Source organism: Balaenoptera ricei, chromosome 8 (assembly GCF_028023285.1).
Source record: "Balaenoptera ricei isolate mBalRic1 chromosome 8, mBalRic1.hap2, whole genome shotgun sequence".
NCBI classification, from domain to species: Eukaryota; Metazoa; Chordata; class Mammalia; order Artiodactyla; family Balaenopteridae; genus Balaenoptera; species Balaenoptera ricei.
The window spans coordinates 17,499,264-17,571,352 of NC_082646.1; the positions used below are offsets into that span (position 1 = coordinate 17,499,264).

The window sequence follows — 72,089 nt, forward strand, 5'->3', positions numbered from 1 at the left end:
TTGTAAAGCTAGGAAATGTTTGCTCACTCACTACATTAGATGTGTCAATCCAGTTTCACGGCAATCTCTCTGGGCAGGCCAAAGTAAATCATCTCCTTATGAAGATAACTCAGAATTGGGGATACAGCTGGTACATGCCCAGGGGAATTAATAACTGCGTACGAAATCCATTGTGAGATTCTTTCCTTCTGAAGCCCTCAGGAAATCTTACCATATGATGTAACCTTGAATTGTTCTCCCTCTTCCTGCCCAAATGGATCATTTATTACTGTGTTTTTGATAACACTTTTCCAACTCTATCCTTTCCACACTTTGGGATTTCAAAAATTAGTAATCCTTCCCTCCCTCTCCCCTTCCTTCCATGCTTTCCTTCCTTTTTTTCTCTCCCTCCCTTCCCTTCTTCTTTTCTCACTTCCTTCTTTCCTTCCTTTCCTCATCACAATTCTTAAATAAATTGCAAATTTTCTGTAAAGGTTAGGGAATGATGTGTTGTCTCATAAACAGAACTCCTTAAACTATATAGGAAAATTAAGCTTAAATAGAAGTTTTGCTGATAAATGCAAGAACAGGGATCTTCCAGGTACAATATATAAACAAGGGTTGAAACTGCAGACATTCTTTCCACTTCCTTCCTATCTCCTCCTCTTTTTATTTTTGTTTTGTTTTGTTTTGTTTTTTTTAATACTTTATTTATTTTATTTATTTATTTATTTATGACTGTGTTGGGTCTCTTAGTTTTTGTGTGAGGGCTTTCTCCAGTTGCGGCGAGCGGGGGCCACTCTTCATCGCGGTGCGCGGGCCTTTCACTATCGCGGCCCCTCCCGTTGCGGGGCACAGGCTCCAGACGCGCAGGCTCAGTATTTGTGGCTCACGGGCCCAGTTGCTCCGCGGCATGTGGGATCCTCCCAGACCAGGGCCCGAACCCGTGTTCCCTGCATTAGCAGGCAGATTCTCAACCACTGCGCCACCAGGGAAGCCCTCCTCCTCTTTTTAATACTATCTCCTTCTAGCCAAACTTTTCCTCTTCTCTCTTCCTCTATGCTGCTCACACTTCTGGGATACCATCATTTTGTACCCTCTATTTCCTTTTTCTTTTGACATGACTTTCTCTTTTCTACTTAATCCTCTATCCTAATTCTATTCATGGGCAGGAAATACAGTCGTTAAAGGAAAACACTCTAAAGTCAGACCTCTCAAATCTGGTCCAAGCTACTGATCATTGATGTGATTTGGGGCAGATTATTTAACCTCCTTCTGTGTCAGTTTTCTCATCAGTAAAATGGGATGATCTTACTACCTCCCTCAGGGGTGATTATGGGAAGAGAAATAATATCAATACTAAAAATCTTTCATAAGTGGTAAGTACGCAGTCAACTCCCCAGGGCCCCCATGGCCTAACCTCACCCTGGGCATCCTGGGTAGCCACTTGACCTTGCAGCCTTCCTCCTTTGTCAGGAACAGTGCAAAGGCAAGGGGGGTCAGACACGGGGCACAGGCTCACTCATAGCTGTCACAGCCAGGCTGTCTCCAGTGAGTCACCTTCATTAGGGGAGAGCCACTCGGGTACCAATGAGAAGTATAGGGCTTCCAGAAGGACCTGGGGCGGGGGATGGCATCAGAGAGGGCCGGGGCCACAGCCTACTTGTCTTGAGAGGTTCTCAGCCAAGGAACGAAGCCAGGAAACTGCTTGAGAGGAGACACGTGACATGCACGCTGTGGCCCAAGACCCCCAGCAACCACAGCCACCAGAAGCAGGCTGAGCCCTGGGTCAGGTGGTCACATGAGGCTGGATGCAGTCACTCTGCAGGCCCTCCACCAGGCCTGGGGAGGCAGAAACTGTGTGTAACTCTTCTGAACACTTTCCCTGACCAAGTGGATCCAATGGTTCTGATGGGCGCTGCCACGTCTGACTCATACCAGGGACCGATAGTGACGACAGAATGGGCAAAAGTCCACCCAAAGCAATGTGGAGAAGAACAAAGGCACAACCAGACAGCTCCCACGTGCCCCCGGGTCCATGGCACCCAACCTTCTCCTGCACTACGCTGCTGCTTCCCATACCCCTGAGGAGTGACATTGTTTTCTGACTTTCAGAAAATGCTCAAAATCTTTCCATCTGCTATTGATTCTCTTCCTTGTTTCCTAAAATTGTTATTAATTTATTCATTAAAAATATTATTTCTGCCATTTCTTTGGTTGGGTTGGGAGAGAGGTGAAAGGAAGGAAGAAGTAGTGGCGTATTATTATTTATCATAGCTGCGGGCAGTGAAGACATACTGACTACAGGTGATCTAACATGAAATAGAGGTTTGACTGTATTATCTAACGTAATAAAAAAAAACAAGCCACAGAAGCACTAAAAGTAGTAATATAAGGAAGAAATCTTACAGTGGAAGAAAGAAGCTGGAAGTGACCTAGATTCCTCATCTTTCCCAATGACGACTCAATGAATTCCATCTAATGTCAGTATAATCAATAAGAAGTATGAACTTAAATTTATGGTATAACATCTGCCAACCTAACACAGAAATAATTAACTCTTTGGAGGGAGCGGTATTCCATGTGATACCATTCTATTGTACTTAGCCTTGCTTTTAACGTATATGTGTGTTATATATTTATGTATATCTTTATTTCAAATTTTTTAAAAATAGGATTTGTGACATGTAATTTTTGTCACAGATAAATGAAGCCTGAACATCTCAGTTACACTAATGACTATACGTACCTATAATCACAGCAGTTTCATTGGAAATTCTGCCAGATTTACTACCCTTATTGTGGATTTCAACTCACCATGAGAAAAGCAATGATGGATGTGGCTTCATCCATTTCCTTGTAACAAAGGGATTATGGACCCTCATCTTCTTTCTCACTTTTTATTGAACATTTTCAAACATTTATATACATAGGTAGAATGGACTAATATAATTAATACTCAGATACCTATCATCTGGTTTTAACAATGATTAGAATTTTACTATCATTACTATTTTCATCATCATTGTATCTTTTTCCATTTATTTAGTTTTGTCCCATTTATTTTCCACTTGTTTTGTTTTGGCAAAAGTATTTTAAAGTAAATGTCAGACAAATGAAACTTAATTTCCAAATGTGTATGTACACCTCTCCTTTTTAAAACATGGCGTTTCTTACTTGAGGTCAATGCCATTATCATTCCCAACAAGATTTACAGTATTATCTTAGTTCTATCAAGTATCCTGTTCATATTCAAAATTCTCCAATTGTCCCCAAAACATCTTTTACAAGTTCAAACCAGGGTTCAATAAATAATCATACATTTTAATAATTGGATCTTACATCTCTTAAGTCTTTCTTTCTTTAAACAGTTTTATTGATGTATAATTGATATATAAAATCTGTACATATTTAATATGCACAATTTTAGCTTGGGCATATTGTGGCCGAATTCTGGCCTCTGTAAACCAGCACCAAATTGAAAATCTCGGAGACAAAGTTTTGGGTGAAGCAGAAAGGAATAGCTTTATTGCTTTGCCAGGCAAAGGGGGGCCACAGCAAGACAATGCACTCAAAACTGTGTGTCCCAGCCCGGGGAAGGGGGGTGTTTTGAGGAGTCTTATAGTAATCGTTCAGGGAGCAGGGTTGTTGATTAGGACCAGGGTACGTGCAGGGCCTGCATTCCTTCCATCCAGAGATCATCTGGAGACCATCAGGACTGGTCTTGTGATGGGCTTCTGTGGTTCTCAAGGTTATCGAACTGTGACCTTCTCTCTGGAATGAAGAATGCTTACAAAGAAGGGAGTGTAAAGGGGAGTGTTCTTAAAAGAGAAAAATACCAGGTGTGGATATGCAACTAAGCAGAAAAACAAGTCATCTGTAAAAAACAAGTCAGAGTGAATTAGATCAGAGTATGATGGGGGTTGTTTCAACTAGACTTTATAAATTTATCTGGAACAAAATGTGTAACACTCATGAAGCCATCACCACAATCAATGCAATAAACATATCCATCACATCTAAAAGTTTCCTTGAGCAAATTGGTTATTTTTGTTTAGTTTGTGTGTGTGTGTGTGTGTGTGTGTGTTAACATGAGATCTACTCTCTTAATTTTTTAACTGCACGTTGTAGGATTAACTATAGGCATGATATTGTACAGAAGTTCTCTGGAATTTATCCATCTGGTGCAACTGAAACTTTATACCCACTGGACAACTTCACGTTGCTCCACCCCCCACCCCTGGCAACCACCATTCTACTTCTTAAATCTCTTTTAGTCTAGAACAGTTATCTCACAACTTCCTTTGTTTTTTTGACATTGACTTGTTGAAAAATGAGGCAGTTGTTCTGCAGAATAACCCATCTTCTGAATTTTCTTATTGCTTCCCCAAGGTGTTAGTTAATTTGTTCCATTACCCTTCTAGGTTTCCTATAAACTAGAAATAGATCTGAAGTCTCAATTAGATTCTGGTTCAACATTTTGGACAAAAACACTTTATGTTGCATGAAGTGTTCAGAAGGCATGTAGTTGCCTACTGTCCCACTTGTAGTGATGCTGAGTGGGCTTGGGTAGTGGCAGGCTGACTTCCCCATTGTGTAGATGCACTTTCCTCTTGCAGCCAGTAAGTAATTTGTAGGGCAATGTTTGGGTGCTTTGTGAATATCTGTAATTACTTTAGCATCTATTAATAATTATTATCTAAATAGACAAATTCATTAAGAGCTTAAAAGCTGGTGATTTTCTAATTCTTCCCACATTTATTCCCCGGAAAAATTCTGTTAAGTAGAACTTTCCTTCATCAGTTCAAGCTCTTTGATTTCCCTGAATATAATTCACACAGGAAAAGCAAGATGAATGCGAATTCTTTAACTTTAATTATCAACATTTAGAGTAAGGTATTTCTGTACTTCCTACCTCCAATGATGATAAATGAGATTTCTTCTCTCTCTTACTCCCTCTCCCTCTCTCTCATAAACTCGGAGACTTTGATATATTCAATGTGCTTCAAACAATTGCAGTCATTCTTTTCGGAGTTCACATTGCCCCATATTTGACCAGTGAGAACCCCTTGAATTCCTTTTCGGACCCCTACATGGAAGGGGACCTCAGTTTTTATTCTACAATTTCTGTTTATAAAAAGAGTTAAGTATTACATGTGAAACTTTATTCATGGCTGCTAGAAGCCTGAAAAAAAAATCAGGAGAGAGGTGAACTCAGAATTACCTTCCAATGTAAAAAGAATAGTGTGTGATATTGAGTGTAGGGGACTAGGAAAAAAACTGTTAAGAAATGTCAGTTAGACATTGCAGGGATGGAAAAGTTTTGGATATAAGTAAATCAAAAAGCAAACACAAATAACCTCAGGACCGTTTTTAGAATGTAGATGAAATTTTTAAAAGTTGTTTTTAGGCTACATTTTGACATTTACATATCCCTGTCCACCAAAAGGGAGGAGAGAGAGAGTCAGAGAGACAGAGACGAAAAGAGAGAAACGGAGAAAGAGAGGGGAGAGGGAGGGAGGAAAGGGGTGAGGGAGAGGGAGAGAGAAAGAAAGAAACAGAGGCAGACTAGCTTGGTTCTTTCAAAAGCTTTTATGTATTAGTAAAATTGCTACCAAATTCATCCATCACCTGTAACCCATCTGCAAGTCCCAACTCTGAGAATTACCTTGCCCTTACTTTATTCCATGTCTGACTCTTGATTCATTTCTTAGTTTTGAAATGGCCTTTGATTTCTGTTATATTTTTTCCACTAGTGACATCAATAAGGATTATTTCTTCTATTTTTATGGATGAAAATTTGAAGAATTATGCCACATTTCCCAGAATATTGTCTACTGTTTTGCTAAGGGAGCAAGGCAATTGTCCTAAGCCAAAGTGGTTCAAGACATTGGGTATTTTATAGTGCCAGTTGTTACACAAGGTACAGCCCAACTCAAAAGCAAGAAAGCCACAAATTTAAGCCAAAATCTAAATCCAGTCACTTAATTATAAAGCCAAAGATTAATTGCAGGATTTAACAGCAAGTTGCCTACAATAAAGTTGGCACTAGTAAAATATTTGGACTACGGGTCAGGAATGAGACTATGTCCAGGGGTGGGGTGAAGGCTGGCCATCCTGGGAGAAGATTCATTTCTCACATTAGTTACTGGGAGAAATAAAGGCTAAAAGTCGAATGCTACCCCATACTACCACTTCCACAAAGCATCAAAATGACCATATCATAATATTTACAGAAAAACATTCTGTTTCTTAACCATTATCTCTCCTATATCTTACCCAAGGTATAAAGTCTAAGAATTAAGAACAGTGACATAGATGAGATAGGAGCAGACATGTCTGTGAGGCAGAGAACATTTCAGAGGCAAGAGTGGGTATCAGGATTTAACATCTTTTGCTGCTATTATTCAGACTTGTTTTGATTTCATCACAGCCTTTGCTTCTTCAATCGGATGAGCATGAGAGACCAAAAGAATAGAAATATTTGGCTATGATGAATCTCTTCTATTAAAATTAGGCATCTTGACGTATTAGAGTGGTACTATTATATTGTGGCTTCCTTTCCTTGAAATGATGAACCGACAAATAGATTAAAAGAAGAGCATGAGGCATAGTGGGTGTCAATGAGTGTTAGTTGTTAACATTGACTTTGATGAGAAAGATAATAATAGCTTACATTGTTGAGTACTTATATTGTTCCAGACTTATTTTAGTAAATACTTTAAATCAATTCTTGAAAGTAGATACTATTATCTGTTTTATAGATGATGAAACTGAAGTCCAGAGAGGTTAAGTAAGTTGTCCAAAGATACAGAGCTAGTAAGGGACAAAGCTGGGATTCAAATTCAGGCTGTTCACAGCCTAGTCTCTTAATCAGTATTTGATCAGGATTGCATTCATTTATTGGCAGATATAATCAGCATTCATTCACTCATCCAGCAATTATATATTGAATGGCTCCTATTTCCATGCAATTGTGCCAGCCATGGTAGATACAGAGCAAAATAAGACTGGAACTTAGCCCTTAAAGTGGAATCCAGTGACTATTTTCTCTTTTGAAGGACATCCTCAGGACAACCCACCCAAAGTTTTGTGCTTGTCCTGATCATAAGGCCCCAGCCAACTCTCTCAGACCTCAGGGCCCAAACACCTCCACAACAGACCCAGAAGGAGGATCCACTGGACTCCCACCCAGTCCTGGCCTAAGCAGAGTGAGCTGTAGAGAAGATGGAGGAGGGAAGAGAAAGCCTCCACCCTACTATGGGGCCAGTGGAGGAAAAGTGGGGAAGGTGTGTCCCAAACACTGTGTGGTATGTTTGCTTGTACCTATTCTCACTCTTCCCAAATCCTTCTCTCTGAGATAATAATGTAGCATTATTTCAAATTTGCACATGAAAAAACAAGCTCGTTGACGTTAAGTGAATTTTTGAAGGTCATCCAACTAGTTAAGTAGTGATGACTGGATTTGAATTTAAGAATATTTAACCAGGGAATGATTCTCTTTCCAGTATGCCAGATGCCTCACACCTCTCAGGATTGGGCAGTGGTTGCTGGAGTCAGCTCCTACCATCTAGTGAGATCTGATGTGTGCCTTTCTTCCCAATTCTGTATTCAGTAACATCATGCTGGTAGCTTGAAACCAGCCGTGGAGGGGAATATTTACACCACAGAAACCGGCAGATGCTACAAATCAGGGCTTTCTTGTTCCGATTGCTGGTTGTTGAACATTTACTTGCACACCAGTGGGATTTGGTAGATGGAGGACAGGTATGTGAACTAGGTCAGAAATGACTCTCCGTTGGTCTTCATGGTGGATCCAGGAAGAGTCCAATTAAGAGGAGGGCCAGCCAGGAAGTTACCAGGTACACCAGTCTAAAAGGACTCTAAGCCAAAGGTCAGCAAATTTTTCTATAAAGGGCCAGATGGTAACTATCTTAGGTTTTGTGGGTCACATATTCTTTGTTCTATTTTTACAAACCTAAAAAGGCAAAAACCCTACTTAGCCCCTGTCCCCCAGGCTGTATAAATACAGGCTGCAGGCTGGGTTTGGCTGGCAACCATCAATTTGCTGATTCCTAAACTAGCAGCAGATATGCAAAAAGGCAGAACCTATTTATTTATTTCCATTCTCCTTATAGAAAGTGCTCTTTGCAGGTGGAAGGAATACTTTCACCAACTGCTTAAAGTATGGAACGCCACCTACCTCCTCCCTAAGTGTATAACCTAGTGACAATGGTCTGATACCAAACGGCCTTCTGAGTAGGGCAGATCCTTTCAATCACAGAGCTCTCATTTGGCTTAGTGAGATTTGCAGCTTGGGGGTCAGAGCTGAATTGCTCAAGACTATAGAAGCAGCACTGACCATTCCCTGCTTGGCCACCAGGAAGCCGTCAGCTTGCATCTCAATACATGCTGGCCAAATCCTTGAAAAGTGCCACTCACTTATTTCTCTGCCCAGGTTGTACTTTGCAGGAAGGACATATTGTGTAATATATCCGAGACCCAGATAATGAAGACAGAGATGAATAGAAGAGACAAGAAACATATACCCACCTATATTTCAGAACATTTTTATTTCATCCCTCATCACCCCTCCCCTATTCCTAGGGTAACTTATATGTAGGAAATGGAGTGACCTTCGTTGAGCACCAGAATTCCTTTTTTCATGAAGTGCAGTAGAAGAGGAGGCATAGACAACTAGTTTTATTGGATCCAGAGCAGGTGAGGGTAGAGACAAACTGCCTGGTGATCAGGCCCCACTAAGGCTGCTTTTCCTTGTCCTACCTGCTGATGAAACTTCCACAAGGATTATGAGTTACCTCTTTTGGGGGCTGCTTCCCACAGTATCCTGTGGTGAGGACTCAGCCATGTGATAGGTTTAGATGAGAACCGAGGAGGGATATAGACAGGGCAAATGGAGAAGTGTAAGTTGCTTGACCTCAGGGAATAGAGTGGAGAGGGTGTGATTCTTAATCCCATTGCCAGATGCCAAGATGGGTACGTTAGAGTTATTATTTAAAAATAGAGACTTCTAAGCATCACTCAGGAAAAGCCTTATTTGGTTAGTCAGAATGAAGTCTGTCAATCAATGTCTTTTATAAGCTTCACAGATAGTTGTGGTACCCAAGCTCTTGGAGGAGCTGACTTTGAAAATACCCTTGTAGGAGAAAGCACTAATTCTCAGAGTGCGGCCTGTGGTAGTTTAGCAAGGGGTCAGGAGGTGTTTGAGTAGTTCTCAAAGAAAAACACTTAAATATTTTGTTTACTTATATTTCATAGATTTGAAGTGAAATGCATTTTATCCTACCCCTCCTTGGGCTAGTTTGAGGTTGATTTCTATCACCCGTTAAAAAAAAGTCTTGTCTAATAAAGAGGAGTAAAGCCATGAAAGACTTGATATAATTATCAGGCAAAATTACGAGTTTCCCCAAATTTCTCAATATTCTTAATAAAAATCGCTTACTCAAAGGTGGTGCATGAGTCGTAAGGTCTGTTTGGTCACTTAATTTTGACTAGTATTCAGTTAACATGGAGCAGTTTGGGATTCGTAAACATATTTTTATATCATTTCAGAGTATTTTTTGTTTATGTTAAATTTATATTTTATTGGTTTCTATTATATAATTTTAGATTCTCACTACACAAATAAATAACTCAAAGGCTTAAGAGTGGATTATTGAAATTAAATGTAGTGGAAAAATTAGTGACAAATACTTCAACTCAAAATAATTTTAGACATAAAGTGAAGAGCTTCTTTCCAAATATCTGTGCATGTGGTGATTTTATGCAATTAAGTAAAAAAGAAAGTAGAAAAAAATACAACCACAAATCTCTGATAATTAAATTTTACAGAATCAGTAATCTATTTGCCCCTTGGGTATTATTTTTTACTTTTATTATTTTTTATGAGACTTCATCAAATACATCTGCAGTGGATAGGAATAAAGACGCAGACGTAGAGAATGGACTTGAGGATACGGGGAGGGGGAAGGGTAAGCTGGCACAAAGTGAGAGAGTGGCATGGACATATATACACTACCAAACGTAAAATAGATAGCTAGTGGGAAGCAGCCGCATAGCACAGGGAGATCAGCTCAGTGCTTTGTGACCATCTAGAGGGGTGGGATAGGGAGGGTGGGAGGGAGGGAGATGCAAGAGGGAAGAGATATGGGGACATATGTATATGTATAACTGATTCACTTTGTTATAAAGCAGAAACTGACACACCATTGTAAAGCAATTATACTCTAATAAAGATGTTTAAAAAAAAAAAGAGTCCATTGTTTAATTTCCATGTATTTGTGAGTTTTCCTGTTTTCCTTTTGTTATTGATTTCTAGTTTCATTCCTTGTACATACATGGGCTTCTGAAAGAGGCTTGATAATACCAGTAAAGAACATCTTTACATTTCAAATGGCTTGCTCAAGTCTTATAAATACACAAGCAACATGGTCAATATCTGCAATAATCTGAGGCTATCACTTCAAGGCCAAAGCGTTATGAACTATATAGATACCAGGATTTCTTTAAAAGACTGAACCAGAAGAAAATGGCTTAAAAGTCAAGAGTTTGACACTTAGCAACATTTGATAATTTTTTTACTCACCGTAAAAAACTACAATATATCATTGGCCTTATTATTAAAAACACATTCAAGTACTACAACAGAACATTAAAAAATAGTCTCTAGAAACAAATGAAAGTAAATATTGTGCTGTCAGTACAGCGCCACTAGCCACATGTGGCTACTGAACATGAAATGTGATTAGCGCAACCAAGGAAATGATTTTTAATTTAATTTAATTTTAATTTAAACAGCCACATGTGACTAATGGCAATAATATTGTACAGTTCAGCTTTAGAACAAGTGAAGTAATAGACCCTCATTTTTCGATGCTGATTGATCACATTTAAATTAGAGCATGCAATTTGTTGAGGAGAGAGATGGGGTAGAAGGCATGCTGTGGAATGACACAGACACACTTCAGTGCAATCAGAGAAGAGTAATGGTAACAAAACTGGAAACTCTATCAACTCAGAACTAGGTTAAACAAACTTAAGGTAACCTTGGTGGGACAATGGTAAGTCATATAAGCATTTAAGAGTGCAATGATTGGAAGAACGATTAGATTTATTTTGAAAGTTTCCTATGCGAAGAATTAGAACCAAAAGAAAAGATTTCTAATGTGTGTTCCCTTATTTAGAGGAGCCTGGTCCTAAGTTGTATGGATTGACCTTTATTCTGATGTTACAGTACTATAATTTCACTTCCTCTCCCTAAGAAACACAGTCCAAACAAAGAAATCACCCTGGAGTAACAATATTTCCACTCTTGTGACCTCAAGTATATTAATGGAAATGGAGGATACTTTTATTCTGAGAGGACAGTTTAGAGACAAAGCTTATAAAGTCATTTGAGGTCCTCTGGAGGGGATCTCATCTCATACTTGTAAGGTCAGCAAGAACCAGGGTTGTAGGGTCTGTACATTGACATAATACTAGCTGGTTTGTCTCAATGAGTTTGTGGGTTTAGACTGTGATCCTTGATTCTTACTGAAATCTAGAGAACAACTGTTTACCAAATTTCAAATAATTATCGTAAGCACAAAGACTGCTATTATTTCACTAAGTTTTCTCCTACATTTCACATTTTCTCTAAACTTGAATCATTTAGACTGCTCCTTTCCAGGCCTTACATTTCTTAAAATCAAACTATGAATGATGATGTTTTGCTGTTCTGTCATCATACTCAGGACTGGAAACAATCCTTCAAATCTGGTTTCCTCTTCATAGCAGCATTATTCACAATATCCAAAAGATGGAAACAACCCAAGTGTCCATCAACAGATGAATGGATAAACAAAATGTGATATATATATAATGCAATGGAATATTATTCAGCTTTAAAAAAGGAAGAGAATTCTGACATATGCTACAACATGGACGAACCTTAAAGACATTATACTAAGTGGAATAAGCCAGTACAAAGGACAAATACTATACAATTCCACTTATATGAGCTACCTAGAATGGTTTAATTCATAAAGACAGAAAGTAGAATGGTGGTTGCCTGGGGGGAGGGGAATTATTGTTCAATGGATGCAAAGTTTCTGTTTGGGATGATGAAAAATTCTGGGGATAGATCGAGATGGTGGTTGCACAATATTGTGAATGTCATTAATGCCACTGAATTGTACACTTAAAATGGTTTAAATGGTAATTTTTATGTTACGTATATTTTAACAGTAATTATTTTTATTTTGTTTCCTCCTACCTTGGATTTCATTAAACTATCCTTGCAGTATAAGTGAGGTCATCTATAGAGAATGGCTGGTACTGGCTTTTTTTTGTATTTTTCCTCTAGCAAATGTAGTTTAAGAACATGTTAATCTGATTTCCAATCACATAATCAGGTGGATGAGCATTATCAGTGTTATATGCAGTAGTCATGTCCCAGGCATCAATAATACCCACGTTGAGATCCAGAAAAATATCCCTCATGGTAAGATTCTGAATATAACCATGAAAGTCACTAAACATCTCTGCATTTTGAGACACCCCCCTGGTGTTTTCAGTTTTCAGGATCACCTTGGTCTCTGGACTTCGCAAGAATAGACGTTCAATGGCCTTTTGAACATTGATGGCCCTACGGATAAAGATTTTGATGGGGAAGGGTCTGAAGTGCTGACCGAGAGTGATGACAATGGCTGTGTCATTGTCTCCTGCTACCTGGTCAATTTCCCATGGGATATAATTTTCATCCTTCACTGAGAACAGATTTTTGGTAATAAATGGATGACCATGCTTTTTTCCACTGAATCAAAATATGTCTTTCAGCATCCAGAAGCACATGTGTTTTAAAGATCGCAGCTCCATGATGATCAAAACATTTTAAGGCTGACGGGGAAAAAAATCAATAAATCTTTTTACAAAAGGAAAATAATGATATAATTTTTAAATGCACGTATTTGTAAAATTCTAGCCAAGATCACTTCTAACTCTAAGAGCATTGTTGCCTGTGGGAGGAAGGGAACTTTAACAGATGCATTAAAATCTTAACAAAATTTTGAACTTATTATCAGCATAGAGAAAGAGGAAGAAAATGTTCATACTTGTGAATGAAAAAAATAAAATTTAACTTTTTATTAAAAGCCCAAATCCAAATATTTGGCAAATTTTTAAAAATAATAAACGTCAGAAAAGGGAAGCAAAGAATTCTACTATAAAAATAACCTCTGAAGGCAACTATAGTTTCAAAATAAAAGTAAAATACATACTTTTTACCACTTTTTGTAAGTAGTGAATCCACTGACGCAGTGTTGAATCTCCCATGAGGTAAATTAGTTTTCTCTTCAAGCAGTCATTTATATTTTTTGTTTCATTTAACTCGATCTGTTTGCAAAATGCTGCAATCCACCTTCTTTTCACAGTATAACCACTGGGAAAAGGAGTCTTCCTGCCAAGCTGACATTTTGTTTCTATGTTCTCACTCTCTGGCAATAAAAATTCCCACAGTCAGCAACTTTTATTATCACAAATTATTTCAGAAACACTTTCCTCATGTTCTTCCTCTTTTTCCCCCTTTCCCTCCACCCTTCTCTATCTCTGCCATCCTCTCTTCCCAAATATTTATTTAATAAGATCATGTTAAGGGATGAGGTAAAAGTTCTCACTTCTGAATAATCCCCATAATGAATGGTATTTCCTAGATTGGGGTTAAATTTTTTTCTTTGTGCATTTGCAATGTTTCCCAGGGCTTCATCTTGTCCCTAAGGCCACTCAGTTGTGAGACAGCTAGCCAGAATCAGGGGGAAATGTGTGGTGGCAAAAGAGCAGGACTCGGTAGCCCAGCTGAATATCATACCCATGACACTGGCCAGGGGGACTGGACATCTTCTCCCCTTCAAACTCCTTATCCATGGAGAAAGCTTGAACACCTTTACAAGATGACTATTACACATCGTTTATTTTGTATGTATCAGAACCATGTTTTCTAGTTAATAGGAAAACTCCTTCAATGTTTCTTTCTTGTGCCCAGAACTGAACTTAATATTCTGTGTGGTCTGATTAGTGCAGAAAAAGAGAGGAACATTATTTGTTTATTCTGAATATTCCACTTTGAAGTGGCCTAAGCTGAATTCACTGACTCATATCAAGCTTCCCATCCATGTGTGACTCAGGCCATTTTTTATTTTGCCACTTTAAAAACACATCTTTTTGTCATCTACCTACATTGTTCAGATTTGGGGTATCTGTTTAGGGACTTAAGTTTGTCCATACTGAATTATATCAGGTTTATAAATGGCTCCTAAAATAAGTGTGGCACTGTCATATAAGAAACTGCCTGACTTTACTAGAAATTACTGTCCAGGCAAGAGAGAAACCACAGGGGTGTTAAGAGGACTCAAGTGGCTTCAAGGGTCAAAGAATTTTGTTTGGTGTAAACGTTGGGTATGGACAATGGTTGCCATGGCAGAGAAGGGATCTGTCTTTCCCATAGACTGTGAGCTTTAGGTCTGGGTTCCTGATTCATTTATATCTCCACAGGATTTAGCAAAGTTCTTTGCCTACAGTAGGTCCTCAATAAACATGTGCTAAATATATGAGAAAAGGGCAATGGATAAATGCATACCCCACTGACTGTTAAAACAGGAGTAATTTGTTTTTCTGAAGTTGACTTTACTTTCAGGATAGCAGAAACATCACTTTGATAAGTGAGATGGCTTTGTATTGACCACTGAAGTTTATGTGATAAAATTTAAAAGATCCACAGGAATTGCTAGTTCATAGAACTTTAACTGAGATGGTTTGGCTGAAAGAGAGATTTCCTAGCTCTGTAGTTCATTTGAGACATTTTCACCAGTATCCAATTATTGGCTTTTCAGGAACAAATCCCAAGTTGAAATACAAATACAAATAACCTGTACATTTTGAGAGAAGGCAGCTGAAATGAAGGGTTACCTAGCCTTTTATATCTGACTCAAGACGAAAATTGGTTTAAATTGATATGAAAATAATTTCCAAGAATAAAACCCCTTCTGCAAAACCCAAGATGATTAATACTATTTATCTCAGGAAATGAAAGATTGAAATGGTTAATGTTCAAGAAATATCTCTTAAAGTAAGAACGTCCTTTAAATGGATAAATTGTGAACACAATAGACTTGTTACATGGCAAGACCTCGATGGAGGTAAAGTCCTTCATTATTTCAAGCCCCATGTTGGACCTTCAAGAAATGGGAAAGTAAAATAGCCTGATAGCTGTCCAGACATTAAAGTAAGAATGAATCATGGGGGACTTAGAGGGATCAAACCACTCTCAACTCTCTGCAAATACTTTTTCCTTCATTTTGATATATTTTAGATATTTTGCAGGGAATAGACGGACCAGGATTCTATAAAACTGTTCTCCTACTGATGACAAGAATACAGAGATCCAGAAAGTCACTCACCTTCTTTGTGCAATTAATCAAATATATATCTCTTTGATTTTACCTTCCAAATGATTTTCTACTACAAGCCACCCTTTCCACACTTACCACTCATAGTAATTCAGTCCTTCATGGACATTTTCCTAGGCAGGTACTTCTCTAACTCGAGCGTGCATCAAAATCATCTAGAGTGCTTGTTACAACTCAGATTGCTGGGTTTCATCTTCAGAATTTCTGATTCGATAGTTCTGGGCACTTGAAGAGATATCTGTACTTCCATGGTCATAGCAGCATTATTCACAATAGCCATGATATGGGAACAACCTAAGTGTCTCTCAATGGATAAATGGGTAGAGAAAAATATGGTTTATATGTACAATAGCCTTAAGAAAGAGAGTCCTGCCATTTGCAACAATATGGATGACCTTGGAGGACATTTTGCTAAATGAAATAAGCCAGATACAGAAAGACAAATACTGCATGATCTCACTTTTATGTGGAATCTAAAAAAATCTGAACTCAGAGAGAAGAAACAGAGAGTAGAATGGTGGTTGCCAAGAGTTGAGGGTTGGGGAACTGGGGAGATGTTGGTTAAAGGGTACAAACTTTCAGTTAGAAGATGACTAAGTTCTGGGGATCTAACGTACAGCATGGTGAGTATAGTTAATAATAATGTATTGTATACTTGAAATCTGCTAAGGAAGTAGATATTAAGAGTTCTCACCACACACACAAAAATGCAAATTATGTGAGGTGATGATGGATATGTTAATCAGCTTGATTTTAGTCATTGTTCTACAAAGTATGCGTGTATCAAAACAGCATATTGGGCTTCCCTGGTGGCGCAGTGGTTGAGAATCTGCCTGCCAATGCAGGGGACACGGGTTCGAGCCCTGGTCTGGGAAGATCCCACATGCCACGGAGCAGCTGGGCCCGTGAGCCACAATTACTGAGCCTGCACGTCTGGAGCCTGTGCTCCGCAACAAGAGAGGCCGCGATAGTGAGAGGCCCGTGCACCACGATGAAGAGTGGCCCCCACTTGCCGCAACTAGAGAAAGCCCTCGCACGAACCGAAGACCCAACACAGCCATAAATAAATAAATAAATAAAAAAGAAAAAGAAAAGTGACAAGTGTTGGCAAAGATTTGGAAATATTAGAACGCTTTAAAACAAACAAACAAACAAAAAAAACCAGCATGTTGTACACCTTCAATATATACAACTTTGATTTGCCAATCATACCTCAATAAAGCTAGAAAAAATTAGTTCTGGGGCGGGGTCCACAAATTGGGTTTCCAACAAACTCTCAAGTGATACTGAGGCTGCTAATACAAGGACATTACCTTGAGAACTATGTCCTCGATTGTTATAATATTGTCTTTCTGCCCCTTCGGGTTATCCCACTTAAATACATCCTCTGTGCTGCCTGTTTTATTCCCCTACACCAAATCTTTCCATGACTTTCCATCATCAACCTGCAGGATAAGGACCAAGGTCCTCAACTGGCATAACACTGCCTACGAGTATCTACTTCTCCAGCCTCTCCTCCCTGCACTCTCCTCCTTAAATACAAATCCCCCCAGGAGTCTATTTTCTGTTCTCTGTCATCTCCTTGAGAGCTCACTGTGCCAGAGCCTTGAAATATTATAGTGAATAAGTAGGTCAAATCTTACTCACTATAATATTTCAAGGCCCTGGCACAGTGAGTTTCACCTCAAGGTATAGGTCTTACCAATTAAGATGGTCACTTTACTGATCAATCAAATTCATTTCATCAGAATGAAATCCATCTGGGGGAAGGAAGGACTTCCAGGCCCAGAGCCACAGAGATCTCCAGGAGGGACAAAGGACACATTTTCCGAAATTGAGAGGGATTGCTGGAATCCCAGGAAAGGATTTTTTTAGGTCAAGTGAAAAATATTTTCTTTGTCAAGGGTATCTGAGGGCTGGAGAGCAGAGTCGCTCCAGAGTATCTTACTGAGGCGCCTATCAGACCTCTCTTTGGCACAAATTAAAATTTGTCTCAGTGGGAAACTTGAACTTTAAAACTTGAAACATTGATTCTTCTACATCCATTCCAGGTAAGGTTGAAGTTGACAAAAGAGACCAATAGCCGGCTACCTCGTAAATTTGGTTACCAAAGCCAAACTTTAATGGGACCTTAAAATTAGGATTAAAAATATGTACTCATGGTATAGAGGCATTCATTTCAATGTGTCATCTTAATATTGAGTGTACCTGTGTATCACATTTCAGAAGGGGGTCCATAGTATTAGAAACTAACAGAAATGGAAAGAATTGTCAACAACTTGTTGCCTGTGTGATGTGTTCTCATGTGATACCCTTTGTTTATTTTCCCATCATGATTTTCAATAAAACTCTTAAATTAAGAAGAAAAAAGACTTTTTAACTTTGAAGAAGTGAATATCTGAGGAGGTAGCATCTGATTCTGCAGCTAGGGTTGGGAGAGAGAACCCTGGTAGGAAAATGTATTTACTTTGTGACAAATGAAAGAGAAACAGGCTTAGTCCCTGGACTTGTGGGAAAGAAAGATGCCACAGAACCTGGCGTGGGCCTAAGAAGGGGCCCTAGAGCTTTGTGATAGAATGATCCGTGAGAGTTCTTGGATCCAGAATCACCAATGAAGCCAACTGTTCCTTGTGTGGGCACTAAATCACCTTTGAGAAGATTGAGATATCTACTTCCATGCATTGGGGTGGGGGGGGGGGGAGCTGGGGGGCGGCGTAGGCAGGGGAGAATAGATGGTTTGAATAGAGCAGGGGATCCAGGAAGTAAATGTGTCTTTTGGGAAGTAAAATGGGGTCAGGCAGATTATTGTCATGAGCATAGTTCACTTGAGAAGCATGATTAGACCCAAAATACAGATCTGCAGATCTGCCAGACCAGGGACTTAGCATTTCCTGAGAGCAGCCAGGAGAGTGTTCAAGTGTCCAACCCAAGCTGCAAGGAGGACCATCTCAAGAGGGAGCAGATGTGACCAACAAGGACTATGGAATCAGCACAGGTAGTCTCTGCCCATAGAGTTAAGACATGGTTCTGAGACCTTCAAGACAGGAAGGTCTCTGTGTCTTTGCAGTTATTTAGGCCTTTATGTCTCCATGATTATGTCTCCTATAGTTTTCAGTAAAATATTTATTTGAAAAAATCCAGCCTCTTTTGGCTGAGCCATAGGATAAATGGATTTTTTCACACCTTGACCAGGAAAACAAAAAGAAGTAAAGGTGACCTAGGAGTGGAAAGGAAATCCTGTAGCCAGGTAAGGTCTGTTGTATCCTGCCCCCTCCCCTCGTGTCATCATAATGTTTGAATTGGATTTGAACTTGAATTTCCAGGATATTATGATATCCAACTTGCTTTTCTGAAAACCAAGGCCTTTCTACAGCAGCATTTACCAAACTATGGAACCACAATCCCTGAAAATGATCCATTAAATAGGTGGTCCAGGACTTCCATGGCAGTCCAGTGGTTAGGACTCTGTGCTCCCAATGCAGGAAGAACAGGTTTGATCCCTGGTTGGGGAACTAAGATCCCGCATGCTGCGCGGTGTGGCCAATAAATAAATAAATAAATAAGTGGTCCACAGTCAAGTAATTTTGGGAAATGTTTTGTGTTCCATCCCACTTGAAGGAATAGAGACTAAAGTTAATAGATACTCTAAGGTTCTGCCTACTCGCCTGACCTCCTTTCTCCCTCTCTCATTGCATTCCAGCCTCCCTGGTCCCCCCTCATGGTTCCTGGAACATTCCAGCATGCCATTGCTTTAGGTTCTATTCCTCTTCCTGAAATAGTGTTCTCCCCATAATTCACATGGCTCACTTCCTCACTTCATTCAGGTTACTGAGTGACCCATCCTCAGATTCGTGCTCAAGACAGGTCGTACCTGACCACGCTTTTAAAATAGCATTCACCATCACATTCAGATCTCTTATTCTGATGGCTTTATGTTACAAATCTGTTTGTCTATTGGTTTGTTGTCTTTCTACCCCACTACAATGTTAAATTCTCAACACCTAGAGCTGTGTCTGGAATATAGAATGTGCTATTTATAAATCGAATGAATGAATGGTGAAAAAAATAGTTACAGTTATTGCCTCACAGAGCTTACAATTTAACAGAGGGTATAAAATGTATATCTGAAATTTAATAGTGTAATGAGTATTATGATTGGGGAAGAATAGAATGCAATGGAAGAGTATGGGACTAGCATTTTACCCAAACATAGAGGAAATGACGTTTAGATGAAGGCTTGTGAAATGCCAGAGCTGAGAGACACCACAGTCCATTTGTGAAGTTAAAGGAGTTCAATTTGACTGACAGAGAGCAAGGCAGCAGAAAGGTGAGGTAAGGGGCTTCAGAGCTAGGTAAGTCCTTGTAAACATATTAAAGAGTTTGGATTTCATCCTTACAGCAATGGGATCATATTAAGTGTTTTGAGCAAGGAAAAGTAAAACATTGGTCTGAGTGCAGAGTGAATAGGAAGGAAACAAGGCTGTGAGCAAGGAAACATCTCTGGAGATTGTTGTAATAATCTAATTGAGGTAGGATAGTTTATACAAGGATAGAGGCAACAGCAATAGAGTGAAGTGGCTTGGTTCAGGAGATACTTGGGAGGTACAATTCACAGGATTTGGTGATTCATTTGATGTAAAGGGTGAGGTAGACTAAGTAATGATAGCATTCCTTCCCCTTGGGGTTTTTGTTTGTTTGGGGGTTTTTGTTGTTGTTGTTGTTCTTTATTTTTGTTTTTGCATAGCATCCATTAACACTCTATAGGATTGGTATTCCATGGAATACATTATAGAAAATATAGGTCTCCAGAAAATTCCTGAATCTGGAAGTTTTACAAACTCTGGAGAACTATAGACCTACATGAATTGCTTCATTGGTTGTACTCCTTTTAGCAAATAGTTCAGGATGAATAAAACCACAGTTGTAGAGGTGACCTGTATGGGACCCTGTGAATATATTACCATCTGCACTGAATCTCTGATTATAACCTAGTCAACGTAAGGGAGCTTGATTAAGAAAAGTTATTAGGCAGTGTTGGTCTGAACCTAAGTCTCCCTCTTTGTATCGATGATTGTGTTTGAAGGCCCGTTTACCTGCGGCAAAGGATCCATTCTTTCTCTCTAAGATAGGAGATGTTTGCATTCCTGGTGGTCACGTGGGTCAGCGCCTCACAGGGAACGTGTGCAGGTTTCACGCAGTAGAAGGCTTCCTGGTCACGATAGTGCGGGCACTCGCACAGTTCAGCACTCGAGTGGAGGGTCAGGCCACATTTAGAGAGGCCCCGGGAGGTGCCATTGACAAACTGGCCTGTGAAGATCACCCTGTCATAGCCTTGCTTCCTTGTCCTCCAGAGAGCCGACACGCCTTCTCTGGGGTGGATGAGCTGGAGAGACAGAGACACCCGGCCCTCCTAGAACAGGGTGAGGCTGACAAGATACGTGCCATTGTTGAAGTCTGTCACCTTTCCTGAAGCGCCTGCCTTCAGGGCTGGGGAGGACATCCTGGGCCTCAGGAAATGCCCGTCATATTCCTTCCTGCATCCCAAGTGGTCCCTCACCTCCAGCAGGACATCTAGCTGATCCCCCCTGCAGTATGTGTCTTGAGGGCTGAGGAGGGTGGCTTTGCTGTGTGTGCTGCTGGTGGTGGAGCTCAGCTGGTCTAGTTTCTCCATGACCCCCTTTATTCTCAGCTCAGTCTCTGTTGGTGAAAATTCTGGATCGGGTGGTGCTTCTGGGTAGAAGGACTTTTTGAAGGTGTTCCAATGATTCAGAGAGATAGGGTTTCTCAAGCTGAACAAGAACTAAAGTATTGAGAGAAAAGGGATATATTATCAGCAAATAATATGGCTTGTTTTTCAACATAAATTATTATGGTTTAGTTTACATACATTTCAGTAGATGCACTCACGTATCAAAAATGGGTTCTAACTAGTTTTCAGTTTTGGAATCACAGGATTAATTTCCATGTAATGTGACTTCCTGTGCTGCCAGCTGATGATTTCTTCTAGAAACCATTGGATTAAAAATTAAATATATAGAATAATTATATACTATTTAATGATTGGATTTTTGTGTTTCCCTTCACCATCTCCTTATTTGGCCTATTTTTCTTTATGAAAATCATATAGCCATATTATAGGCAATATGGAAAACAGCATATTTTTAAAAATATGATCCTACCTAAGCTTTGCTATGTTTATAGTATTTTTTAATTATTATGTCCTTTCTTTTTCCTTCTATACATATATTTTATCTAGTTGTAATCATACTAAAAATATAGTTCTAATACTTTTTTGCAGATAATACCATAGATTATAAACGTTTTAATATTGTTACATAATTTTCACGATCATTTTTAATGGTTACATGATACTCCATCAAGAGGATGTAAAATGGGTTGTGTGGCCAATGATATTGGACAATTGGATTCTAGCTATTCATTTCCATTTTACATCACATTTGGATATTTTCCAACTTTTCATATACAGGATTACTTCCTTATGATGGATTCCTAGGGATGGAAGTACCAGATCATATATTATTGAATTAAGTTATCAATCAACCAAAGTATAAATATAAACATTTTCATTCTTCTTGACTGTCAAATATATTCTCAAGAGTTTATATTGCCACCAGCAATATGTAAGACTAGCTGTCATGCCACACCAGTGTCTCTTTTATCACTGCAGCAAAGTGTAAGAGTTATGTATAATGCTCCTTAACAAGAGTACTGAGAGACATATTTAGTCATATCAAAAGTGTGTTTAGCTGACAATGAATGCCATGAATTCACCTGGACAATGAGGTAATTGGAGGAAATATTACCACCAATTTAAAGTCTGTTCAGGTCCCAGGAATCTCTCAAGCCCCATGGGGGTACATTTAGCCATGGTCTAAAATGACATAGGTGAAGCTGGGGTTGGAAACCACCCCTGTTTGTTTCTTAATTGGCTTGTTTGTGTTTTGCTTTGTTTTGCTTTTTAAGTCGACTGCTGTTTAATATTTACACAGAAAGGCTTGAAGCCCAGGTGTCTTATTTCCCCTGTCATAACTATAGTCAAAGATTTTTCTGGAACAAGATATTTAGTTATGCCAAAACAATTATATAACATCACATATATCATATTTTAATAATTGGATCATTGCCTGAATAAAAGAGTCATACAAAATCCATTTTCTGACTGAGGAGTTTGGATAGCTGTCTGCTCACCAAGAGAAAGGAGTTGGATATCTCAATTAAGTCTCCCTTACAAAATTCATCACTTTAAATACTGTTGGTTAAATTATAAAACATTGTCATTAAAACTATTTGCAAGGGCAGGACAGGAATAAAGACGCAGTCATAGAGAATGGACTTGAGGACACGGTGACAGGGAAGGGTAAGCTGGGACGAAGTGAGAGAGTGTCATGGACATATATACACTACCAAATGTAAAATAGATAGCTAGTGGGAAGCAGCCACATAGCACAGGGAGATCAGCTCGGTGCTTTGTGACCACCTAGAGGGGTGGGATAGGGAGGGTGGGAGGGAGATGCAAGAGGGAGGAGATATGGGGATATATGTATATGTATAGCTGATTCACTTTATTATAAAGCAGAAACTAACAAACCATTGTAAAGCAATTACACACCAATAAAGATGTTAAAAAATAAAATAAATTATTTGCAAATGTGATAGGTGAAAATGGAGACTTACTATTGTTTTAAATTACATTTATTTTAATACCAGTGTGTTTCAACTTTATTTTCCCTCAAACACTGGTTTTACTAATATATTTCTTCTCTTCCATATGGTCTATTTCCTTTGTTGAATTTTTTATTTTGATTTCAATGTTTTTTAATTTCTCGGTTGACATCAGTTCTTTATATAACAAACATCTTAACATTTAGTCTCTCAATTTTGCAGAAAATATTTTATCAGTTCATATCTTGACATTTTTAGAAGTATTTAAATTTATAGTTAAACCACTGAAAAATTCCTTTGTGACATAATTCTATTGCTTCTAATCTTAGACTGTCCTCCATACTTTCATTATCTAAGTATTCAATCCTATTTTTTTAAACAAGAAAATGTTTATTTAGTGGATAAAAATACACTATCAGTAGAGCACAAAATTTTGAGAAAATATTTGAGAAATATTTTGAGAAAATATTTGTTCTATAAGAATTAGCACTACTGGAAAATCATGAAAATACGTCACCTCAAATTATAAACAAGTACATTTGTACTAAGTTTATCAGGTACAAAGTGAAGAGAAAAATTGACTATTTTATTAAGGAAAAATCTAGTCAGCCAAACTAGATCACTTAGACTACCCAAATTCATTCTAATTAGATTTAGTTAAATTACCAGGATAATTACATGTTTTGAATTTATTTTTACATTTTATTACATTATTGTCATCCTTTTTTATTATCATGTATGATCATAATTTCACTATCTGGTAAATAATCGCTTCCAAAAAATTTTTTTCTCTTAAATAGAATAACAATTTTGTTACTTCTTGTTAAGATCATAGTACATTTAAATTAACAAGTGAAACACCTAATGGTTTGGTCAATATCTACCCATGTAAATTTTTTTTTTAAATAACTGGGTTGCCCGTGCACTTGATGAACTGGTTGACTTCAGGGCTGATGAAGCAGACGTGGTCAGAGCAGTCATGAAACTGACTGTTGGCAACGTACTCAAAGGCAAACCCAATAATATGGTCACTGAGCCAGATTGGAGGATCCAATAGTGAGACATCTGTTTGCCGCAGCAGACTGTCCAAGTAACTCAAGACTACTGGAGCCATCTTGTACTGACTAGAGCTGCTCAGAAATTCCAGAAGCTGCCTCAGGCCTCACCACTCCAACCAACCTTCAGGCACCTCTGTATTGGTCGGAAAGCCGGAAATGGGTTTTAGGGTAAACAAGCCTAAAAGCTTAACTTTGAATTAGCCTGTGTACATGAATTTATGCTTCATTCTGTGTTTTTCCTCCTACCTTTCAATGTGCGTGTATAAACTAAATGAACTAAATGCTTTAAAATATTTGGAAAGTTAACCAGAAAGCACACTTGCAATGTATTCAAACAGTTGTGATTGTACATATATACCAAAAGTATTAAATAAGTAGATTTACATAAAGAACAATCAAGTTATCTGTGAAATTATTAAGAGAGTTCTACTCCCAAACATGAAATCATGCCATATTACTATTGGTTTTCTACTCCTGACTATACATTTTCAGTTTTACTCCTTTATTTTCTCTCCTCTCCTTTCTTCTCCTTTCCCCTCCCTTCCCCTCCTCTTTTTCCCTCCTTTGCTCCCTCCCTCCTTCATTTCTCTTTTTTCCTTCCCTCCCTTCCTTCTTCCATAAAATACATAGTGAATCCATGCTATGCACCCTGTATTGTGTTAGCTGTGGAGACATGTGGAGACAAAAGCAAGACACACCCAATCTCCCCTTAACAACAATTTTATATTTTAAGTTGGAAGACTTAGATGGAAATTGGGAAACAAAATGAAAAATTACAGTATCATTAACAATAATGATTAGCAAATGTTTTCTATGCGTCGATGCTGTTCTAACCATTTTAATTGTATTTTCTAATTTATCCTCACAACAACCCTATGAAACTAGTAGAACTGCTTCCCCTCTTCTACAGAAAGTGAAACTGAGGCCCTGAGAAAGTTAAATAACTTGGCCAGGGATGCAGAGCTAGTAAGTGGTGGGAAGTGTGATTCAACAGCAGGGAGGCGGGCTCCAGAACCTGTAGTCTTAACCACTAAATTGTACCACACACTAGAGAAGTTCTTTGGTTGACAAGAAGGGAATAAATTAAACAGCTTAGCTGGTTTATTTTGACCATAAATTTTTAATATATAGGTATTTCGTGCCTTTTATGTAAGTATAATTTTGACGTAGCTTAGCAGTGAACCTTTCCTCTTGATGTGGTTACTATGGGTTCTTTTACTAAGTTTTAGTTCACATTTATCTTTTAATGTATGGAATCCAGTTCTGCTTGAAAATATGCTCCAAATTTTGACTGCAGAACTAGAAGGTGTTCTGGCTACCAAGTAGATTGATCAAATAAACCTTCCAAATAAATGGCTTTTCAAATGGGGTTTGGCAAAGGATATGTGTGTAGTAGAGATACATTTCATGTTTAAGCAATGATAGACTGTTCCCTTAGGAGAAGATGGTTAGAATTGCACAGCTAGCATTTCCCACGGCAATTTCGAGATAAATAAGGGAATCTTTCAGTTTAGGAACTGATGTGCTCTCTACAGCTACAGCCTTATCTAAAAGCTCATATTTCAGATTCTACAGAGAAATGCTTCAGTTTCTGTGTGTGTGTATTATATATGTATCAAGTGGTTTCTAATTTTTTTTCCCATGAAAATGTGCCAAATAATCCTAGAGGGGGAAAAAAAGGGTTCTTTGTATATTTTGGATAATAGTTCTTTGTCAGATGTATCTTTTGCAAATACTTTCTCTGTCTGCAGCTTTTCTTCTCATTCTCTTGCCTTTCATAGAGCACAAGTTTTTAATTATAAAGTTGTCCAGATTATGAATTATTTCCTTCATGGATTGTGCCTTTGGTATGATATCTAAAAAGTCATCTCCATACCCAAGGTCATTTAGGTTTTCTCCTTTGTTATCTCCTAGAAGTTTTATAGTTTTATAGTTTTGCATTTTACATTTAGGTCTATGATTCATTTTTAGTTAATTTTTGGAAAGGGTGTAAGCTCTGTGTCTCGATTTTTTTTTTTTTTTTGGCATGGATGGATGACCAGTTGTTCCAGTACCAGTTATTGAAAAGACTGTCTTTGCTCCATTGTCAAGCATCAGTTGACTTTATTTATGTGGTTCTGTTTCTGGAGTCTCTTTTCTGTTCCCTTGACTAGTTCATCATTCTTTCATCAATAATATCATACTGCCTTGATTACTGTAGCTTTATAGTAATTCTTGAAGTCAGGTAGCGTCAGTCCTCTGACTCTGTTCTTTAATATTGATTTGCCTACCCTGGGGGTCTTTCCTCTCCATATAAACTTTAGAATCAGTTTTTCATATTTTGTATGACTGGATTTTGTCATTCTTTTGTCTATCTAGATTCAATCAAGTGGGTAGAAAGAAAGATCTACTCTACTGGTTCTTATGGTAAAGATACTCTTTGCCCTTTTTACTGATCTTAATAATAATTTTAATTTAACTAATTATTTCTGATTAATTATGAAAGGAAGTACACAATTATTATTTGCAGCTGATATGATTATATACCCAGAAAAACCAATCTAGTGAAAGGAACAAATGTGTAAACTTATTATTACAAAAAGTGAATAATTTGAAAGATATATAAGGAGAACTCCATGGGCATCTAAAAGAGATTGCTGCAAACTTGGCCTCAGACTGTTAAAAATGGCTTCGTGAGGGGAAAATGGGAATTATTGTTTAATGGTCACAGAGTTTCTATCTGGAGCAATGAAACTGTTTTGGAAATAGATACTGGTGACTATAAATGTTAGTAATGCCATTGTATTATACACTTTAAAATGGTGAAAATGTTAAAGTTTAATGTCATATTTAACCACAATTTTTACAATTAATAATGTAATGTACCCCAAATCATTGAATTATATACTTTAAATAGGTGAATAGTATGTTATGTACGTTATATCTCAATAAAGCTTTTTTTTTCCTTAAAGAATTGCTTCACGGGGACTTCCCTGGTGGCGCAGTGGTTAACAATCTGCCTGCCAGTTCAGGGGACACGGGTTCGAGCCCTGGTCTGGGAAGATCCCACATACCTCAGAGCAACTAAGCCCATGCACCACAACTACTGAGCCTGCACTCTAGAGCCCGCGAGCCACAACTACAGAGCCCACATGCTACAACTACTGAAGCCCGTGCACCTAGAGCCAGTGCTCTGCAACAAGAGAAGCCACCACAATGAGAAGCCCACGCACCACAATGAAGAGTAGCCCCCGCTCGCCACAACTAGAGAAAGCCCATGCACAGCAATGAAGACCCAACACAGCCTAAATAAATAAATAAATAAATAAATAAATAAATAAATAATTTTTTAAAAAAGAATTGCTTCACGGAGCTGATGACATTTGATTCTCAAAAGATGAGAGGAAGATTACCAGATAGAGAGGAGGAGAGAGGATTTTTAGGCAGAGCTATTCTTGGCACTGAGATTTTTTTCCTTTCAGAAAAAAAAACTTTATCTTTACTACATATCTGTAAACTGTGGCCATAAGTCCAGAACCATTAACCTTCCATCAAGAACAATTCTTTGAGTCAAGAAGGCAATTAATGTCAAAAAGAAAAGAAAAAAGAGCAAAAAGTCTAACCTAAGTATTTAAAGGGCTTGGAGAAGCTCTGAGGAACAAACTAATAAGCAGAATCAGCCATCCTGGTTTCCTTCTTTCTGACAATGGTTTTCATTAATTATAGCTACGCAATTCTGCTTCCTGATTTCTTTATAAAAACAAATATCCTAAAGTTCTTATGTTATAAAGATCCCAATAACAACCAAATTAAAGAAGAGTCTAGGCTAATAGATGATAAAGACATTGTGGAGGATTTTGAAGAACTGTAACTTATTCTTCTTGACATGGGACTTCCAGAGCGGAGTTTTCATCTGATTACTCAGGGCTAAGGTGTGTTTATTCTTGGTTTTATTAGGATTCTTGTTTTCAGGATTCATTCCCCAACACTGGATGCTTAATGATTGAGGAGACAAACTCTGAAGTTAAAGAGGTGGGGATCTTCTCTGAGAGTGAGGTTGCTGAAGACTCAAAATAGATAGCTTAATAAGACATGAGATATTCCTAGAAAATAAAAATGTCTCCTTCAACCCTGATACAGTGATTACATACTACCGTAAAAAGAGCAGTAAGTTTTGATTCCTGGTATCACCATTTACTACTTTTGTGATTATGCATTCGATGAAGGCTCACTTCCTCACTCTTAAAGTAGGGTTCTTTACACATGGGACATTTGTGTTGAGAGATAATAATAGAATAAACTTATTTAATTTCAGATGTGCCTTTTAAGAATAGCAAATCACTGGCTCTTTAATTTTTTTTTACTCCAGAATGAGAACCTTACCTACCCCTAGCTATCATCTCTTTGGAAATTGGGATACAATTTCTCTTTTTAGTTCAAGCATACCTTGGTATTTTGCATAAGGCATTGGGGTAACAAAGGAAGTGTTAGAGGCAAGAGTCATGGAAAGGCATGATGTTGAGAGACAAGGGCAGATTCTACATCTTTGTCTTGTTTCCAATCTCCTCATTTTCAAGTACATCCGGATTCTAACTAGATTCACCAAATTTAGGTAACACAGGAACTGGTGTGAGCAGACCTCAGGTATATATGCTGTTTTTTGTTTTGTTTCATTTAACTAAAATACAGTAAAATTGACTTTGTTTAATGTACAATTCTATGAGTTTTGACACGTGTCTAGATTTGTATAAGCACCATCACAATCAGAAAAGAGACCAGTTTCATCATCCCCAAACACTGGCCCTTTGTAATAACATGCTCCCTCCTCCCCTAACCTTTGGCAACCACTGATCTATTCTCCATAGCTATAGTTTCACCTTTTTTCCATAAATGTCACATAAATGGAATCATGTATGTGATCTTTTTTTTTCGGCTGCAGTTGGGTCTTCATCGCTGTGCGCGGGTTTTCTCTAGTTGCAGTGAGCGGGGGCTACTCTTCGTTGTGGTGCATGGGCTTCTCATTGCAGTGGTTTCTCTTGTTGTGGAGCATGGGCTCTAGGCACGAGGGCTTCAGTAGTTGCGGCGCGCAGGCTCAGTAGTTGCGGCATGTGGGCTTTAGGGAGTGCAGGCTTCAGTAGTTGTGGTGCATGGCCTCAGTAGCTGTGGCTTGCGGGTTCTAGAGCACAGGCTCAGCAGTTGTGGCTCACGGGCTTAGTTGCTCCACAGCATGTGGGATCTTCCCAGACCAGGGATCGAACCCAAGTCCCCTGCATTCCCAGGCGGATTCTTAACCACTGCGCCACCAGGGAAGTTCCTATGTGACCTTTTGAGACCAGCTTCTTTCCATCAGCATATTGCCCTTGAGATTTGTCCATATTGTTGTCAGTAGTTTGTTCATTTGCATTGCTGAGCATATTCCATTGTATGGATGTACGAGTTTGTTTATCCATTGACTTACTAAAGAACATTTGGGCTGTATCCATGTATGTATGAACATTCGTGTACAGGTTTAGTGTGAATATGAGTTCTCATTGCTCTATGATTTTGCCCTGAAGGGAAGCTTTGGCAATGCCTGCCAGACATTTTTGGGTTTGGGGGGTTTTCTTGGGGGAGTTATTTTTTTTTCTTCATTTTATTTTTTTTAAATTTTATTGGAGTATAGTTGATTTACAATGTTGTGTTAGTTTCAGGCATACAGCATAGTGATTCAGTCATACGTATACATATGTTCATTCTTTTTCAGATTCTTTTCCCATATAGGTTATTACAGAATATCCCTGTGCTATACAGTAGGTCCTTGTTGGTTATCTATTTTATATATGGTAGTGTGTGTATGTTAATCCCTAGCTCCTAATTTATCCCTCCCCCCGCCACATTTCCCCTTTGGTCACCATAAGTTTGTTTTTGAAATCTGTGAGTCTATTTCTGTCTTGTAAACAAGTTCATTTATATCATTTTTTTAAAAAATTGGATTCCACATATGAGTGATATCATATAATATTTGTCTTTTTCCGTCTGACTTACTTCACTTAGTATGATAATTTCTAGGTCCATCCTTGTTGCTGCAAGTAGCATTATTTTGTTCTTTTTTATGGCTGAGTAATATTCCACTGTATATATGTACCACATCTTCTTTATCCATTCATCCGTTGATGGACATTTAGGTTGGTTATCTGTCCTGGCTATGGTAAATACTGCTGCAATGAACATTGGGGTGCACATATCTTTTCGAATTATGGTTTTCTCTGGATATATGCCTAGGAGTGGGATTGCTGGACCATATGGTAGCTCTATGTTTAGTTTTTTAATGAACCTCCATACTGTTCTCCATAATGGCTGTTACCAATTTACATTCCCACCAACAGTGTAAGAGGGTTCCCTTTTCTCTACAGCCTCTCCAGCATTTATTGTTTGTAGACCTTTTGATGATGGCCATTCTGACCAGTATGAGGTAATACCTCATTGTAGTTTTGATTTGCATTTCTCTGATAATTAATGATGTTGAGCATCTTTTCATATGATTTTTGGCTATCTCTGAGAGACATTTTTGATTGTCACAACTAAAGTAGAGTGGGGGTTTGTTGGGGGGTGGGGAGGCTGAAGAGTTGCTGCTATTATCTAGTGGATAGAAGTCAAGGTGCATTATCTGACAATGCACAGGACAGCCCCCAAAAACAAAAACTGATTGGACCAAAATATCAATAGTTCTACAGTTGAGAGACCTGCTCTACAGGAAATACCTGAGTGGGAATTACAAAGGTATATGGTAAGTAAATGTATCTTTAACTTTACAAGAAACAGCCAAACTGTTTTCCAGAGTGGGTATATTTTTTGGCATTCTCACCAGCAATGAGAGTTCCAGGAGTTCCACATTCTTACCAGCAGTTGATATTGCAGGGTTTTCTTTAGTTGTATTTTTTACCATTCTACTAGGTACATAGGGACAGCTCATCAGAGTTTTAATCTGGATTTCCTTAATGGCAAACCATATTGATTATATATGTTTTAATTTGCTTATTTGCTAGCCATATATCCTCTTTGGTAAAGGATCTATTCAAGTTTTGGGGCCCAATTGTTAATTGAATTTTTTGCTTTCTTACTGTTGAATTTTGAGAGTTTCTTATACAGTTGACCCTTGAACAATGCGGGGGCTGGGGTACCAACCCTCCACACAATCCAAAATCCAAGTATAACTTACAGTCAGCCCTTGGTATATGCAGTTCCTCCACATCCTTGGTTCCACATCCATGGATTCAACCAACTGCAGATCGTGTAGTACTGTCATGTTTACTATTGAAAATATCCTCATGTAAGTGGACCTGTGCTGTTCAAACCCATGTTATTCAAGGGTTCGCTGTATATTATGGATACAAGTGCTTTGCTGAATGTGTGATTTGCAAATATTTTCTCCCAGTCTGTAGCTTGTCTTTTCATTCTCTTAACAGTGTCTTTCACAAAGGAAAATGTTTTAGTTTTGATAAAGTCCCATTTATCACTTTTTAATTTTATGGGTTACGTTTTTAGTTTTATACTTAAGAAATCTGACTAACCACAGGTGGTTAAGATATTCTGTTTTCCTTAAAACTTTTGTGGGTTTAGACTTTATATTTATCTCTGATCCACTTGAGTTAATTTTTGTATAAGGTGTGAGGTTTAGGTTGATATTCATTTATTACCATACGGATGGCTGATTGTTCTAACCATATTGTAAAATTTTCATTTTTCCATTGAATTGCCTTTCTACATTCATCAAAAATCAAGTAGCCATATTTGTATGGCTACATTCCTGGAATTTCTATTCTGTTTTACTTGTCTTTGTATCCATCCCTTCATTAATTCTGTACTGTGTCAACTATTGTAGCTTTATAGTAAGTCTTGAAATTTTTTAGTGTGGCCTCCAACTTTATTCTTCTTTTTAAAACTTGCTTTGTCTGTGCTAGTTCCCTTGCTTTTCCGTATAAATTTTAGAATCATCTTGTCTAGATCAACAAAAATTCCTGTGAAGATTTTGTTTCAAATTGTGTAAAATCTGTAGTTTGGAGACAGTTAACATATTAAATATTGAGTCTTCCAATCCGTGAACACAATATATCTCTCCATTTATATGTCTATAATTTTTTTTCATCAGCGTTTTATAGTTTTCAGACTACAGATTCAGATTCTGCCCCATTTTGTTAGAATTTTATCTCAGGATTTCACTTTTTAATTTCTTGTAAATGGCATTGTGTGGGGTACTTTATACTGTTTATTTCTAATTTTTCATTGCTAAAAATACAATATATAGAAATACAATTGAATTTTATGTTGACCTTATATCCTATGACCTTGATAAACTTGCATAGTACTTGTAGAAATGTTTTTGTAGGTTCTTTGGGATTTTCTATGTAGACAATCATGTCATCTGCAAATAGGGACAGTTTTATCTCTTCATTTCCAACCTACATGTGCTTTACTTTCTTTTCCTCCTCTTACTGCAATGGCTAGCCCTTCCAGTACGATGTTAAACAGAAGTGGTGAAAAGGGACATCGTTGCCTTCTTTATGATCTCAAGGATAAAGTATTCAATCTTTCACCATTAAGAATGACATTAGCTGTATATTTGCTATGGATGTCCTTTAATGAATTAAGGAAGCTCTTTTTCATTCCAAGCTTCCTAAAGGTTTTGTCATAAATGACTGTGAATTTTGTCAAATATTTTTTTCTGTATAAATTGATATGACCAGGTATTTCTTTTTCTGTAGCCTGTTGACATGGTTGATTATACTGATTGACTTTTTAAAACATTGAACCAGCAATTGTATTCCTGGGATAAAACCAAGTTGGTCATGGTATATTATTCTCTTTATATATTGCTATATTTGATTTGCTAATATTTTGTTGAGAATTTTTGCACTTATGTTCATAAGGAATATTGGTCTGTTATTTTATTTCCTTGTACTGTCTTTGGTTTTGGCATCAGGGTAATGCTGGCCTAATAAAATAATTTGGGAGCTTTCCTTTCTCTTCTATCCTTTGGAAAAAGATATTGTGTAAAACTGGTGTTATTTATTTTTTAAGTATTTGATAGAATTTTCCCATGTAACTATCTGAGCCTAGATACTTCTTTTTCAGAAGAGTTTTAACTATGAATTCTATTTATTTAATTGATTTAGGACTATTCAGAACATCTATTTGTTCTTGGGTGACTTTTGGTAGTTTGTGGTCTTTAAGGTATTCATCCATTTTATCTAAGTTTTCAAATTTATATTCATAAAGTTTTTTGTGGTTTTCCGTATCATCATTTAATGTCTGTGACTTCCATTTGTCAATTCTGATATTGGTTATTTATGCCTTCTCTTTCTTTTTTTTTCTTTATAAGTTTGGCTAAAGTTTTATCAATTCTAATAATCATTTTAAAGAACCAACTTTTGTTCTATTGATTTTCTCTATTGTATTATCTATTGTATTCTGTTTTCAATTTTAATGATTTCTACTATAATATCAATATTTATTATTTCCTTCTTTCTGCTTGCTTTTTATAGTTTCTTAAGGTGGAAAATTAGATTATTGATTTGGTACCTTTCTTCTTTTTTAGAACAACCACTTAATGCTATAAATTTCACTCTAAGTACTGCTTTAGCTGTGTACAACAAATATTAATGTTATATTGCCATTTTTGTTTAGTTCAAAATATTCTCTAGTGTCCCTTGAAACTTACTCTTCGATTCATCGATTATATAGAAGTGTGTCATTTAATTTCCAAATGTTGAGAGATTTACCAATTTTTGTTCTGTTGCTGGTTTCCAGGGTAATTTCATTATGTCAGAAAACACACTTTGTGTAATTTCAATTATTTTAAAATCTGTTAAGGTTTGTCTTATGACTCTGGATATGTTCTGTCTTGATGAATGTTTCATGTGCACTGAAAAAATCATGTATTCTGCTGTTGTTGGGTGAAATGTTATATAAATGTCAAGCAGATCCAGTTATTGTATTCCTTAGTTCTTCTATATTTTTGCTGACTGTATTAGATTCCTAGGGCAGCCATAACAAATTGTCACAAACTTGGTGGCTTAAAACAACATAAATTTATTCTCTCACAGTTATGGAGGCCAGAATTCTGAAATCAAGATGTCAACAGAGATGATTCCTTCTGGAGGCTCTGAGGGAGAGTATATTCCATGCCTCTCTCCTGGCTTCTGGTGGATGCTAGCAATCCTTGCTATTCTTGACCTGTAGATGCATCACTGCAATCTCTGCCATCATCTTCACATCACCTTCCCTTTGTGTGTCTTCTCCCTTCTCCTCTTTTAAAAAGATACTTGTCATTAGCTTTAGGGTCCACCCTAATCCAGGATGATCTCATCTCAAGATCTTTAACTTAATTACACCTGCAAAGATTATTTTTCTAAATAGGTTAGATTCAGAGGTTTCAGGCAGACATATCTTTTGGAAGGGAGGGCCACCCTTCAACCCACTACACTGACTTTCTGTCTACTTGTTCTATCAATTACTGAGAGCAATGTAGGAGTCAACAATTTAACTTTGGATTTGTCCTTTTTTTCTTTCATTTTTATGTGCTTTTCTTGAAATATTTTGAAGCTGTCAGTTGTATACAAATGTATGGTGGTTATAAATTTAGGATGAATTTATTCTTTTATCATTATATAATGATCCTATTTACTTCTGGTAGTTTTTCTTTTTCTGAAATCTACTTTGTTATTAGTAAATCCATACAAGCATTATTTTGGTTGATATTTGCATGTCATATCTATTTCCATCATTTTACTTTTAGCCTACTTATATTTAAAATGGGTGTATTATAAATAATTTATGGTTGGTTCACTGTTTTTTTAATCCATTCTGAGTCATTGTCTTTAAATTGGTATGTTTGGACTGCTTATATTTAATGTATTTATTGATATGTTTTGACTTAGGGCTGCCATTTTACTTGTTTTCTCTCTTTTTAATTCTTCTATAATGATCTTGAAATACACCCAGAGTGCTCTCTTCTCCTTAACAAGCTTTGCCCTCAAGGGAAACTATTTCACCAGAACTTAAATTACTTGGGTTTACCAAAGCCTAACCAACCTGAGGGAAGGAAAATACCCAAATCCAGCTACCCTATAGATCATGTCCAGCTTTCAATAAAATATTACAAGGGATGCACAAAACAAAAAAAATACACAGTCTGAAGCAACAATATGGGCATCAGAGCCAGACTCAGCTATAGTAGAGACTTTGGAATGATCAGACCAGGAATTAAAAATAACTATAATTAATGTGCTAAGGTTCTAATGGGAAAAGTGGGCAACATACAGGAACAAATAGGTAATGTAAGCAGAGATATGGAAACTCTAAGAAAGAATCAAAAAGAAATGCTAGAAATAAAAAACACTGTAAGAGAAGCAAAGAATGACTTTGATGAACTTGTTAGTAGACTAAACACAGCCAAGAAAAGAACCAGTGAGCTTGAAGGTATGTCAGTAGAAACTTCCCAAACTGAAAAGCAAAGGCAAAAAGGAACAGAACACCTAAGAACTATGGGACAAATATAAAAAGTATAGCATACACATACTGGAAACATCAGAAGAAAAAGAAAGAGAAAAGAACAGAAGAAATATTTGAAATAATAATGGCTGAGAATTATCCAAAATTAATAACAAACACCAAACCATAGACCCAGGAAACTCAGAAAACACCACAGAAGATAAATAATTTTAAAAATCTACACCTAAGCATATCATCTCAAACTACAGAAAATCAAAGACAAAGAGAAAAATCATGATAGAAGCCTGAGAGAGAAAAAACATCCTACCTATTGAGGAAAAAGAATAAGGTATCTGTGTTTCTATTGCACAAAACTTATGCATATGTTAGGTTACATGGCAAAAGGAAATTAAAATCAAAGGTGCAGTTAAGGTTGCTAATCAGCTGACCTTAAAATAGGGAATACTGAATTATCCTGAATTATCCAGGTGGGTCAAAAGTAACCACAAGAGTCCTCAAAAGTAAAAAAGAGAGGCAGAAGAGGGAGAACCAAAGAGATGGTGGTGTGAGAAGAACTTGGCCCAAAGTTGCTGGCTTTGAAGATGGAGGAGCCAGAGAAAACAGACGAGCTCTAGAAGCTAGAAAAGGCAAGGAGATGAACTCTCCCATAGAGTGTCCAGAAGGGTGCGCACACTGCCAGCACCTTGATTTTAACCCAGTGAGGTTCATTCTGGAATTTTGACCTCAAGAAACATAAGATAATACATTTGTATCATGTAAGCCACCAAGTGTGTGATAATTTGTCACAGCAGCAGTAGAAAACTAATACAATTATAACTACTGTTTTAAAGTTTTTGATAATTTCAACATCTACATTATCTCAGGGTTGGTGACTTTGCTTATTCTCCTGCAAGTTGTAATTTTCCTGGTTCCTCATATGCTGAATAGTTTTGGCTTATATTTGGATATTTTAACTACTGTGCTGTGAGATTCTGGATCTTGTTTAAACCCTAAAGATAATGTTGATTTTTTTAAATCAGGCAATTGATCTAGTTAGGTTAAAGCCATTAGTTCCAACCCACCTTTTGTGGGCTCTAGTTTCAAGGTCTGTTCAGTTCTCAAAACCTTTGGCTGTACTGTTTGAATCTGTCCCATGCATGTAACATCCAGTGGTCAGTCTGGGACCTGGGCAATGGTCCAGGCTGTAACTGAATTCCCTAAGCCTTTAGTGTGCTATTTAGGGTAAGAGTGACACATGCTAAACTCAGAGTTGAGCCCAGGAGTTCATCCACCTCTTTACGGGATAACTCTTTTGAGCTTTGTCTTTGCAATCTCCCCAAACCTTTCCCATTCTATGAGATCCCTACTTTTGGTCCTTCAGCCAGACAAACGGGGCAAGAAGAAGGTTTCTCAGCCTGAGTGGGAAACCTAATATGTTTCCCTAGAATTCCTGTAGCACCTGAGATCAGGCAGGAACATTTGGACAAGGTCTGATAAAGGCAAGCTGACCACCACATGAGGTTCTAAACTCTTAAGGGAAATATGGTTTGTGTAAGATTCAGTGTGTAATGAGATTTTTAACTTGAACAGTAGTATAGCAATGAGGGAAAACTTAAACTTTTTATTTTTAGACAATTGTAAATTCACATGCAGTTGTCAGAAATAATAGAGAGACCTCATATACCCTTTACCCAGTTTCCACAATGATAACATCTTGTAAAACTGTAGTAAAATATCACAACCAGCATATTGACACTGAATATAGTCAAGATACAGAACATTTCCATCACCACCAGAACTGTCACTGAGTTCCAGGAACTCCTTGTATCTGTAACTCCTTCATGTAGCCCTTTTTAGTCACACTTACTTCCCTTCCAGGCCCACCCCTCCTTAATCCCTTAACCCCTGAAAACCATTTATCTGTTTGCCATTCCTCCATTATTTCAAGAATATTATGCAATGGAATTACACAATATATGAACCATAAATATGAGTGAGGAAAAACAAATAATTTTGTGCCTGACCCTTAAAATGAGTCATATAAAGGGGAAAGTCTCTTTAAAATAGTAGTAGCAGGATTCAATAATAATTCAATAATAGTAGATCAGGATTCAATGCTCAATTTCTCTTAGCCCAGTTGCCTCATTCTTTTAACAACTTGTTTCAAATATATTTTTTTCAAATATAAATATTAGGGGTATATATATTTCAAATATATATTAAAGATATATATAGTAAATACATATAAATATAAATATATAATTCAAATACATATATATTTCATATATATAGACACTGATACATACAGTATTTTTCAGAAGACTCTAAGATCTTTTGTTCTCCATGATACATCTGACCAACTATCACTAATTACTACATAATCTTATCCATCATTTTCTAGTCATTGGTACCTTCTACTCATTGCCTGAAAATTTTGAAGAAACTGACTTATAGTCTTCATCATTAAAAATCCTGATATCGGGCTTCCCTGGTGGCGCAGTGGTTAAGAATCTGCCTGCCAATGCAGGGGACACGGGTTCGAGCCCTGGTCTGGGAAGATCCCACATGCCGCGGAGCAACTAAGCCCGTGAGCCACAACTACTGAGCCTGTGCGTCTGGAGCCTGTGCTCCGCAACAAGAGAGGCTGCGATAGTGAGAGGCCCGCGCACCGCGATGAAGAGTGGCCCCCACTCACCACAGCTGGTGAAACCCCTCGCACAGAAACTAAGACCCAACACAGCCAAAAATAAATAAATAAATAAATAAATTTATTTAAAAAAAAAAAATCCTGATATCCTCCAAGTAGACCTCAATGTCCAGGAGGCAACTCCTCCAATACCTAAATTTTTTTGTTCCTTAACCTCAGCTTTAGAAATCTAAAAAAGTAGTCATATGGCAATTCAACTTTCTGTCACCTTGCCCTATTTAATTGTACCATACCATTTTTTTCTGCTTCCAATTTTTTTCTGTTAACTTCTTTCCATAAGAATTTAAATTCATTCATGTATCTCTCATATTAAAAAAAGAACTGCTATACTAACTTTTGCTTATTCCCTATCCCTACCCAGTTAAACTTCTCAGGAGTTCTCATCAGTCACTTTCTTTCCTACCACTCACTTCTCAGACCAGTGCTTTTTTTGTTCTTCGGGGCAATAGCACTAGCAACTTTTTTTTCTTTTTTAAAATTTTTATTGGGGTATAGTTGATTTACAGTGTTGTGTTAGTTTCAGGTGTACAGCAAAGTGAATCTGTTATACATATACATATATCCACTCTTTCTTAGATGCTTTTCCCATATAGGCCATTACGGAGTATTGAGTAGAGTTCCCTGTGCTATACAGTAGGTCCTTTTCTTTTCATTCTGTAGCTCACTCAAGGAATTGTCACAGACACCAATGAGTTAAGCTGCCATTTATATTCTGATGATTCCTAAATCCATTTTCCTAAACCACGTCTTTCTTAGCTTCAAATGTCTATATTCAAGTCTACTGAAGAAACATTTCCATTTAGATGACATAAAAGCACCTCAAACATAAACTGTTCGTATCTAAACTTACCTTTTTTTCCAAAACTACTTCCCCTACTCTGTTCTATACTTCAGTGAATGGCATCACCAGTCATGTACTTGTACATATCTAGAATAATTACTGCTTAATTCCACCTCCTCACCCCCTCACCACAGTCAATCTATTTCCGTCAATTCTGTCTCAAATTCATTGACTTTTCTCCAACCTCATTGTTAGTGCCTTATTTCAGGTCACCATTACCTCTCACCTAGATCACTGAACAGTCCTTATTTTGTAATTTAACAGTTATTTATTAAGCACCTACTACGTGCCAGCCATTGTTCTAGGCACTTGGGATATACCAACAAATAAATATAGATTAAAATCCTTCTCTTATGGAGATCACCTTATAGCAGGTCAAGATAGACAATAATCAATGAACATAATAAATAAGTAAATTATATAGTATTTTAGAAAGTTAAAAGTCAAACAGAGTAAGGGAAACACTAAGAGGTAGGGTGGGGGCTGTTTCTAGTGCTAAATAAAGAGGATGACATTTGAGCAAAAACCTGAAGGAAGAGTGTTAGCCATGTGAAAACCTGGAGGAAGAACAGGCAGAGGAAACAGCCAGTGCAAGAATGCCTTGGGCCAGGCTTTCTGTACCCTTTAATAAAAAAGCCTGACCGAGACACTGTGCCAGGAAGTCTGGGCCCTGCCATGTTCCCACTGAAGTTGGGAGCACGGCATTTTTATTTTAGAAATATAATCTCAGACTCCTGAACATAAAGATGATGTCCTATATTTCTGTATCCCTAATACCTAGTTCAGCCCCGGCACACAATCTATACTCAACAAACGTTTGCTGAATGAATGATTAGAGCAGGCCGAGACTGGGAGCCAGGGAAATTAATTAGAGGACTATTTCCACACCATAGATGAGAAATGACAAAGGACTGGACTAAAGCAAGACTCTGGGGATGGAGATAAAAGGATAGATTTGAGAGAGATTTAGGAGGTAGAATTTGTGAGATTAGCGGCTGATTGCTTGTGGAGAGAGTTTTGGCTTGGTTGACTAATGGGCTGTGGCAACAGAGGAGAGAGCGGAGAAAGAGCAGAGAATTTGTTTCTGGGTGATCCTGTTTTGCCAAGGAGGGTGGTGAAGAGGAGCGTAAACTCAGTGTGCTTTTCTTTGTGTTGGTAACACTAGTGGAATTGAGGTGGAGATAACCGATGAATGTATTGAATAGTGGGGCACAGAAGAGATCTCAGCTCTGGAAGTACGTAGGCAGCGATTCTCAAACTTCAGTGGACATGTGAATCAGCTGGGGGACTTGTTAAAACTTTATCATTTTATTTTTTTATTGAAGTATAGTTGATTTACAATGTTGTGTTTCTGGCGTACAGCAAAGTGATTCAGTTACATATATATTCTTTTTCAGATTCTCTTCCATTATAGATTATTACAAGATATCAATATAGTTCCCTGTGCTATACAGTAGGTCCTGCTGTTTATCTATTTTTTTTTTTTGGCTGCGCCGCACGGCATGCTGGATCTTTAGTTCCCCGACCAGGGATCAAACCTGTGCCCCCTGCAATGGAAGAGCAGAGTCTTAACCACTGGACTCTCTATTGTATATATAGTAGTGTGTATCTGTTGATCCCAAACTCCTAATTTACCCCACCCCTGACCCCACTTTCCTCTTTGGTAACCATAAGATTGTTTTCTATGCCTGTGAGCCTATTTCTGTTTTGTAAATAACTTCATTTGTATCATTTTTTTAGATTCCACAAATAAGTGATATCATATAATATTTGTCTTTCTCTGTCTGACTTGCTGAAATGAACTTAGTATGATAAACTCTAGGTCCGTCCAGGTTGCTGCAAATGGCATTATTTCATTCTTTTTTATGGCTGAGTAATATTCCATTATATAAATGTACCACATCTTCTTTATCCATTCATCTGTGGATGGACACTTAGGTTGCTTCCATGTCTTGGCTATTGTAAATAGTGTTGCTATGAACATCGGGGTGCATGTATCTTTTCTGATTAGAGTTTTCAAAACTTCATTATTTTAGTCTCAAGTCCAAAGATTTCTTTTTAGTAGCTCTGGAGTAGGGCTCAGGAATCTGCATTTTACACACACATGCACAGACACAGGTGTTCCAGTGCAGAGAGTGTCCAGACCTCACTTTTTTTTTTTTAATTAATTTATTTATTTATTTATTTATTTTTGGCGTGTTGGGTCTTCGTTTCTGTGCGAGGGCTTTCTCTAGTTGCGGCAAGCGGGGGCCACTCTTCATCACGGTGCACGGGCCTCTCACTATCGCGGCCTCTCTTGTTGCAGAGCACAGGCTCCAGACACGCAGGCTCAGTAGCTGTGGCTCACGGGCCTAGTTGCTCCATGGCATGTGGGATCTTCCCAGACCAGGGCTCGAACCCGTGTCCCCTGCATTGGCAGGCAGATTCTCAACCACTGCACCACCAGGGAAGCCCCAGACCTCACTTTAAGAAACACTAATATTGGTGGTGGGTGGGACCTGAGCCTATGAATTAAAGGGTACAAGCATGAACGAGAAGAGGATTGATGGAAGAAATCTAGAAAACACATATTTACAGAGAGGACTCACAGAGAGAAAGCTTCTGAGCTGTGATTTGAGAGCTCTACTATTTACCAGTTCACATCATCGTCTGAACATCCTACATTTGTGGTCCTTCTTGTTTGGAGCTGAGGGTTTGTATTAGACAAAGGTGAAATAGATACTTTGAAAAGAAGTTGGGTTCAAATTTAGAAGAAGGTTGAATAGCTAACTAAGGAGTTGATCTCCTCAGTGCTACCACCTGTGAAAGCCATTGGTGAAAGTTTTTGATCAGGTCAAGAAGATGATGAAAGCAGAATTTTCGAAAGATCGGATTTGTACTAAATGGTTGAGAAGAGGAGAAAGTAAAGCAAAATCAGTTTTTAAAAAAGACTGCAGAAAGGGAAAATCAAAAAATGTGAACTGAACTATGTAAAGAATTTTTAAAAACCCTGTGAAAAAAGCAGGGGCTGACACAGAGATTTAATTGGATTGGAGGCTCAGAGGTCAAGGTCGGAGAGAATGTTTAGAAGGGATGGTTAGCAGGGCCAGACACTACAGAGACGGCAGTAAATCCACCTGCCACTGAAAAAAATAATAATAATAGAATACATGGTGTCAAAGGAATAACTGCTGAACAAAGGGCCCTCTCATCCACATCTGTTGCTAAGATAACATGCTTTTAACTTTTAATTCTTTCATTGATCACACTGAGCATTCAAAGTCACCCTTTCTGAAATTCTGAAAAAGGAAACAATTCCTACCTTTTCAAGGTCTTTGGAAGAGAAGTAAATGACCCAGAAAACTAAGGTAAACATCAACGTCAGCAGTAATTTATGAGCTACAGCATTTGGAAACAAAGCAAGAATCCTGTAAGAGAGGACAGGAGAAATAATCACACGTTAAATCAAATAAATATAACATTGCTGTGTATACCTAGGTTCCTCTTCAGTACTTTTCCAGAATAGGGTTGTGTGCTGTACAACTGCTCTCTTCTGAGTTTCCAGGAAATTCCATCATATGTTCTATTAGAAATCAGAAACAATTGTCCTCCACAAAGCAGAGAGCTGAACTGGGTGAGGCAGGAAAGAACTCCTGGTTTCTGACGCTCAGATGAACTCTTTCGTTTGGAATCACATCAGGGCTCTGAGCCTTTTCTCTCATGACTGTTTACCCCAAGAAACACTTTTTTTCTGATGCCCTCTGATGAACTCTGGTCTCTAAATCTCTCTCAGATACACACACATGCACACACGCATGCATGCATGCACGCACATATGCATTATCTAGTATCCACTCTCCCTTGTCTTACATGCTTCTGGGGGCTTCCTTCTAAATCTCCCCTTTGTTTTCTTAGGCAGCTTGTTTCCACCTCAGGTTTTTAATCACCTCATGCTAAAGTAGTTGAGAAACATTGCCATAAAGGGCAAGAGTGTATTCTTTAGAGAAGGTCATTGTTGAGTGGCCAGAATTTTAGTTTTTGTTTTGCAAACCCAGAATACCAAAAGTATGTGCCAAAGAGTTAACTTACAGCAGCGTTTCCCAAACTTCTTTTGCCTGGGGCCCACAGTAAGAACATCATATCAAATCTCATTTCAGGGCACACACACACACACACACACACACACACACACACACCCCAAAGTTTCATAAAACAATCCTTATCCTTACTGCATGCAATGTACTGTGATATTTTCTAGTTATTCTATTTTACTCTATACTACTCTATTCCATTTTTAAAGTATTTTTCATGCCCAAATAAGATAATTTTACTATCCCCTAAAGGGTTGCAATGTACCATTTGAAAAGCACCGACTGGTCTATGGTTCTCCCTCCTGTCTCTGCAGTACGGTACCTATGGATGAATATCTCCTCCATCATATTCACATATTTTCTCACAGGAATTACAGCCGTCCTGAGTTTCTTCGGATAAAGCAGTCTTTGCATTTACTTCGGGACTGGAGTCTCGAAGCCTATAAGCTTCACTGATCAAAAGCTGAAATGCCGGGCTTCCCTGGTGGCACAGTGGTTGAGAATCTGCCTGCCAATGCAGGGGACACGGGTTCGAGCCCTGGTCTGGGAAGATCCCGCATGCCGCAGAGCAACTGGGCCCGCGAGCCACAATTACTGAGCCTGCGCGTCTGGAGCCTGTGCTCCGCAACAAGAGAGGCCGCGACAGTGAGAGGCCCACGCACCGCGATGAAGAGTGGCCCCCGCTTGCCACAACTAGAGAAAGCCCTCGCACAGAAAAGAAGACCCAACACAGCCGTAAATAAATAAATTAATAAAAAAAAAAAAAAAAAAGCTGAAATGCCATTTGTGGCCAGAATGTGCCAGGTAGAATCACAGCCCTCCCCAGCGATGAAATGCCCTTGCTCACTCCACAGAGCCAGAGAAAGAAGCCAGGAGGGAGTTCGTTTCAGAGAACGGACATATCTAATCCCAGCCCAGGGTCACCTTTGGTTGAGGTCTTACGTAGTTATTTATTTACTTATTTACGTGGTGGATTTCCTTTGCTTATGCCCTCGTTTCGCTGTCATGTGGAAATTAGTCACTTCCACAGTAGCAGAAGTATCGGAAAAACTGGAAAGAAGGAAAACAGAAGCCCTCGTCCACGGTTCTTGAATGACTGAGATTTGATTTGGCTGGTTCTTCTCAATCTTTGGAGTGTGTTCTTTGGAAACACTTTCCCTTGGTCTAAACAACTGCATCCATTAAGCACTCCAACAATGATGATTTAAATTAAATCTCAGGGGACTTCCCTGACGGTCCAGTGGTTACGACTACTTCGCGCTTCCACTGCAGGGGGCGCGTGTTCGATCCCTGGTCGGGGGACTAAGATCCCTCATATGGCGGGGCGGGGCGCAGTCGTGGCATGAATGAATGAATGAATGAATGAATAAAATCAATCTCAGGCCATAAGAGGAGGAGCCATAGGTCTAAATCTCACTGCACTCTGCATCTGTAACAGGATAGGAGAGAATCCAAAAGAGCAAATTCTATGGGCATGGGGAATCATTGTCACTAACAGTGGTAAAGTAGTCACAATGCAGCCACCTACCAGGTGACCTGTTACCACCATATTATACCAGCCATGCTCAATTTGCATTGCTCTGCATGGAGATAGCTATAGAGACAGAGATACCTAGGGAGAGATATGTATATAGATATACATATGTATATTTCACATATATGATATATGTATGTACATATAACATTTGTTTGTTTGCATCTGTACCAATCCGTCCAGGCACATATCCATATAACTATGGATATCAAGGCTGTGATCACAGCATGCAGAAGATTGGCACAGAGATTCAGTAGATAATTTCTAAAGGAATGTATTGAAAGAAAAGAGATACAGATCCCGCCGGTCCCTCCCCACACCTTATAAGGCATGTTTCTCTCTACTGCCATGTACTACTGTATTGTGACAATGATAACAGTGGGCCCAGTATTCTTAAACTAAACCCTAAAAGCCTTCTCTCTTGTGTAGAACTAAGTGATAACACTTGGCTCCCTAAATCTTTGATGATAAATGTGTGCTCTGAGCCACAGCATAATTACCACAGCCCCATAGATAATAGCATAGTAAACAGACACATGCTTTGTACCCCTAAAATATATAATTAACTCATTTTGTTTGCATAAGACTTGCTGAGCTAGTCAGGATACATACTACCACCCCAGTGTAACAAAGAGCCTGGGACACGGAGAAGGGCTACAAAAGTGGCCTGAGGTCATCGTGCCAGCAGTTGAGCTGAGGCTAGAGCTTCCTTGACTTGTGCGGGCATGCAGCCCACAGGAATGGGCATGGTGGTTTCAGGGTATGGCTGAGTCCTGGAGACTCATTTGAGAAGAAATAAATGTAGTGAAGGAAAGCTGATTTTTGGTTGACATATCAGTCTTGGCTTTTGCTTCTCAAATTAAAAATTTTTGCCCAAAGGCGTGGGTAGTATGAGGACACATTTGCGGGGAAGAGGGTACTTAGGTACTCCAAGAGTACATTTTCCCATAGTGTTAATTTTACTCAATGATTTGGTGCGGGAGGGGGTGATTAAAGCCATTTAATTGGTAAATAACTTAGACAATTTTGTCAATTTAAACTTCAGCATACCCCTTGGGAAATGCAACATTGGCATAAAGTTTTTTTTAAGATAAAAGAAAAGATGGCCAAGCAATGTTAATCCCTTAGCAGGGTCTTTTTTTCGCCACGTCCATAGGCCCTGGGAGGTTAAAATCCATTCTAGTCTGCTTTTGGAACACATTCACAGAGAAGTTTGAGCTAAACTCAGAGAACCTCCCCTGGCACACACTCAGGAAACTATGAGAAAGTGTGAATGTGCTGCCAACACCCTTGTGGGAGAGGTTGCCTTGACCTCATGAACATAAACCTCCAGTCTGGGAACAGTGGGGGAAGGCAACGAACATTTGCTCTAGGCAGAACATTAAGAACCCACTCCTGATATTTCCATCCATTTGGACGGACCTTAATGATTTTTTGTAAGAAGGTAGCCAGTCCCCTCTACCTGTTTGAGAAAGCCTGACTTGGTCTAGTGCCGCCTGGATGGTGTAGGTAAGCTTCTCTGATTCTGGAGTTCAGTATTAGAAAGGCCGCTTGCCTACAGATATAAGACACCGTCTCCAATTACAGCTTTCTTATACATAACAGTGAATTTTGGGGTGAGGCATTGCTCTCCATTTGCTTTTTTCTAATTCCTCAACTCATTCAGAACTCAGCCTACAAAAAAGATTTTATTAGTACCCCTTTTAAAAAACATGGATTTCCTGAGTACTGCATGCTATCGATTACACGAGGCTGGTGGTACATCGTCTCATTTAATTCTCATAAACTTGGAGAGTTAGAAAGCATCATCCCCAATACACAGATAGAGAAAGGGAGACTCAGAAAAGTAAAATAATTTGCTTATTCTTTCTTTTTTTTTTTTTTTGCTTATTCTTGTGTAAGCCCATGTCTAGGCTTGAGTCTAAACTCAGCGGAGAGGAATATAAACCATGGCCATGGACCAAATCTGATCTGTGGCCTGTTTTTGTAAATAAAGTGTTTCTTGGAAGACAGCCATTCCCATTTGCTTACATATTGTCTAGGGCTGCTTTTTCCCTGAAACAACAGATTTGAGTAACTGTGACAGAGCTCATATGACCCAAAAGGCTGAAATTTTTACGATCTGACCCTTGACAGAAAAATTTGCCTATGACCCCCAGTCTAAGCAATCTAATAACTTATTAGAATAGTAAAAGTGAAAAAGTGTGGAGGCTACAGGAAGAAAAGGAGGATGTACTCACTAAGGGGAGTCGTGAAGTGGCACGGGAATTACGGCTAATGACGAGCTGGTATTACAGTGGTATGAAGAGGAAGATCACTGGATTGAAAAGACAAGAAACTATGAGGATTTAGATGTCAGATGTGTCATCCATGTGACTATTAAAAACACACAGAGTGAGAGCAGGATTTGGGGTGGGAAAGAGGGTCATGAACTCAATACTAAAGTCTTTTACAATGTAAGGGAAAGATTGATAGATGGCAAATAAAAAAGAGTGGTGATGGGTATTAGCAGAAGAGAATGATCCTCAAAAAGAGGAGGAACTCCACAGAAGAAGGTGGAGATTTAATTATTTGAAAGCAGCTCTGTTGATGGCAACCCTAATTGTCCACTGGCTCCTTGCCACCTATATTGAAATACCTGATACCCAGTGCCCATGTGAGGCCATCAGAGGTCATAGTGACCTACCAGCTGACATGTCCTTTTGTATCACTAACAAATTTCTAGGCATTTTTATTTAAACGGTTGTTAAAAGTTGCTTCCATGTCTTGGCTATTCTAAACAGTGCTGCAATGAACAATGAACATTGAAGCATTATTTACAATAGCCAAGACATGGAAACAACCTAAATGTCCATTGACAGAGGAATGGATAGAGAAGATGTGGTACATATATACAGTGTAATATCACTCAGCCATAAAAATGAATGAAATAATGCCATTTGCAACTATATGGATGGACTTAGAGATTATCATACTAAGTGAAGTAAGTCAGACAAAGAAAGACAAATATCATATGATGTTACACATATGTGGAATATAATTTTTAAAATGATACAAATGAACTTATTCACAAAACAGAAACAGACTTACAGATATCAAAAACAAACTTCTGGTTACCAAAGGGGAAACGTGGTGGGGAGGGATAAATCAGGAGCAAGGGATAAACATGCACACACTGCTGTGTACAAGAGAGATAACTAACAAGGACATACTGTATAGCACAGGGAACTCTACTCAATATTCTGGGATAACCTATAAGAGAAAAGAATCTTAAAACATGAATAAATGTATATTTATAACTGAATCACTTTATTGTACACCTGAAACTAACACAACATTGTAAATCAATTATACTCTCAAAAAATTAAAATTTTAACAATAACAACAAAAAGGCATTTACCAAGCATCACAGCATCTGCTGTTCCACCCGCACAAACTTCAATGAGAATCTGCAAGCAAATAAAAAAGTATGTGTCCAACCAAAAAAGAAATTGTTGTTAAAGGGAATGTATAGGAAGGAGACCTTTGAGATGACATTTGAGAAGCTCCCCATTTCCAAATGCTACTGTCTCATATAGCTTTCTACATAAAATATTCACAGAACACTAGGAGAAAATAACAAAGCAGTGCCAAAATGTGGGTTCTGCGCCCTTGGCTCCTACCATCAGCATTTATGTGAACCCCTTCTCTGCACCAACCTCATGGTGGACTGGCTTCAACTCTAACTTTAGAAAGACTACAAGTAATTGTATTTAATGGATTTTGGGGTTGTTCAGGTATAGACAAAACCAAGAATGGTTTTCATTCCATGTTTGTCTCATGTTTAGTACCCTTCAACCCCAAACAGAGTGAACTGATTTTCCCTCAGTATGTTTCTAGTATGTGATGCATTCCAGTATTTGAACATATATCCCACATAACTGTATTTATTTTTGTTTTAACAGCTTTATTAAGCTATAATATCCATACCATAAAACCCATTCACTGACTTTTAATAAATTTACCTAATTATGAAACCACTACCTAAAATCAATTTCAGAACATTTTTATCATCCCCAAAAGATCCCTTGTCTCCATATTCAGTCCCTTCTTTTTCCCACTTCCAGCTTCAGCAACTGAAGCTAATAGTTCTAATAGTTTTTAGTGAATTGCTTAGGATTTTCTATATAGAGTGTCATATCACCTGCAAATAGAGATAGTTTTACTTCTTCCTTTCCAATCTGAATGTCTCTTATTTTTTCTTGCCTAATTGCCCTGCCTAGAACCTCCAGTACAATACTGAATAACAGTGTTGAAAGCATGCATCTTTTCCTTTTTCTTTACCTTAGGGGAAGCTTTCAATCTTAAACCACTAAGTACAGTTGTCTCTCAGTATCAGTATTGGTTTCAACACCCCCTCATCCCCCACTTCCCGAGAACACCAAAATCCACAGATGCTCAAGTCTCGTACAGTCAGCCTTCCATATCTGTGAATGCAAACCCATGACCACCTGTATGATGTTAGATAGATGATAAATGATAGATAGATAGATAGATAGATGATAGATAGATAGATAGATATGCTTGTTTTATGGCACAGTACATGTTCTTTCCTGGAAAATATTCCCCATGCACTTGATAAGTATGTGTAATCTGCTTTTGTTGGATGAAACATTCTATAGATATCTGTGAGGTCTAGTTGGTTTATAACATTGAAGTCTTCTATTTCCTTGTCAATATTTTGCCTAGTTGTTCTAACCATTGGTAAAGTGGGATATTGAAGTCTCCATTATTGTTGAATTGTCTGTTTCTCCCTTTAATTCTGTCAGTTATTGCTCCATGTATTTTGGAGCTCTATTATTAGATACATATATTTTTCTAATTGCTATATATGCATGATGGATTGACCCTTTTATCATTAGAAAATGTTCCTATTTATCTCCATTAACATTATTTGTTTTAAAGTCTATTTTGTCTGGTATTGGTATAGCAACTCTAGTTTTCTTATGACTGCTATATGAATGATATGTCTTTTGCCTTCATTTTACTTTCATTCTGTTAGTATCATTAAATGTAGTGTAGCTACTTTGTCAGCACACATTTGGATGTTGTCTTATTAACCAATCTGGCAGTCTCTGTCTTTTGATTGGACTGATTGATCCACTCACATTTAATGTTATCATTGAGATAGTTGCTTTTTTGTTTTGTTTTGTTTTCAGTGTGTCCCATGTCTTTTTGTTCCTCTGTTCCTTGTTTACTGCTTTGTTTGTATTAAATGAATATTTTCTAGTGTAACTCTTAATTCTCTTAATGATATCTTGACTATTTAAAAAAATTTTAATTGTTGTTCTAGCAATTACCATATACAGTAGATTCTCAATATTCATGGTAGTTAAGTTCTGTAGTCACCTTTTACGTGTGTGTGTCAATTCAAATTATTCTCTGGGTCACCTACTTTTAGCCTGAAGAATTTCCCTTACTATTTCTTGTAATGCAGGTCTATTAGCAATGAATTCTCTCCATTTTTGTTCATCTGGGAATGTCTTTTTTTCTCAACCTTCATTTGTGAAAAATAGTTTTGCTGGATAAAAGTCTGGTTGATGAGTTTTGGGGTTTTTTTTTTTCTCTTCCTCTTAGCACTTTAAATATTTATCCTACTGTCTTCAGGATCCATTGTTTCTAATGAGAAGTCGACTATTAATCTTACTGAGGTTTCCTTGCACATGACTAGTCATTTTTCTTTTTCTTTTTTTCCTTCCAGTTTTATTGATATAATTGACGTACAGCATTGTTTAAGTTTAAGGTGAACAGCATAATGACTTGACTTACATACATCATGAAATGATGACCACAAAAAGTTTAGTGAACATCCATCATCTCGTATAGATACAAAATTAAAGAAATGTAAAAAATAAAATATTTTTCCTTGTGATGAGAACTCTTAGGATTTACTCTCTTAACAACTTTCATATATAATGAAGAGCAGTGTTAATTATATTTAGCATGTTGTACATTACATCCCTAGCACTAATTTATTTTTTGACTGCGAGTTTGTACCTTTTGACTGCCTTCATCCAATTCACTCTCCACCCCCCCACCCCCGATTCTGGTAAGCACAAATCTGATCTCTTCTGCTATGACTTTGTTACTTTTTGAAGTATAATTGACCTACAACACTATGTTAGTTACTATTGCACAACACAGTGATTCTATATTTCTATACATATCAAAATGTTCACCATGATAGGTCTAGTTACAATTTGTCACCATAAAAATATACTACATAGCTATTGACTATATTCCCCACACTGTACATTTCATACCCATGACTCATTTATTTTGCAACTGGAAGTTTGTACCTCTTAATCTCCTTCACCTATTTCTTTTTTTTTTTTTAACATCTTTATTGGAGTATAATTGCTTTACAATGGTGTCTCAGCCTCTGCTTTATAACAAAGTGAATCAGTCACACATATACATATGTCCCCATATCTCTTCCCTCTTGCATCTCCCTCCCTCCCACCCTCCCTATCCCACCCCTCTAGGTGGTCACAAAGCACCGAGCTGATCCCCCTGTGCTATGTGGCTGCCTCCCACTAGCTATCTATTTTACGTTTGGTATTGTATATATGTCCATGACACTCTCTCACTTTGTCCCAGCTTACCCTTCCCCCTCCCCGTGTCCTCAAGTCCATTCTCTAGTAGGTCTGCATCTTTATTCCCGTCTTGCCCCTAGGTTCTTCTGACCACTTTTTTCTCTTTTTTTCTTTTTTTTTTTTAGATTCCATATATATGTGTTAGCATATGGTATTTGTTCTTCTCTTTCTGACTTACTTCACTCTGTATGACAGTCTCTAGGTCCATCCACCTCACTACAAATAACTCAGTTTTGTTCCTTTTAATGGCTGAGTAATATTCCATTGTATATATGTGCCACATCTTCTTTATCCATTCATCTGTTGATGGACACTTAGGTTGCTTCCATGTCCTGGTTGTTGTAAATAGAGCTGCAATGAACATTTTGGTACATGACTCTTTTTGAATTATGGTTTTCTCAGGGTATATGCCCAGTGGTGGGATTGCTGGGTCATATGGTAGTTCTATTTTTAGTATTTTAAGGAACTTCCATACTGTTCTCCATAGTGGCTGTATCAATTTACATTCCCATCAACAGTGCAAGAGGGTTCCCTTTTCTCCACACCCTCTCCAGCATTTATTGTTTGTAGATTTTTTGATGATGGCCATTCTGACTGGTGTGAGATGATATCTCACTGTAGTTTTGATTTGCATTTCTCTAATGATTAATGATGTTGAGCATTCTTTCATATGTTTGTTGGCAATCTGTATATCTTCTTTGGAGAAATGTCTATTTAGGTCTTCTGCCCATTTTTGGATTGGGTTGTTTTTTTGATATTGAGCTGCATGAGCTGCTTGTATATTTTGGAGATTAATCCTTTGTCAGTTGCTTCATTTGCAAATATTTTCTCCCATTCTGAGGGTTGTCTTTTCATCTTGTTTATGGTTTCCTTTGCTGTGCAAAAGCTTTTAAGTTTCATTAGGTCCCATTTGTTTATTTTTGTTTTTATTTCCATTTCTCTAGGAGCTGGGTCAAAAAGGATCTTGCTGTGATTTATGTCATAGAGTGTTCTGCCTATGTTTTCCTCTAAGAGTTTGATGGTGTCTGGTCTTACATTTAGGTCTTTAATCCATTTTGAATTTATTTTTGCGTATGGTGTTAGGGAGTGTTCTGATTTCATTCTTTAAATGATACATTAAACAAGATGGACTTAATTGATACTTATAGGACATTCCATCCAAAAACAACAGAATACGCATTCTTCTCAAGTGCTCATGGAACATTCTCCAGGATAGATCATATCTTGGGTCACAAATCAAGCCTTGGTAAATTTAAGAAAATTGAAATTGTATCAAGTATCTTTTCCAACCACAATGCTATGAGACTTGATATCAATTACAGGAAAAATCTGTAAGAAATACAAACACATGGAGGCTAAACAACACACTACTTAATAACCAAGAGATCACTGAAGAAATCAAAGAGGAAATCAAAAAATACCTAGAAACAAATGACAATGAAAACACAACGACCCAAAACCTATGGGATGCAGCAAAAGCAGTTCTAAGAGGGAAGTTTATAACAATACAAGCCTACATCAAGAAAAAAGAAACTTCTCAAATAAACAACCTAACCTTAAACCTAAAGCAATTAGAGAAAGAAGAACCAAAAAAACCCAAAGTTAGCAGAAGGAAAGAAATCATAAAGATCAGATCAGAAATAAATGAAAAAGAAATGAAGGAAACGATAGCAAAGATCAATAAAACTAAAAGCTGGTTCTTTGAGAAGATAAACAAAATTGATCAACCATTAGCCAGACTTATCAAGATAAAAAAAGAGAAGACTCAAATCAGTAGAATTAGAAATGAAAAAGGAGAAGTAACTACTGACACTGCAGAAATACAAAGGATCATGAGAGATTACTACAAGCAACTATATGCCAATAAAATGGACAACCTGGAAGAAATGGAAAAATTCTTAGAAATACACAACCTTCTGAGACTGAACCAGGAAGAAATAGAAAATATGAACAGACCAATCACAAGCACTGAAATTGAAACTGTGATTTAAAATCTTTCACCTATTTCTTTTCATTTTTATCTTTCTGATTTACAGATTTACACTTCGTTTTTCAACACTTTCATTGATGTGTCTGGATGTGGATCTCTATACTATCCGAGTTGGAGTTGGTTGAGCTTCTTGGATGTGTAGATTAGTGTTTTTCATTAAATTTGAGAAATTTTCAATGATTATTTCTTCAAATACTTTTTCTACTCTTTTCTCTCTATCCCCTCTCCTGTTGCTCTCCCAGGATGTATTTGTCAGTGTGCTTAAATTGTGCCACATGTCTATGAGGATCTATCTATTTTTCTCATGATATTTCTCTCTATTCCTCTATAATCTCTATCAATTTATCTTCAAATATAGTACTTTGCCAATTCAAATATACTGTTGAGCTTTTCTTTTCAAGTCTACTATTGCATTTTTCAACTCTAAAATTTCTATTTTGCTATTTGTTTCTTTATTTTTTTAATAATTTCTCTTTACTGATGATCTCTTTGATGAGATATTGTCATAATACCTTTCTTTAACATCTTTAAGCAGAATTTCCTTCAGTTCTTTGAATATACAGGCATACTCCATTTATTGCACTTCACTTTTTGCATTTTGTAGATATTGTGCTTTTTACAAATTGAAGGTTTGTGGCAACTCTGCATCAAGCAAGTTTATCAGCACAATTTTCCAATAGCATTTACTCACTTCATGTCTCTGTGTCACATTTTGGTAATTCCTGCAATATTTCAAACTTTTTCAATATTGTTATATTTGTTATGGTGATTTGTGATCAGTGATCTTTGATGTTACTATTTTAATTATTTTGGGGCACCAAGAACCATACTCATTTAACACAGTGAACTCCATTGATAAATGCATGTGTTTTGACTGCTCCACCATACTGCTCTCTTTTTCTCCTCAAGCCTCCCTATTCCCTGAGACACAACTATATTGAAATTAGGTCAGTCAATAACCTACAGTGGCTTCTAAGTGAAAGGAAAATTTGCATGTCTCTCACTTTAAATCAAAAACTGGAAATGATTAAGCTTAGTGAGGAAGGCATGTCAAAAGCTGAGACAGGCCTCTTGCACCAAACAGTTATCCAAGCTGTGAATACAAAGGAAAAGTTCTTGAAGGAAATAAAAAGTGCTCCTCCAGTGAACACACAGACGATAAGAAAACAAAACAGCCTTATTGCTAATATGGCATAAGTTTTAGTAGTCTGGATAGAAGATCAAACCAGCCACAGCATTCCCTTAAGCCAAAACCTGATCCAGAGAAAGGCCCTAACTCTCTTCAATTCTATGAAGGCTAAGAGAGGTGAGACAGCTACAGAAAAAAAAGTTTGAAGCTAGCAGAGGTTGGTTCATAAGATTTAAAGGAAGAAGCCATCTCCGTAACATAAAAGTGCAACATGAAGCAGTAAGTGCTAATGTAGAAGCTGCAGCAAGTTATCCAGAAGATCTAGCTTAATCAATGAAGGTTGCTATACTGAACAAAAGATTTTCAGTGTAGACATAACAGCTTTATAGTGGAAGAAAATGACATCTAGGATTTCCGTAGCTGGAGAGGAGAAGTCAGTGTCTAGCTTCAAAGAACAGGCTGACTCTCTTGTTAGGGGCTAATGCAGCTGGTGGCATTAAGTTGAAGCCAATGCTCATTTACCATTCCCAAAATCCTAAGGCCCTTAAGAATTATGTTAAGTCTACTCTGCCTGTGCTTTGTAAATGAAACAACAAAGCCTGGATGATAGCTCATCTAGTTACAACATGGTTTACTAAATATTTTAAGCACACTGTTGAGAAGTACTGTCCAGGAAAAGGAAAAGTTTCCTTTCAAAATATTACTGCTCACTGACAATGCACCTGGTCACCCAAGGGCTCTGATGCAGCTGAACAAAATTATTAATGTTTTCATGCCTGCTAACACAGCATCAATTCTGCAGCCCATGGATCAAGGAGTAATTTTGACTTTCAGGTCTCATTATTTAAGAAATACATTTTGTAGGGCAATAGCTGCCATAGATAATGATTCCTCTGACAGATCTAGGCGAAGTAAATTTAAAATCTCTGGAAAATGTTCACCATTCTAGATGCCATTAAGAACATTGGTGATTCATGGGAAAAGGTCAAAATATCAACAGTAACAGGAGTTTGGAAGAAGTTGATTCCAACCCAAATGAATGACTTTGAGGGGTTCAAGACTTCAGTGGAGGAAGCAACTGCAGATGTGGTGGAAATAGCAAGAGAACTAGATTAAGAAGTGGAGCCTGAAGATGTGACTAAATTGTTATAATCTCATGATAATACTTCCACAGATGAAGAGTTGCTTCCTATGGATGAGCAAAGAAAGTGGTTACTTGAGATGGAATCCACTTCTGGTGAAGATGCTTGAAGATTGTTGAAATAACAGCAAAAGATTTAGAATATTACATAAACTTAGTTGATAAAGCAACAGCAAACTTTGAGAGGAGTGACTCCAATTTTGAAAGAAGTTCCGCTGTTGGTAAAATTCTACCAAACAGCATCGCATGGTACAGAGAAATCGTACATGAAAGGAAGAGTCAATTAATGTGACAAACTTTATTGTTGTCTTATTTTAAGTTGCAACAGCCATTTCAAGCTTCAGCAACCCTGAGCGGTCAATATCTAGGCAATATCAATATCAATATCGAGGCAAGACCCCTCACCAGCAGAAAGTTTATGACTCGCTGAAGACTTAGATGATGGTTAGCATTTTTTAACAATAAAGTACTTTTAAACTAAGGTATGTACATTTTTTAGACATAATGCTATTGCACCCCTAATAGATTTTGGCATTGTGTAAACATAATCTTTATATGCCCTGGGAAACCAAAAAAAATCATTTGACTCACTTTATTGTGATATGCACTTTATTGCAGTGGTCTGGAACTAAACCCACAATATCTCCAAGGTATGCCTGTATTTATAATTGTTGTTTTGAAGTTTTTGCCTACTAGGTCTGACACCTTGGTCCTCTCTAGGGCAATTTCTGTTGTTTGCTTTTATTTATTTTTTTCCTGTTTTGGGGTCATAATTTCCTGTTTCTTTTCATGTCTCTTTTCTGCTGGTGTTGTTGAAAACTGAACAATTCAGATAGTATATTGTAGTAACTGTATACACTGATCTTCCTGTCTGGAGCTGGATGTTGTTGTTGTTTGCTTGTTTATTCGTTTAGTTTTTTGATTGACTATTTTAGTAAAGTCTATTTCTCCTGGAGTATGCAGCCTTTAGTGTTACTCCTTAGAAGGTGTAACCCTGGGCGTGCACACAATCACCCTGAGTTGACAGTGGTTTTATCAAGGTTCTCTTTGACCATCTTTTATCCTGATCTCTCTGTTAAGCTCTCTGCATCTATTGGTATAACATCCAGCTGTTAGGTCCCAGTAATTGCTGATTGATTGCTCCATTATTTTTCACCAATCCAATTAAATGTGGGCCGCTTCGCATGGGCAATGTTTGAGATGAGTCATTGAGGTTTGTTCCAACTCCAGAGGGCTCTTAGCTTTCTCTTTCTATGGGTTCTCTCTGGCAAACTAGTCAGTCTGTGGTTTAGCTTGTTGCTCTCAAGTAACTACCAGCCTCCTCTTAATTGCCTACCTCCAATATCTCCACTGGTTTTTGAGAGTGGCCTTAGGTTTGAACTTCCCAAATAAAGTCAGTTTTCTCAGGGAGAACTTTGAAGCATTCTGTTCTATGTCCTGCCTTTCCAAAACCTCTGCAATTGCTCCAGAACTGAGGCAGGGACAGTGGCCCACTTTTCTCAGAGTGACATGCTAGCTCTGCACACAGATCCTCTCAGCTTGTCTTTCCCAGCAAGTAAGCTGGATGGGGGTGACTTGGGCCCAGGATTATTACTCTACCACACCTGGAATAGAATTTGTGCCCTACAAGTAGAGGCTAGGAGGAGGAAGAGAGTCCTCAATTTCTCAGTCATTCTTGCCTGGAATAGAACTTCTACAACATGGAGGTGGAGGGGGTGAGAAATGCTGGTGGCTTGACCCTTCTGGGGAATATACCCTCTACTGGAAGCTGGGGAAAGGGGAAGCCCTGTGTTCTTGCTTGAATCCACCAGAATGGAATTTCTGTCATCCTGAACTGGGTGGGGGGGAAATGGGTGGAGGAAGGGAGCATTTCATTTCTCAAATGCCATAAACTGTTGCTGTTCTAACCAAGATTTAGTAGATTTTCTTTTTAAATTGTTTATTCATTTGCTGTACTCCCTTAGGATAACTTTCAGAGACTTTAAATCTTTGTTTTATAATTTTCACCAGTTATGGTTGTTTCACTGGGAAGAGGGTCCATGTTGCTCCTCAAATGACTATTTCAGAAGTTGTCTCTGGATTGTTACTATTTCCAAAATCATCCCTGAGGGTAGGGCTTTTCTGTGGATCTCTAAATCAGCTCAGTCCCCTCCAGCTGCCATTCCTCATGGCTACTGCTCTGTGGAGCTGGGAGCGGGATGAGAGCATCCCTAAGTTAAAATGTCAGAGATTCCACTCTTCTTATCAAGATTCAGTAGTTTTTTTCTCAAATAAATGCTTCTCTATTTGTTGCATGCATTTGGTTAACTTCTGAGTTCTGAAATAGTTGTTTTTGATAATTTTGTCCAGTTGCTTTTGGGGGGAAGGATTTTCCAAGGTTCTAATTCTACTAATCCAAAAGTCATGTCCTGCTAGTCTGATTCTATATTTACAGTGTCCATTAAAAGATTAACAAACATGGATATTTTGTAAAGAAAAATATAAGGACAAGTCTCAGTCCCTATCCACTGCCATTATCTTCCTATCCTGTTCCTTTCCTCACTTGCCCTACATGTCTGACCAGGTTCTAAATTACCTTGTGCTCATTCTTGCCTTCATGGCTTTGTTCTTTCTCTTCCTTCTGTCTGGGGTACCCTTCACTCTCTTTCACCTGGTTAATCCCTACCTGTATCAATCAGGCCCCATTCAAGAACACAGAAACCATACACTAGATATTTCAACAGAGAGAAGTTATTAGAGAATGAGTTAAACAGATATTGATGGATTCAAAAAGCCAGAGGGGAGGAACAGTGAGGTACATGAGAGAGTAACTGCAGGAAACAGCCACCACTCCAGGGCTGGGGGAGCATAGGAAAGAGGTGGGGTTATCAAAACCCATAAGCTACAAAGAGGGTCCCAGTCAAGTAGGGCTCAAGAAACTAAGAAGGGGGCATTCCCTTATAGACGTTGAAAGTCAGAGGAGAGAGCAATGAGAATAGTTCCTGAAGAGCCCAAAGAAATTAGATGCCATTGCCAGGATGAAAGGCTACTTATTGGTCTTCACTGGCAGGAACAGAGAGCAGACAGGAAAGAACAGTCCCTTGTCTTCTTTCAGTCTTGAAGCCTTTCTCTAGTGCCCCTTAATGGCACACCCTAGTAGGAACCCAGCTGAGGTTTGCAAAATCCCAGCCCCAGCATCACAAGGCAGAATATAGAAAGGTGGTTTGAAGCTGAGGAGCAATATTTTAACAATAGGCACACTATCCATCTGCCTAAATTTAGCTCAAATGTCATTTCTAAGAACACTTCCTCGACATCCTTCTCCCTAGTCAAGGCTGGGGCCTGTTCTTTGGGTACCCATAGAACACCAACCTCACTTTTATCATAGCACTTATCACAATGTTTGTGTTTGCCTCTTTGTGTATGACCTAAATCAAGAACTGTGTCTTTCATTCCCATGTCCTCTGTATATTAGTTATCCACTGCTGTGTAACTTAGTGGCTTCAAAGGATAAACATGTATTATCTCGGTTTGTGTGGTCAAGATTTCAGGAGTGACTTAGTGGAGGGGTTCTAGCTCGGGGTCTCTCATGAGGTTGCTGTCAAGATGGCAGCTGGAGACACAATCATCATCTGAAGACTTTGGGGGGCAGAAGATCTACTTAAGATGACTTACTCACATGGCTGCTGTCAGGAGGCCTTGGTTCCTCACTGTCTGTTAGCAAGAGGGCTCGGTTCCTCACCTTGTGAATGTCTCCAGAGACTGGGTGAGTGTCCTCATGACATGGCAGCTGGCTCCCCACAAAGCAAGAAAGCAAGGCAGAAATCACAATGCCTTTTAGGATCTAATCACACTATCACTTCCACCAAATTATATTTCTTACAAAGCAAGTCAACTCCATCCTCATTCAAGAGGTGCAGAATAAGGAAGGCTCTCCTTTTTTTTTTTTAATTTTTTTTCATTGGAGTATAGTTGCTTTACACTGCTGTGTCAGTTTCTGCTGTACTGCAAAGTGAATCAGCCATACATATACATATATCCCCTCTTTTTTGGATTTCCTTCCCATTGAGGTCACCACAGAGCACCAAGTAGAGTTCCCTGTGCTATACAGTAGGTTCTCATTAGTTATCTATTTTATACACTACCATGTATAAAAAAAGGCTCCCCTGCTTGGAGGGAGGAGTATCAAAGAATTTGTAGACATACTTTAAGTCCAACTTCCGCCTAGTACAGGGACTGACAGATATTAATAGTTTGTTTTAATTGACGAATAAATGACCTCCCACTGAATAAACACTTAGAAGTCTATTACTTCAGAGTGATGCTTCAAATCAAAGTTTTAAGAGAAACGTGTCTAGGGACTTGCCTGGCGGGCCAGTGGTTGGGACTCCATGCTTCCACCGCAGGGTGCATGTTTTCGATCCCTGGTCGGGGAACTAAGATTCTGCATGCCGCGTGGCGTGGCCAAAAAAAAAAAAAAAGGAGAGAGAAACTTGTCTAGTTGTTAATTATAATTAGGTTAATAAAGAAACACTTTCTCTTTTTACCTTCACTCTGCTACTCTGTTTCTCAGTCTCCTGACTTATAAAGTGAAAAGAATGAATTAGAAAAATCCAGAAAGATTCCTTCTAATTCTAGAAGAGCAAAACTAACTCCATTACTCTCTGTCAATCAGAATCTGGATCTTCATGGAAATACCTGTGGATACTTAGATAACTCACTGGACCATATGGCTCTCATTACACAAGTGGAACAGCAGCCAGCATATAGTAGATGCTCAATAAAATCTTGTTGAATGAATGAAAGAATGAATAGTGTTATGGACTGAATGTGTGTGTCCCCTCCCCCCAAATTCACACGTTGAAATTCTAACCCCCAATGTGAAGGTATTAGGAGATGGGGTCTTTGAGAGGTGATTAGGTCATGAAAGTAGAATCCTCATGATGGGATGAGTGCCCTCATGAAAAGGACCCCAGAGAACTCCCTTGCCTTCTTTCTACCACATGAGGACTTAGCAAGAAACCAGCAGTCTGCAGGCCAGCAGAGGGCTCTCACCAGAACCCAACCATGCTGGCACTCTGATAGCGGACTTCCAGCCTCCAGAACTGCAAAAATAAATTTATGTTGTTTAAAAGCTGCCCAATCTATGGTAATTTGTTATAGCAGCTCAAATGAACTAAGGAAATAGGTACATACCTTAGAGGTGGGGAGCTTAGGTGTTCTTTAATGTTTGTCAATTGAAAAAAATGCACAACATGAGAGTTGTGAGTTAAATTTTATTTGGGGCAAAATGAGGACTACAACTTGGGAGACAGACTCTCAGGTAGCCCTGAGGAGCTGCTCCGAAGAGGTGCGGGAGGGAGTGTCAGTATATATATGATCTTGGTGAAGGGGTACGTGCGGTCAAGAACACACCTTGGTAGAATGTTGCTTCTAGTCACGAGAAGCAGATGTCTCTATTAATGACTCTAGTGCTCTTCTAGTTATGAGAAGATGCAAAAAATTGGGCTCATAAAGTCTTCTCCCGAGAAATAACTATCTGAAAGCCTGTTCTGCCAGTTTTTCCCAGAGCACAGAGTGCCTCATTCTTGATCTCCGCCCTGAACTCCTTTTAGGGTGTGTTAAAGGTCAGCAACTGCAGTGGCTAGTGACTTCATCCTTGTAGATGCAGATGGTGAGTGACAATTTTTAGTTGCCATGTTCAATGCTGTGTTTGTGTGTCTGAGGCGTGTACGTATGGGTGTGTTCTGTGCCCATCTCAGCCCATCAATAACCAGTGTTGTACACCAGCCCGGTGGTTCTTATTGTGAATGCAAGACACCCTTCAGCAATAACCATCAGAAAACTTTGAAAAACTTAAGACTTATTACTTACAGGACCTGGAAATTACATAGCACACCTGGGCCACGAGGTCATAGACCGAGGGAGTGGTGCTGGGGTTCCGCTTTTACTGAGGTCAAGGGTGGGGGCCTAGTGTTTTGCTGGCTCACCCTCTGTTGGTAAATTTCAAACTTAAAAGCAGGAATTTAAAGCATGGGAAGACAAAAAAGCACAAATGGCCCAAACAGTCAGTTATCAGAATCAACCAAACATCTCTAAAACAAAGGTGCCTCAGTTGGGGGAAATGGCCTGGTTCTTTGTCTAGCCTTGTGCTGGCAATGTGTTTATTCAAGATGCCGTTTTGGAAGAGGATACCTCGGCAATCAAAACTAAAGTCAGACACTTACATTACCAGAAAAAAAACCCCAAAAAACTGTCAGGGTGTGTGTGATATGTGTGTGGATGCGTGTAGGCACGTGTTTTATGTGTGTTTTATATAGAGGTGTGTATATTATAAAAGAGGGCTGGGGTTTGTTTTTCCTTTGGTCATTTTGTCCATCATGACTGAACAAGAAATCAGTTCAAACAAAGGCTGTAAATACAAAGAAAACACCAATACATTAAGAGAGCATTCCAAGATGAGCTGGCATTCTAGCTAGTAAAAGTTTATCACATGCATATTTGCACAATCTAGAGTGAGACTTGGGTCTTTAAGACCTATTTGGAAACTATTTGGCAAAACTATGCCTGATTTTTCAGATGAAGAAGCCAAAGTTCAAAGCAATTATCTGATTTACTAAAGGCCATATAGCTGTTTCAACAATGGACTTCCTAGAGAACCGGTCTCTTAAATTACCAGTCCATTGGATATCAGTTATACTGTTACCATTTCTGAAAAAAAAAAACCTATCTTTTGTTTGCGAGTCCATAGAAAACATTTAAAAACAAATCAGAACTGATCTGGGGATACACCTTTTAAACCTTGATAATAATAATCTAATTGAGTTATTTTTAGGGGAAAATTTTCCCCATTCCCTGATTAAGGATAATTATGGTGCTATGGGGCTTTCACTGTAAAGAAGACCCTGACATTGGCTCTAGGCCAGCGAGAAATGTTATAAAGCTGAAAATGGTGATGCGTATCAGAAAGATGGTCTTGTAAAAAGGAATGAACCTGCTACAGGAGAGAAAATGTGTGTACCTTAGAAAAAAGCAAAGAGTAGGAACCTGTCAGGCAGGGCCTTGGTGCAGGGTTGGGGCTGGTCCTCTCTGATGTCTAGAACATGCCACAGATCATAAAGAAAGGAGATAGGGTCAGTGGAAAGAGTGGTATGATTGTTCAAAGATGTGGAAAGAGTCTTCAGAAATCTGGAAAATGTGCAGTAGGGCCAAAAAGACTGAATACTGGGCAGTTCCTCCTAAGATGCAGGATAGTGTGGAACAGAGTAGCGACGCTGGAATCAGAAAGGTGTAAGTCCAATTCCTGACTGTGCCACTAGCTCCGTCTCTTTTCCTATAAAATGAGAATAATAATAACTGCACACAGGTTTGTCATGAAGATTAATGTTTCAGTGCAAGTAAAGGTCCTAGTGCATTGTCCACGTGCAAAAATGGTAGCTTTAGTTAGAGTGAGGCATTGTAGGAGGGGAGAGTTCCAAGGAGGAGCTTCTGACTTTGATGGTCAGCCCTCCTCTGAATCTCTAGATCCCGACCTTGACTTTGCCACCTACACACTCAGCCTTTCTGACTCCAAATTATAAATTCTTTCTAACACGCCAAACAATTTCCCACCTACACTGACTCATAGCAATGGGTTCTGGCTGTCCATGTCCTGTCCTACTAATTCTCATTGTTAACTATGTGGGCTTCAGAGAAGTTGTTGAAATATTTTAAAAGGTACGTGTCTCTTTGCATACTCTGAGATCTTCAGACTTTACAAAACCTTTTATTTTTAGAATTGATATATTAAGTACTAATATAACTCCCCATAAAGTATGACTACCAAAGGGACCAAAATCATGTACTATGCCCATAAAATTTTTAAACTTTGAACAAGTTCAGGTCATACACTTTTTGTTAACAGATCATCAAGATGTGATGAGCTTACAACATTCTAATTGGAGAGATTGTTGGAGGAAAAAAAATCAGCATTTTAAATTAGTTATCATATAATAGATGAGAAAACATTTTTGAACTAATCTTAAACAGATATTCTATGTTTTACCTAGATAATAGCATTATCATAAAGAAAGTGGGAATGGTATGGCAAAGCTATGTTATGTATCTATAATGAAACTATGTTTTCATTGGAAAATGAAATATAATAAATAAGATAAAATAAGATAATATATGATGTCACATATTTAAGTGTATACAAAATTATATGCATGTCCCTTTAAGGACTCCGTACCTTCAAGGAGCCCCTTTCTTCATGGTGTGCAGAACAGTCTGACAGGAGCAAATGTGGAAAATGACACTGTCCAGATTTTTTAAATTCAATTTATTGAGTACAATTCATATACAATAAAATTCACCGTATTTAGTATGCAGTTCGGTGAGTTTTGACAGTAATATGACCATTACCACAATCAAGATACGGAACAATTCCATCACCCAGAACACCATCTCATGTCCCTTTGTGGCCAATCCTTGTCCCAACCCCCAACTCCAGCAACTCTTAATCTGTTTTCTGTTCCTAAGGTTTTGCCTTTTCCAGAATGTCCTATAAGCCTTTTTAGTCTAGGTTCTTTTTCTTAGCATAATATTGGGTGGCCCAAAAAGTGCCTTTGGTTTTTTAAGTAGAAATAAAAGACACGTTTTTCATTTTCACCAAGAACTTTATTGAACAACGTATTCACACTTTTGTTCCACTACCTTCTGCCATTTTTAGGTAACTTCATAATTCCATCTTCCCAAAACTTTTTATCTTTTTGAGCAAAGAACTGTTCCAGGTGGTGCCTTTTACAGTATTCTGGGGAACTGAAATTTTTTCCAATAAGATAATTTTGTAAAGATTGAAGTAAATGGAAATCTGAAGGTGCTGCAATGTCTGGTGAATACGGCAGATGAATCAAAACTTCCCAGCCAAGCTGTAATAGTTTTTGCCTGGTCATCAAGGAAACATGCAGTCTTGCGTTATCCTGATGGAAGATTATGCGTTTTCTGTTGACTAATTCTGGATGCTTTTCAGCGAGTGCTGCTTTCAGTTGGTCTAATTGGGAGCAGTACTTGTTGGAATTAATCATTTGGTTTTCTGAAGGAGCTCATAATAGAGGACTCCCTTCCAATCCCACCGTATATACAACATCACCTTCTTTGGATGAAGACCAGCCTTTGGTGTGGTTGGTGGTGGTTCATTTTGCTTGTGCCACGATCTCTTCCATTCCACACTGTTGTACAGTATCCACTTTTCATCGCCCGTCACAATTTGTTTTAAAAATGGAACCTTTTCATTACATTTCAGTAGAGAATCGCATGCGGAAGTATGGTCAGGAAGGTTTTTTTCGCTTAACTTACATGGAATCCAAACATCAAAGTGATGAATACAACCAAGCTGGTGCAAATGATTTTCAACACTTGATCTGGATATTTTGAGTATGTCAGCTATCTCCCGCGTCGTATAACGTTGATTGTTCTCAATTATTGTTTCAGTTTGATTACTATCAACTTCACTGGTCTACCCAACCATGGAGCACTGTCCAGCAAGAAATCTCCAGGAGGAAACTTCGCAAACCACTTTTGACACGTTCGATCAGTCACAGCACCTTCTCCATACACTGCACAAATCTTTTTTTGCATTTCAGTTGCATTTTTACCTTTCTTGAAATAATAAAACATAATATGCCGAAATGTTGCTTTTTTCTTCCATCTTCAACATTAAAATGGCTACCCCAAAATTCACCAATTTTGATAAGTCTTTTTTTAAATACACGTTGATATAACAGTTGTCATATACAATCTAACAAAATTGCTTCGAATGAAGTTAAAGACAACTAAGTGCTACTAGAGCCATCTTACAGAAAATACCGAACGAACATTTTGGCCCACCCAATACATTTTAGATTCATATATTGTGTATCACTCAGAAGTTTTTTCCTTTCTACTGCTGAGTAGTATTCCATTATATGGATGTATCCCAGCTTGCTTACACAATTGAAGGACATTTGAGTTATTTCCAGTTGTTTGGCAGTTGTGAATAAACCTATATACATTCACATACAAGTTTTTGTGTGAACGTCAGTTTTCATTTCTCTTGGGTGGTGATCATGCTGGGTAATAAGTCTATTTTAACATTATAAAAAATTTCCAAACTGTTTTTCACAGTGTCTTCACCATTTTCGCATACTCCATCAGCAATGTATGAAAGTTTCAGTTGCTCCACATTCTTGTTAGCACTTGGTACTGTCAGGGTTTTGTTTTTTTTTTTTTAGGCATTCTAATAGATGTATAGTATTATCTCATTAAAAATTTAACTTTCATTTCCTAATGTCTGAAGATGTTGAGCATCTTTTTATATGTTCATTTGTCATCTGTATATCTTCTTTGGTGAAATGTTTAACATTTGCCCATTTTTATTTGGGTTGTTTATTATCTTATTATTGAGTTTTGGGAGACATATATATGTAAGTCCTGGTCCAGGTCCAAAGGCCAGAGAACCAGAAGCACTGATATCTAGGGGGAGGAAAATATAGGTGTCCTGGCTTAAGCAGAGACCAAATTCACCCTCCCTCCATTTTCTTGTTCTCTTCCAATTGTCAGTGGATTAGATGATGCCCACTCACATTGGTTAGGGGTGGGGGCAATCTTCCTCACTCCATCTACCTTGAGTCAGTAATCTCTTCTGGAAAGACCCTCACAGATACACCCAGAAATAATGTTCTACCAGCTATCTGGGCATCCTTTAGCCCAGTTAAATTAACACATAAAATTAACCATTATAGCCATCAAAGTTATAATTCATGTCTGTAACTGCCCCTGTCTGAATTCCAGTATCTGGGTTACACTATTGTATATTAGTCTGATACTATTGATTGTTTTGCTCTTTACCATGGATTATTTTTTCTCGCTCTTCCTGTGTTCATCTCATATTTTATTCATTGTCATAAACAAAGTTTAGAAGAGTATAGACTGAAACAAACAGTATTTGTGCATAGAAATGATACACCTCTTCCAGGCCATCAGAGTGTGTTGGAGGCCAGGGTTGCGGATGGGGGTGGTTCACTCAGTCTAGTCAGTTGTTGAGCTGGGTTTGGGCTTTTTGTTGCTATGTTGACCTTGGGTTCAACATCAGCTTCAAATTTCTCTGGAGTTATTTTGTGCTTAGGGTGGGTATTGTTTAGACAGAGGGTTTTTCTCAGTGCTCCTATTTCACCCTTCCCTGTCTATGTCTCCGAGTCTCTCTCCATGCCTTGACCCTTCTCCTGTGGTCAACTGCAGTTGTCTCTCGCTTGGCACTGCCCAGCCTGGTGGGGAGAAGAAATGGCACTCTCTGTGGCTCTGGCTCAGCCTCCATCTTAGGCAGGCCCTATGCCCCTGGATTGGGCAAGAGTTGGGGGGCGGCTTTCTCAGTGGTCCTGTCCCCCTCCCCACAGCATTAGGAAATCTCTAATGGCCTGGGTCCAGGAGTTTCCCCCCCTCCCACAGGAGTCTACAGTTTTCTTTCTTCTCCACTTCCCCAGGCAGAGTCAGTCTTCACGTGTGCTCTGGGAAGTGTTCACTGTCTCTCCCGCAGTGGCACAAGCTTTTGTTCTTAGGGAAGAAGGATGCAGGGGAGACTTGGTGCCTTTCCCATCAAGGAGTTGCCTTCTCTTCCAGGCCTGTGCCAGTGAGGGAGACTTCATCCAGCCTCCCGCCCTGATCCAAGTCTTCCTCGTGAGTGCTTGGTGGAGGCCCAAGGAGACGAGGTGGCAGGTAGGTGCAAAGTTTCTTCAAGTCTTCACTCCTAGAAGCTCTCTACCCTTACACTAGCCCACACTCAGCTTTTAGCAAATTATTTAAAAAAAAAAAAATTAATTGAATTCTTCTTACCCATCTCCCCCGGCAAAAGTGAGTCAGTGTTTGTGTCCCTTCTGTTCTTGGAAGTACTTTGCTTTTGTCAGATTTTTAAGTTAGATGGTTGGCCTGTGACCCCAGTTTCTGGTAGTTAAACAAAAGTCATCTTTTTGTAGATTATCTGGATTTTTCCTGTGACTGTGGGAATGATGATATTCCTGACGGCTAACTCCATCCTGGGCTGAAGTTGGAAGTCCTCCAGCGTTTATTTCAAAGGGAAAAAAAACAGTTCAGGGAGACAAAGATCCTCGGACCAAAGAAGAAAACTTTTTTTTTTTTTAATTTTTATTTATTTTTGGCTGCGTTGGGTCTTCATTGCTGCGCGCGGGCTTTCTCTAGTTGCGGCGAGTGGGGGCTACTCTTCGTTGCGGTGTGCGGGCTTCTCATTGCGGTGGCGTCTCTTGTTGTGGAGCACGGGCTGTAGGCACACGGGCTTCAGTAGTTGTGGCTCGCGAGTTATAGAGCACAGACTCAGTAGTTGTGGCGCACAAGCTTAGTTGCTCCGCGGCATGTGGTATCTTGCCGGACAAGGGCTTGAACCCGTGTCCCCTGCATTGGCAGGCGGATTCTTAACCATTGCACCACCAGGGAAGTCCTGAAGAGAAAAACCTTAATTTAAAGAAAGCACATGTTCAATGAGCTGATTGGACATTGTCTACAACTAAAGGTAAGTAATTGTCTGTTATATTCCGTTTTGATTGAGGAAGATTATGGCATTAAATGAGACTCAGAAGTTTTGCTCAGAATGCAAATTTGCGACTGTAGGCTAATTTTTAACTGAAAATAGCATATTTATCTAAATTAGTGGAAAATACACTAGAGTAAGTATAAGGACAGGGGTTCTTAATTTTTTTTTTTTTTTTTTTTTGGTGCCATAGAACCCTTTCACAATCTATGAAACTTTTCTCAAAACAATATTAAGTGCATGAATTAAAATATGTAGAATTTAAAAGGAAATTAATTATATTGAATTATAGTTTTCAAAGTATTTTAAAATATGATACAGAAATATGTGCCCTTCCAATTTACCACATTAAATAACAACGGTTTACAACAATTTCAAAGTAGTGGTGAGAGTAAATGCTATTTTGCGAAATCTGCAACAACTGTGACATGATACAAAATATTTGTGATTTTTAATGGCTTAAATATTAGATATTACTAATACTATTGAACTTTATTATCTACATACAAAATTTTTAAAATGCAGACTCTCAGTGAGATGTTAGTGAAAATAAAGATGCAACCTTTTTCCCATCTAAATTCACAGACTCCTCTGATTTCCATCTACGGATCTCCCAAGGGGACCATTGGATTAAGAAACCTCTGTGCTAGAAACAGAGAGCTATCAAAAGCAATCAGAGGGGGCTTCCCTGGTGGCGCAGTGGTTGGGAGTCGGCCTGCTAATGCAGGGAACACGGGTTCGAGCCCTGGTCTGGGAGGATCCCACATGCCGCGGAGCAACTGGGCCCGTGAGCCACAACTACTGAGCCTGCGTGTCTGGAGCCTGTGCTCCGCAACAAGAGAGGCCGCGATAGTGAGAGGCCCGCGCACCGCGATGAAGAGTGGCCCCCGCTTGCCGCAACTAGAGAAAGCCCTCGCACAGAAACGAAGACCCAACACAGCCCAAAAAAATTAATTAATTAATTTAAAAAAAAAAAAAAAGCAATCAGAGGTAGAGAGAGGAAAGTCAGAGAAGGCTTTAGGAAAACTCCAGGTGGAGATCACAGCGTCTGCAAAAATATGCAGATGAGGATGAGTGTAGTACATTCAGAGAACTGAAAGTAATTCAGCATTTTAGGACACAACCCTATCACTACTACTAGTTACCATTTACTGAGGACTTTTTAGACGCCAAGTGCTGTATTAAGTATGTTATAAATACTTTTCATGTAATTAAGTCCTCACAATGTCTCTTTGAGGTAAACATATTTAATTCCCCTTTTAGAGATGAGGAAATTGGGATCCAGAGATTTTAAACAACTTTCCTAAGATCAAGCAGCTTGTATGTTGCAAAGCATGTATATAAACCTAGATCTATTTCATTCAAAGCTCATGAGGGGCTTTGGGTGTGTCTTCATCTGTGTAGGAGGGAAGCATTTCAGTCTGGAAATTCTCAGGGATGAAGAGTCTTGAATGCCATACTAAGGAGACAGATTGTACCCTGAAAGCCCATGGGGGGGTGGTCCCTTCTTTCCAGCTTCATCTCCTACCTCTTCACATACACCTCAGCCACCTTGTACCACCACCATTCCCAAACATAACTTGATTTTCCCATTTAATGCTTTGCCCATGATTTCCCCTCTGCCTGGTATGCCCTCCTTCCAGGTATGCCTTTGTCTCCTGGCTAACTAGGACTCACCCTTCAAGACTTCATGGGGAGTTCCTCTCTAGTTCACAAATGTAGATACCATCCTTGTTTAGGAAAGCTGAATCCTAAGCTTTCTAGAGGCAGGTGGAAAGGAAACCAGGATAAGGGCCATCTTAGCAGGAAAAGAGAATGCAATATGGAATAAGAGCAGCAAAGGGTAAAATAGGTTTAAAGCTACTTTCTTGGTGAGGAAAAAAATGTGACAGCAAAAGAGGAGTCAAGAGGAAAATTAGATGGTTTATTGTCTGTATAATAAGATTGTTGAGCTTACAGAGAAAATAGAAGTAGCATATGCTGACCGAAAAGGCTACCCTTTCCTTGAACAAACCTGGAGTCAGCCCTACATAGTAAGTTTATAATGTTTGCTTAAGATTCCTTTTGCATCTCTAATCTCCAGCTGTTAAATCTTGAACAACAATGTTATGTTTTAACATCCCTCTCTCTCAACTCTTTTATAAATTCAAAACTTATAAAACCAGCAAGTATATGTGCTTCCTAGAAAATCCTTTTATCAAAAATCCATTCATTCAACCAGTATTTAATGAGAACCTAAAAATATGCAAGGCACTCATGGGACATGTAATGATGAGTTCTGCAGCAGAGGAACCTCTAAGATCCTACACAGAGGTTGAAAATTTGCACCTTACAGTCATGGTTTATTTGCTCCAGATTTTTAAGAATATAAAAATTCAGGAGCTTTCACATAATCATCTGGATTTCTGGCTTCAATTGAAAGATTGATGAACTGGCACCACTGGACTTGCAATCCTAAATAAAACAGGCTGGAGCTGAACGAGCCATCTTTTACAGACCAGGTACATGCTTTGCAGTGTACGATCAGCACCACCGTACTGCCAACCTTGGAAGCCTCAAGATGGAGAGACATTCTTGACCCTGCCCTCTCTCTCATCCTTCATATTCAATCAGGCAACAAGTCAGTTCAGTCTCTGCAATATCCTTTGCTTCCACCCCCTCCTTTTCACTCTAACTTCCAGGACTTTATTACCCCCTGATGAGAATTATAATAATAATAGCTAACATACATTGAGCACCACTCATTGTGTTAAGCATTGTATATGGGCCATCTCATTTAATCCTCACATCAGCCCTATAAGATGAATTCCATCACAATCCTGATTTTACAGTAGAGAAAAGTGAGACACTAAAAGCTTAATGTCCCTGTCCAAGGTTCCACATCCTGTAAGGGCTAGAGTCTGACTCTCAAGACTATACTTTTAACCCTACAAATATTGTAAATCATGAAGATAGCTTCAAGCTTGCATACAAGTAGCCCTGGTACCTTGAAGCCTTTCCAAGGTGTAGAAAGAAACAGAATGCTTTAAGGGGATCATTTCTCACTCCAGATCCTCAACTCCTATAAATATTCTTTCATAAAATGCACCTGCCTGCTAACTCAAGTGAGGTCTCAAAGTGCCCTTTCACCAAGACCTTTCTCTCACTGACTATCCCGCACCCATCTTCAATCTTACCAGGGTGCCTTGCCCCAGAGTGTGAAACACTCTAGGAAGTAAACAAAAGGACAATTTGAAATATTGGTGTAGGTGTTGGGAAGAGTCAGTAGCTTTTTCAGTGGTATAACAAACCTTTTGAGGTCCAACCCAGTTCCAGTTCCATTCCAACCTATAGAAAGATGGAGGTTGTTGCTGTCCTAACAACACCCCCAATAACTTTTCCTTATTGTTGTTGTAATTAACCTTCAGTGCACCACAGGCTTCAAATTCTTTGTTGCCCTGTGCTTATGTTGGGGGTTGAGATGCAGGAGGGTCTTTCCTCAGTGTTCCTGCTTCCCCCTCCACTCTCAGCCATCTCTGAGGCCAATGTCACGGTGCTGTCCCTCCACAGGTTGCAGACTGCTGCTGTGCCATTGTTCCTGGGTACTAGGCGTGGGGTGGGGGCAGGAGAGTGTGTTTTCCTGGTCCAGCCTGTCTTAGGCAGGTCCTCTGTGCCTGGGTCTTTAAGAAAGCTTTTTCAGAGCTCCCGCTCCTCCTTCCCATAGCAACCACAGTCTGCCTTGTATCCAAGGTTGGTCCCGGTGGGAGTTTCCTGCCCTGTTCATGGTGGTAGCAGACCTCTACCTACTGTCAGTATAAATCCTGGGTCCATGATGGCTTCCTGACCCTTTCTTAGAAGGAGGGGTCTTATTCTCCTACCTCCTGTCTTTGCAGGATTGG

General features: G+C 38.5%; 1 protein-coding gene across 1 annotated transcript; it reads right to left on the minus strand.

Moving 5' to 3' along the window:
- Positions 1-12,339: 12,339 nt before the first annotated feature.
- NXPE2 (neurexophilin and PC-esterase domain family member 2) lies at positions 12,340-43,595 on the minus strand. The gene is given in 7 exon segments (XM_059929310.1): positions 12,340-12,789; positions 12,791-12,876; positions 13,257-13,464; positions 15,137-15,206; positions 20,534-21,240; positions 42,479-42,584; positions 43,570-43,595. Coding segments are annotated over 7 exon segments (1,653 nt in total).
- Between the last annotated feature and the right edge of the window lie 28,494 nt (positions 43,596-72,089).